The 72,089-nt window shown below is 33.2% G+C and overlaps 2 protein-coding genes across 2 annotated transcripts; both read right to left on the minus strand.

Moving 5' to 3' along the window:
- Positions 1 to 5,515: 5,515 nt before the first annotated feature.
- LOC123302894 (acidic leucine-rich nuclear phosphoprotein 32 family member A-like) lies at positions 5,516 to 5,830 on the minus strand. Its single transcript, XM_044885988.1, has one exon. The coding sequence runs from the start codon at positions 5,828 to 5,830 to the stop codon at positions 5,516 to 5,518; it is 315 nt and encodes a 104-aa protein (XP_044741923.1).
- Positions 5,831 to 34,881: 29,051 nt separating this feature from the next.
- Positions 34,882 to 51,782, minus strand: LOC123302896. The gene is made up of 4 exons (XM_044885989.1): positions 51,253 to 51,782; positions 47,131 to 51,027; positions 38,162 to 38,302; positions 34,882 to 34,935 (listed from the first exon to the last, which is right to left on the minus strand). The coding sequence occupies exons 2-4, from the start codon at positions 51,019 to 51,021 to the stop codon at positions 34,882 to 34,884; spliced, it is 4,086 nt and encodes a 1,361-aa protein (XP_044741924.1). The 5' UTR covers positions 51,022 to 51,027; positions 51,253 to 51,782.
- Between the last annotated feature and the right edge of the window lie 20,307 nt (positions 51,783 to 72,089).

Raw genomic sequence — 72,089 nt, forward strand, 5'->3', positions numbered from 1 at the left:
GACAAATGAATTACGTAACTATTGTAAATCAAAAGGTATTAAAACAGAATTTACTGTACCCAAAACACCACAACAAAATGGCGTAGCAGAACGGAAAAATAGAACACTAATAGAAATGACGCGTTGTATGCTAAATAGTTCAAATCTCCATAAACAATATTGGGGAGAGGCGGTGAATACAGCGAATCACATACTTAATCGTTTACCAAGCAAAAGTATAAAATCAACCCCATATCAACTCTGGTACAACAAAAAACCAAATTTAAATTATTTTCGAACTTTTGGTACACCAGCATACGTTCATATTCCAAAAGATGAACGTAAAAAGTTGGACAATACAGCAGAAAAATTATATTTCGTTGGATACGAATTTGGTACAAAAGGGTATCGTCTTCTAAACAGTTACACGAACAAAATTAAAATTAGTCGTGATGTAAAATTTATTGAAGCTGAAAAAGAAGAAATACAACATGAAATTCAAAATGAAATACATGAAGAACCAAATCATGAAGTCGAAATATTAAATTCTGATTCAGTAGATGAACCAGTTCAACACCAAACAGATTTAAATGAAGAAAATATAACAATTGGTAATGATCCAGAAGGGGAACACAATGAAAATCAAAATACAAGATCTTCTACAAGACGAAACAAAGGTGTACCACCAAACCGTTTGATTATGGAAATAAATAAAGTTACGAACCAAAAGATTCCAGATCCAATAACATATGAAGAAGCTATAAATGGACCAAATTCAGTAAATTGGTTAAAAGCTATGTCGGAAGAAATAAATTCACTTCACGATTATGGAACTTGGAAAATCACAGATTTGCCTCCGAATCAAAGTGCTATTGGATGCAAATGGGTTTATAAAACAAAAACAGATCAAGATGGTAATGTAGTAAAGTTTAAAGCACGTTTAGTAGCTCAAGGTTTTTCACAAAAATATGGTCGAGACTATGACGAAGTTTTTGCACCAGTGGCAAATCCGACAACACTAAAAATTTTACTTACTGTAGCTGGAATGAAAAACATGGTAGTTCGACATTTCGACATACAAACTGCATATTTAAATGGTGATTTATCTCATGAAGTTTACATGAAGCAACCTAAAGGATTTGTAGTAGGTAACACTAATCAGGTATGTAAACTAATAAAAAATTTATATGGTCTTAAACAAGGCGCAAATGAATGGAATAAGAAATTCGATTTAATTATGAAGAAAAATGGTTATGTACAAAGTAAAAACGATTTATGTTTGTATATAAAGAAAATCTACAAACAATTCATTTATATTTCAAACCATGTAGATGACATAGTGGTAGCATCAACGGATGTAAAACTTATTGATGATTTTGAAACATTGATGAATACTGAATTAATCATTAAAAATCTTGGAAATTTACAATATTATCTTGGAATACAATTCGAAAGGGATAAAGATAATATATTTTATATGAATCAAGAAAATTATATTTTAAACAAATTGTATGAATTTAATTTGGAGAATGCCAAGGATTCAACTACACCAATGAATATTGGTTATTTAACACAAAAAATTAATGAAGAACCATTCGCATCACAAGAAGTTTATCGAAGTGCAATTGGATCGTTGTTGTATTTATCAACAAATACAAGACCAGACTTCGCTATTGCAACATCAATATTAGCTAGGCGTGTAAGCGACCCAAAACAAAGCGACTGGAACGAAGTGAAAAGAGTTTTCAAATATTTGAAAGCTACAAAATCGTATAAATTAAAATTAGGTAATTATGATAATGATGAAAATTTTTTATTGTTATGTAGATGCCGATTGGGCTGGAGACCCGATAGATAGAAAATCAAATACCGGATATTGTTTTGTTTTCAATGGTGCACTAATAAATTGGACGAGCCGTAAACAAACATCAATATCATTATCTTCGACTGAAGCTGAATTTATTGCTTTTGCTGAAGCACTACGTGATCTTATCTGGATAGTTCGGATATTAAAGGATTTTGACCAGAAAATAAAAACTCCTATCAAAGTATTTGAAGATAACCAGGGGTGTATTAAATTGCTTAATGATCGTGTCTGTCATCAACGAGTGAAGCACATCGACATATAATACAAATTTGTACACCAACATATATCTCAAAAAGAAATTGTAGCAGTTTATTGTCCTACTGACAACATGGTTGCAGATATGTTAACCAAACCTTTAGATGGATCAAAACTTCAAAAGCATGCAAGAGCAATTGGCTTGTGTTAATTTAATTTCACTATATGTTGAGAAGGGGTGTTAGTTTTTATATTTAAGTTTCTTTTATTTACAACATCTAGTAAAATTAATTTATGTTTTGAATTTTGAATAATCAACCAATTGTTTGTTAAATAATTTTGTAATAGATGTCACTATAATCAGTTTAAGTAACAGATGTCACTCTTGTAAAAATAATTGTAATTTTCCGTAACCGTCTAGCAGTGAGTTGAATAAAAATTATCAAACGTCTAACATACATTTTGTTTTTCTAAAAAGATAGTAAGCCACGTTTTTATCCACAATACTCGTTACAACCTACATGATATACCTAGTATTGTCGCCAATTCTACGCCATTAACTCCCACTCCGGCCAATATTCAGGCTGGAGTTAGAAAAACTGACATTTGCCCATTAACCCGCAATCTATTCAATGACATTGATTTTCACTTTCTTACGTAACAGACCAGCCTAATCCAAATGACACAAATCTGATAAGCGATACTAACCATAACACTGCTGCTGTTCGAAATATCCTACGCCTGAAGACGACAACCTTACAACGGTAGTCAGTCCTATATTGCAAGGGAACTCCCGGCGGTTCTTCCATTAAATCCTACAATATGTGAAAATGCAGATATTGCAAATCATGAAACAATTTTGCCAAAATCATCGACAAGCGCTGAAATTTTTTCACCAGAATCAGTTAAATCTTATCCTTACGCACCATCTAGATTGACACAAAACAAAGGAAGACAAAAAAAAAAAAAAAGAAAATGTACTATATACACAGATACACCGAAAAAAAAAATCAATAAGAAGAGAAACTGAGGAAAAAGAATGATAAAAGAGAGCGTGGGAAAGAATGTAAAATTTTTTTAAAAGAATATTAATAATAATAATAATAATAATAAGATTTTCCGCGTAGCCGCGAATATCGGAATAAACAAACAAACAGTTCAGAAAAGGGTCAAATATTAATTAAGCGAAATAAAACATAATCAAATAGTCTACGTTAAACATTGCTTAATAGGCAGATGTCTGATAACAAGGACAATGAAATGGCAGCTTCTAAGCTTTTCGAGAAGATTAGCCAAGAAAACCAGTTTAAAAACCACATGGCTAACAAGAAGTCTATCATTAAAGAAAACATAGCGGAAGTAATAAACACTAAAACAAATGAAGACATCGTTGATTTTTTTAAATGTGCTCTTGAAACGCTGTAAATAGCTTAATAATATTTCAGCAGCAAAGGAGATTTTAAAAGACAGAAGCTCTGGCAGTACTCTTAAAATTTTTAAGAGCGATCACATGACATTAAGAAGTGATGCTAGCGAAAGCTAAGCTGCAAGGCTAATATTCATAATAATGATGGCAGCTGATTCTAGATGGGAGAAGTCAATATTGAGCATGATTGATTTGATAATGGAAAATCATGACGGTGCCAATAAGGGGGTTAAATTTGACAGTTTGAAAGAGAATGCTTTTGCCCTGAGTGTTAACGAGAAAGTAGAAAAAATCTTGAGATGTTTGAAAAAGCTGAAAAAACAACTAATTCTATTGTGTAAAAAAGCAATATAAACGTAAAAGCTAGCAGCAATGAGGTTGTAGATCTAAGTGAATTCCTAGGAACGAAAAGCGAACTGAATTTATATGCATAAGGAGTAAAATTGATAAATGATGGAAATGAAATAAGTAAGACAAAAGAACCAAAATCAATTGCTTCGCCAAGTGCAACAAAGGTGCAAAAGTGGGTCCCAATGAGCTGACTTTCTCAAAAGCTGTAACTTTACCTGCTTGATCTGCATTAAAAAAAATTGGGGAAACAGAATAATAACAGCATGTCAGTTCTTGCATTGAACATAGGGTGGCAAGGGATTTTAAAGAGTGAAAAATTCCCAACAATACAAAGATATTGTAGAGATCAATTTGATGAAATAATAGATTACACTTGTTTATACTTGTGCAGCACACCTAGGATAAGGCCTAACAAATTTTTTATATCTTAACAAGTCGGAGATGAATTTGATGTGACAAGTAATACAAAGTAAACCGTGTATATATTTATTGTAAGTACTAACTTTTTAATATAGACGGCAGGCTTGTGATTCAAAAAACACCGTTACTTTCTTATAAAAAATGGTCGTTTGCTTAAAACGATATTAATATGGATCACAAACAGTTTTTTTTTTGAGTAAAATGGGAAATGTTTTTATAGTCTAAGATCCCGCTGCAAAAATCTGCATGTATCTGTTTTTTTGATAAAACTTAATTTTTATGAATGTTAAGTAATAGCAGAACAGATTACGGCAGGGTTGCCTATCAAAATTTGGCCGCAAATATTTTTAATTAAATTTTTTAAAATTGATTTCTGTTGATAAATTGCATGTACATGTTTTTTACGTAAATCCAATGTTATTTAAAAGCAAATGATGGGAGAAATACAAATAAAAAGGGTTGCCAGCTCTCAGTCGGCCGCAACCTGTGGGTTGCCAGGTGTGAACAGGTATATTACTGTTGATTATTTGCACTTACGTGTTTTTCACTTCAATTATATATGAAATTAAAGTTTATTTATTTCTCTATACGATAACACATGGTTGCCTGAAAAATAATGGCCGCAAGTAGGGGTTGCCATCATTTGAATTTATGTCTCCTATTACTGTTGATTATTTGCACTTACGTGTTTTTCACTTCAATTATATATGAAATTAAAGTTTATTTATTTCTCTATACGATAACACATGGTTGCCTGAAAAATAATGGCCGCAAGTAGGGGTTGCCATCATTTGAATTTATGTCTCCTACGCTGGAGGACTGCAAACAAGAGAGGCGGAATGCGCGTGTTACTTTGGGTTGTGAAGAGAAATATGATGAATCAGAGTTAAAATTTATTTTTATTCGAGTTTTATATCTGTGAAATAATGATTTTTGAGGAAATGAAATCCATACAGAAAACTGTATTAAGATAAACCCATGTTTCATTTTAATAATTAATCACTTTATTCTCATAGACTTTAGTCTCTTAAACGAATGAGTCTTTACTAAATATTGTTTTAAATATCAATAAGCTTGTCTAAATTATTATTTTTAAAAGTACAGTATTATATAATTAAATACGAACTTATAACTATTGGTCAATGAAGGTATTATATTAAGGTTTTTCTAATAATCGAGTTTGATAAATATTGTAGAATGAGGTGCTTTTATTAAAAAAATATATAATATTACTTTTACAACACAAAAATTGTTATGAAAAATTATATATATATATATCAATTTTCTTGCTCTTCGTCCTCTTCTTCGTCTTCTTTTTCATTTTCTTCTTTTTCATCATTATTATTATCATAACCATCTTCTTCTTCGTCTTCTGAGATTGAATCTATTTTATCTAAAAGGAAGTTTTCGTCAGAAGAATTACTCTCGAAGTCTTCGAAGTTATGATTTGGTTCTGATAAAATATCTTCAACTGTCATTGGGGTGGGGTCACCAATGAACCATGTTGGTTGTAAAGTATTTTCAATTAACTTCCAGCCGCAGTCTTCAGGATTCAAGTTTACACAACATGGATCCGTTGCGTTCGTCCACATTGAGTTGACAAAAATAGTCCTCAACATTTTTTGTTTTAATGACCGCCAGCAAGGTGGAATCATTTTTGAGTCAAAGGTCGTGACATTTTTTAAAAATTTTTCAGTACTTTTCGTTGCCGAATATTTTGTTTGAAATAATTGATATCTAGCGTCATTTACACTCGAGCATTTCTTGACACCGTATATGAGGGAAGTAAATTCTTGCACGATACTAATTTTTTCTTCATCAAATACGTCGGTTTCATTGGTGAGTGCTTGAAAAATTGTTTGAAAATTTTTATTTTTTGCAAATAATTTAAATGGTCTGACTTTGCCTTTGTTATAAAACGCAGCTGTGAAATCACAACCAGTAAAAGCATGGAATGCTGGTAGAGCACGACATAATTCTGAACCCAGTTTCAATGCTAATTGTGTACAATTTATGCAACTCTGATTAGTTGCATTTTTTTTAGTTGTTCCAGCCATCCAAATTTCTATATCAGGTACTTTGTGAATATTCCCCAACAAAATGATGAGCACATCAGTATCGTTAGCTTTGACTAAAATTTTTGAGTTTGGAGGCACTTTACTTATGTGAAACATTATTCTCGTGTCAGCCTCTTCATGTTGACAATTAAAATCAATTTCTTCTGTTTTTATTACACAGTTTCCATCTGATTTATAAGAGAAACACTGTTCTTCAACGGTTATGAAGACTTTTTTATTGAGTAATGTCGTTGCATTACAATCATTTTCCCAGTAAGTAGCTAAAAAATTAATGAGTGCCTCTTTGAAATAACGGTTTTTGAGGCTTTCGAGAAAATTATTGGGTCGAGGTTGAAGAGGGCCGTTGATAGTGTATGGAATGTTGATCGCTGATCGATTTTCCCGTTCGCAATCTTTTATCGAAGGCACTATATATTTGTCAAAAATAATATGTACTTCATGAGCACTTGTTGAGCAAAGTTTTATTAAAATAGACTCAGCTAATTTTCCAAACATCTGAGGCAAGGAAAATCCAATGAGATGTAAAAAGTAAAAACCATCAATCACTTCTATATCAATTGGTGGAGGATTAGTTAGCTTTATTTGTGATTTCAAGTGATCAGCTAATTTAGACTTCGTCGTTTTGAACATTTCACCAGAACATTGAAAAAGAGCTGGAGGTGCAGGTGCAAGAGGAAAGGTTAAACAATATTCAAGATCAACTTTTTTTTTTAATCCTATTGCTAATAGCCGTCCAAACACATCTCGTTCCATTTTCAGAAGAATGCGTTTGCTTCCGTCTCTACTTTTTTGAGTTTTTTTAACGCAGTCAGATGCAAAATTTAAAATGTTATTTCTACGAATGGATTTCACGAATCTCCCAGGTTCTTCAACACATTCTGATATAAATTCCATTTTTTGTTTCTTGCCAATTGATATAATGTTAAGAAGAAAGTCAGCCACAGGTTGAGATGCTGCTTTGCCAGTCGAAATGTTGAACAGCGAATTTTCATCTATATTTTTATTAAAGGGATTTATTGAGTTATTAAATACTGATATTATTTGGTTTAAATCGAGTTTATCTTTTTTAATTTGATGTTGTTGTAAACATTGGGACGTATCATCTTCGTGCAATAATCCTGTTTCTTTTTTGACTGCTGTTAAAATCTTAGTCCTCATACTGTGACTAAGAGCCCATTTTTGTCTAGCACTTATGGAATTCGTAAAGTGAGTAATACCAGTCAATGTATTACCAGCGTCAGCGTTGATAGTCTGTTCTAATGACAAATCTACAGGTGATCTTGCAAACTTTGCGGTTGTACGTCTGATACCAAAAGCTCCACGTCGAAAGTCAGAAAGAAGAGGTGATTGCTCGATTTTCAATTTCATTAAATTGTTTAAATATAAAGTCGAATATCTTGCGTAATTTGGTTGATTTAATGCGAAAAACAAATCACACATGTCGAAAATAGAATCCAAATATAGTTCATAATCACTAGAGCGGATACTTCTCGAAAATCTCAAGAACAAGTTGACAAATTGTGTATATTGAAAAAAATATTGAGCTGTTTTCCCGTGACCACCTGATAAAGTTATTAAGCAAAATTGTTTATAGCCATTAACTATTTTTTGTAAGGAATTCGGTAAAATCATTGGTTCGTTGTCATCAGGTGAAATATGGTTAGACGAATTGTTTATAAACTCTAATAAATCATCATCAAATGTATTTGGATCAAATTCTATTGGTAATAAGTTTTCATCTAGCGCGTCAGGTTCACTTTCACTTTGTGATGAATTTCCACGAGACACTTCAGCACTACCTTCTAGTTGTAATAAATACTGTTTGAAATGCAGTATCTGCAAAGCGGCAGAAATCAACGGATGAAGTCGTCTGCAACGATTAAAGTGTTTGCTGTCAATAAAATTGTTTGTTGAACCTACGCCAAGTACTTCTGCTTTAATTAAGATGTCAACCAATCCGCTAGAATCGATGTATTTTCCCAGAGCTCTGAAGAATGCAATTTGTGTGTGGAATGCACCCATATTTACGAAAATATTATCAAATTTAGGTCTTAATTTTTCTTGAATTTGCCAAGCGATTTTAGCTATTGCTAAATCATACGTGACAATAATATTTTGTTGTTTACAGTTATTGGCAATCTCACTTGTTATCTCCAGAGTTTTCTGAACAACAGAGTCCGACGTTGGAGACGCATTAATTGGAGACAAATATTCAATAGTCTGAATTTTACTATTGTCTGAAGACAGGTTGCAATTATAAGTCAACCACATTGGAGTTGAATTGAAACGTGATAATGAAATAATCCACATTAAGTCTTTATCAATTGCAATGTTTGTAGCATATTTACATTCACTAATAAACTGTTCAATGGCACTGGCGGAAATCAAAGTCATACCTTGTGCAGGTTGTTTGTAATATGGTCGAATCTCATTGACAACTCCTTGAAATCTTCTTCTTTTACGAGGACGTGATGAAGATTCGCTGCTATTTTCATCAACAATTGACGTACTTGATCTGTCCAGATTTTCATCATTATCGTTTTCCGTATCCGCACAGTTTTCATTCTCATCATCTGCAGTAAATTGATAGATAATTCCTACTGTGTCATGCAGGGTATCTTTACCAGAACTTGTATCGACAAAACGATCAAAATTGTCGAATGCAACATGTGTACTGCGTTCTTCAACAATGTCTATTCCATTTGGTATAATTTTGTTGTTTTCATGTGCTGTGTATGTCATTTCAGTTTCAATTTCTTCTACTAAGTTGTAGCCTATGCTATGGCCATATCTATTTAGTATAGAAACAACTCTTCGAGAACTGGTTAATGACTTCATAGCAAGACCAAGTGTCAGGTTTTTGGATGGTTTAATTGTTCCTTTTGATGCAATATAAATTATGTCACTACATAACGATTTAATTTTGATATAATCGTCTTCACAACTTTTCCGCCTTATATCTGGCCCCTGAATAAGATTACACATAAAGTCAAAAAGTTTTTCAGGGATCTCACATTCTCCCTTTATCACGTCATCGGCTGTCAATTTTTCAGGAAGTTTATTCACTGTAATGCTCTTGATGCAATTACGTAATTCATAAGCGGCATGCTCTAGTTTATTGACTTCTCTATTTTGGAGATGTGCAGCTTTGGTAGCCAATTCTGAAATATTAATGTCACGCATGTAAACAATTTTTTTCTGTTGTGGCCCAGAAGAGGTTTCGATAGTGATGGAGTCGCTAAAAACATTCATAATTTTATGCTCTAAGGCTTCTATTCGATAGTTTTTTAACTCTTCAATGGACATATGAACAGGTTTATACTCCATTAAAAGTGCTTTGTATGTAAAAAAAAGGTCAGCAAGATACATGACCTTCCTTTTTTCCACTATTTCAGTAGTGATTAAAACCGAAAGTGATTGAAATGCTTTTTTATACAAATTCCTACTATCATGCCACACAGTAGGTTCAGGCTGTTCAATAATTTGTCTTATTCTTTTTACTTGAAATGAGGTTAAACAAATTCCATGGTATGCTACTTGTTCTTTATAATGTTCCAGTATATCTAAAATTCGTGTGTCATTATTTATCATTGCAATTTTTTTTATTTCATCTATTGTCTGTTGTGATTTTGGAAATGAAACATAAACACGTCGTCCGCCAACTTTTTTCTCCACTGTTTCACAAAACATACACAGCACTTTTTTAGTCGGCGTTAAATATTGAGAGCTTGCTAAAGTATTCGTTGACTCCATTGATTTCATCGAAGTGGAAGTTGAGGGCAACTCCTGAAATAAAATTGTTTATTATTTTAATTTAATATTTATACAATTATATTTATTGCTGGTAAAGTGTAAATTAGTTGATCAACTTATTTCATTTACTTCAACGTTAATAAAAATTAAATGGTTTTAATGATTTTTTTAAAGATTATCTAGCTCTATAGAGATGTTTCACTTTTTTGGCTAATTCTACTGAATTCTTTGATTACAATATTGTTTTGTGGGAAAGTTTCATCACCATAGTTACCTTGTCATATTTGACAGACTAATAAAATAGTTATTTTCAAATAGTGTCAATTATTATAAAATATTAATTATAAATATATAAAATTAAAAGATAGTTTTTGCATGTTGAGTGAAAGGTTGTGGAAAAATACAAAACGAGATTAGATTACCATACGATTCCTAAGGATTATGAGATTATGAGGTAAGTACAAAAATTATTAGCTTGAGAAGAAATCTTCTTGAAAGACTTAATTTTTCAGCGATTTAAGAAATGGACGATAGAGATTGGTTGAACGTACATTGAATATTTGAAACTATCGTGCCTGCGATTTACATTTCGCCGGAGAAATTAAATTCTAACCTTGTAGAGGAAAATTGCGAACTAATACAAAGGAAAATGCTTTTCCTAGCCTCCACTTAAGTAGTAAGTTAAAATCTTTATGTAATACATATATTTAATTTATTATTGTAAGTAGGTCTTATAGAGGATTCTCGAAAGCAATCACGATTTATAAAATTTTATGAAATATAAAATTTTATGCAAATGTAAAAAAGTTAAAGATTAGTTGTTTAATAAATTTATTTTATATTTTAAAAGCGTTTTTTTCTTTCAAATGTTTAATTATGTTTTGGTTTTACTGTTTTAAGCACATGATTTGGGAAAAACGCTAATTGATAGCATTTCAAATAAAAATGTGATACTCAAACATGTTCTAAAACAGTAAAACATAAAAAAGTAAAAATATCAATTGTGTTGAGAATTTGGCATTGAGTATTTTAAAAAAGGCGGTCAATTGATTGAAGCGCTGCCTCGTGAGTTGAGTGATAAATAATTATTATCTATGGTAGTACCTATGAATTGATGAATAGAAATGCAATGGGAAGCACAGCTGCTATCTGTACATATTTTTTGAATCAAAATTTTATGCGACATTTCAGGTTTAACTTAAAATATTGCAGCAATATTATAGAACTAAAAGAAATATTACCACTATCTGAAAAAGGAGCACCTAAATACCTATATCGTTTTATTGTAAATCATCACATACCTCCTTCAAAATTCCAGTCCTAAGATCATTGTATACCACCATTTCATCAACGTCCATTTGGATCAACATTTCATTTGGATTATTAACATTACTCGACTGCTCAGCAGCAAAAGTTGTGGCTGAATGTTCCTATAAATAATCCCATTGTAAATTACATGATATAAATGTAAATGAAAAAAAAGTATGATAAACATAAAGTTTTACTTACAGTTTGCGTTTGACAAAAATTAGAAAATTCTTCCTTATATTTTTGTTTTAAAACCGTAAACTTTTTATAACACTGTGAGTGATAACCATTTATTTTGTCTGTTTCACTTTTTAGGGTTAAATCACTGTATTTAAATTGTTTTTTTTGGCGGAATAATAGCATTAGTTTACACTTTTGTAATGAATCATCACTAAACTCAATGACATTGTCAGTACTGCCGCACAAAAAACACGTCTTCATTTTGAAAAACAATTATTAATTTGGCAAAAATATATCAACACAAAAATTGACAGAATAGAACTCTTCACTCGAAAAACGAAAGAAGTATATTAAAGAAAACGTCTACATAAATCCCATCTGCCATATGGCATCCTTGTTTACTACCCAAAGTGGCGCGCGCATTCTCTAGCTTGCAGTCCTCCAGCGTAGGAGACATAAATTCAAATGATGGCAACCCCTACTTGCGGCCATTATTTTTCAGGCAACCATGTGTTATCGTATAGAGAAATAAATAAACTTTAATTTCATATATAATTGAAGTGAAAAACACGTAAGTGCAAATAATCAACAGTAATAGGAGACATAAATTCAAATGATGGCAACCCCTACTTGCGGCCATTATTTTTCAGGCAACCATGTGTTATCGTATAGAGAAATAAATAAACTTTAATTTCATATATAATTGAAGTGAAAAACACGTAAGTGCAAATAATCAACAGTAATATACCTGTTCACACCTGGCAACCCACAGGTTGCGGCCGACTGAGAGCTGGCAACCCTTTTTATTTGTATTTCTCCCATCATTTGCTTTTAAATAACATTGGATTTACGTAAAAAACATGTACATGCAATTTATCAACAGAAATCAATTTTAAAAAATTTAATTAAAAATATTTGCGGCCAAATTTTGATAGGCAACCCTGCCGTAATCTGTTCTGCTATTACTTAACATTCATAAAAATTAAGTTTTATCAAAAAAACAGATACATGCAGATTTTTGCAGCGGGATCTTAGACTATTAAGATATTATGGAATTCATGACACATGCTGGAGGAACATAAACGTATCAATTATTAAAAAAAAGTGTTACGCATTTTTTTAATTTTATATTCAACATAACCAAGTTATTAATTTCGAATTTTAATATAATTTGTTGTAGGTTCGATATTTTCTAAAATCAATAATTAGTGTTAAATTATCACTGAAATTATCAATCGGCTTCTGACATAATATTGCGATTTTAAATAATAATTGTTATGTGGTTATACCACATGGTTTTAAAGTTTATTTAGTTTCTTAATTTAGTATCTGCTGAAAATTTATTCATGTATTTAGACAGCACCATCATTGTATACCATTGTCATTTATAAAGTATTTAATTTTATTATTATTAGGTAGGATAATTAGTTTTTTTATTATGTAAGATAATTTCATATTTCTGTAAATTCCTTTACCTTTAGGTCCTTTTTCTTCGTTCATTAAAATAATTCCAAATATTAAATATATGTATATACCAAACATTAGCTTCTTTGTTAATGTTAGATTTGTTTCAAATTCTTAATTATGTTAATATTATTAATATTATGTAGTTAAAATTATTATAATAATTACATTAATTAAAATTATTCATTTATGTATTACATATATTATCCTAACCACATTACATTAGCTCGGGATTCTTCTAATGGGAAGTGAAGTTCGCGGAAAAATTGGGTTGGATAATACTTTAGTTATCTCTACATTGGGTCCGTTTAACACCAGCACGCACGCTAAATTGGGTACTCCGCTAATTTACCCTTCAACTAATCCGGTATTAAATAATTACCGTCATTACCAAATTCACTTTAGTAGCACCAAGTTATTTTAACTTACTATTATTTTCTTTATATCTTTTATTTTTATTTCTACATGCGCATTTACGACTGAATTTTATACTACGCAAGCAATTTTATACTACGTACTAATTAAATGGCTTACATTTTGAGACTGGTTTCGATTGGTAAACCATAGAGTGCAATTAATAATATCAATTTGCCTTTTTAACGCATCAACCAGGTATTAGGGAGAAAAAAAAGGTCTGCAACTGAAGTGTAGCATATTGTGTATATTATATACTTTCCATTGGAGTTAATTTTATTTGATAGACACTCCGGTAAAATTAAGAATATCTATTTTTTTTAAATTTAATTAAAAATAAAAGTGACAATTTCCAAAAGGGTTGCCTAATCTAAACATATTTACAAACTTATCTTGTTCTCTAAAACATCATTTTTATCTGGTAAGCAGTTCGGTGAAGGATGATTTTAGTACGGATCTTAGACTATGCGTATAAGGTAAAATATTATGTGTGTGAGATGGGCGCAAGTTACATGTTTTCTCTTATTTATCTAAATTAAAGTTTCTAGCAATGATTTGGATGAAGTGCAACAAAGGATTGTGCAAATATAATTATGCTGGCGTATTAATCACTTTCAATTCACATAAAATAAGAAATAGGATGTTTAAAGCAAGAAGTAAATTAAAAGACACTGATTTATTTATCGAATATTACACAAAAGCAGTTTTGGATCTACATCTTCAATAATACAAATAATTACAGAAATCAAAATTATAAAAATTATGGGAATCGCAATTATTCGATAATAACTAGTATAATTACCAAAAATCGTACTAATCAAAATTATAGAATAAATTCCAAATAATAATAATAATAACAATCCTGATCAAAACATAAATGGAACTTCAAATAATCGCCATTTTAATTGAAACAATGATACTCTAAATCGATCGTCACGACCAAAGGATGAAAGGTGGCAAAATAAATCGAAAATACCTGTCATTATGAGTGTCAAAAGGCATTAGATGACATTAATTTAATAATAGTTTAACTTATTAACATTCGTTGTCTTTTTCTGGTAGAAATTCAAACTTTTTATGGTAACATTCAAATCATGATTGGACCGAACAAAATTTTATAAAAATTTCACAAATCTAATCTAACCAAATAAAAATTAAAAAAAAAATTGTAATCCAGCTAAACAAAATAAAAATATATGTTTCAAAAAGAAAATTCAAAAGTAAAATCGAATGACAAAATAATAAAATTCGATTATACTTTTTAACAAGCTCTCGCAAAAATAGAATATTCTCGGAAAAAAGAATCGCAAATAGAAGAAAATTATTAATTGTTGCTGGCCATATTTTTGATTGTAATGTACATTTGTTAATTGATTCTGGCTGGGAAATCAATGCTATTGATAAAATGTATACGAAAATTTTCGATATCAGGACCATTTTATAAGGGATGAAAAATTAGGTGCAGTGGGAACAGCAAATCCTTCGGGCTGAATGAAAAATGACTTTTTTTTGTTATTTTTTAAGACATTTTAAAAACACACCGACTTTTCTACTGTCCATAAAGTATTCATTGTGCTTCGTAATCATGCATTTCATATTCATATTGATGTTTTGGATTTCTGCAAAGAGAACGGAATCATATTACTGTATTTTCCATCGCACTGTTAGCATAGGTTACAACCCCTAGATCGATCAGTATATGGATCGTTCAAAAAAAGCTATAAATACCCAGCGTGACTTCTGGATGCGAAACCACACCGGTAAAACATTTTATGATATACCTAGTATTGTCGCCAATTCTACGCCATTAACTCCCACTCCGGCCAATATTCAGGCTGGAGTTAGAAAAACTGACATTTGCCCATTAACCCGCAATCTATTCAATGACATTGATTTTCACTTTCTTACGTAACAGACCAGCCTAATCCAAATGACACAAATCTGATAAGCGATACTAACCATAACACTGCTGCTGTTCGAAATATCCTACGCCTGAAGACGACAACCTTACAACGGTAGTCAGTCCTATATTGCAAGGGAACTCCCGGCGGTTCTTCCATTAAATCCTACAATATGTGAAAATGCAGATATTGCAAATCATGAAACAATTTTGCCAAAATCATCGACAAGCGCTGAAATTTTTTCACCAGAATCAGTTAAATCTTATCCTTACGCACCATCTAGATTGACACAAAACAAAGGAAGACAAAAAAAAAAAAAAGAAAATGTACTATATACACAGATACACCGAAAAAAAAAATCAATAAGAAGAGAAACTGAGGAAAAAGAATGATAAAAGAGAGCGTGGGAAAGAATGTAAAATTTTTTTAAAAGAATATTAATAATAATAATAATAATAATAAGATTTTCCGCGTAGCCGCGAATATCGGAATAAACAAACAAACAGTTCAGAAAAGGGTCAAATATTAATTAAGCGAAATAAAACATAATCAAATAGTCTACGTTAAACATTGCTTAATAGGCAGATGTCTGATAACAAGGACAATGAAATGGCAGCTTCTAAGCTTTTCGAGAAGATTAGCCAAGAAAACCAGTTTAAAAACCACATGGCTAACAAGAAGTCTATCATTAAAGAAAACATAGCGGAAGTAATAAACACTAAAACAAATGAAGACATCGTTGATTTTTTTAAATGTGCTCTTGAAACGCTGTAAATAGCTTAATAATATTTCAGCAGCAAAGGAGATTTTAAAAGACAGAAGCTCTGGCAGTACTCTTAAAATTTTTAAGAGCGATCACATGACATTAAGAAGTGATGCTAGCGAAAGCTAAGCTGCAAGGCTAATATTCATAATAATTGTGGTAAACTGCCCATCACATATAATCGTATAAACATGCCCATCTCTGTTTACCGTACATCTTACATTGACAACCTGCTAACTTCATATTGTAGCAAGCTGTCAAACTATTAAATACAAGTATATAGAAATTAATTATTAAATCAATTTATAATATTGTATTTACTTAGGTAAGAACTTTAATTAATTATATTCATATATTGTAGCAAGCTGTCAAACTATTAAATACAAGTATATAGAAATTAATTATTAAATCAATTTATAATATTGTATTTACTTAGCTCCTGCTAACCACGGATCCAAACTTCCGAACACGACACTTAGCTCACGCTAACCATCGGTCTAACTTCTGAAATACAACATTGGCGACGAGGATTATTTTTCGAAACCACGCATGGTATCACTTTCGTGAAATGGACGCACATCAGCTCGAACAACTTATGACCGCATTGCAACAGCAAACTCAGCTACAATTGCAAGCCATGCAAAACCAAATGCAGCAAATGCAAAACCAACACCAACAGGAAATGAAACTGGTGTTGCAGCAGGAACGAACAACTACACCTGACCATAAAGATTCAACTGCATTCACAGTCAAATGCCTGGCCGACTCAATGGCCCAATTTGAATACGATCCGGATAATAATCAAACATTCGACACGTATTTCAAGCGATATGAATCAATTTTTTCTACACAAGCTCAAGGCCTTGACGAATCGACAAAAATTCATATCCTTTTGCAAAAGTTTCACCAACCTCATTACCAACGCTACGCAGACTCAATATTACCCAAGAATCCACAAGACCGTACGCTGTCCGAAACAGTTGAAACACTGAAGCAACTTTTCGGCCAAAAAGAAACAAAATTTTCAATGCGACATAAATGTTTTAATCTCACAAAACAAGAAAACGAAAACTTCAGCGAATTTGCGGCCCGTATAAATAAACATGCCGAAAAATTTGAAATAGCAAAATGCACACCAGACGATTTTAAGGTACTATTATTTGTAAGCGGACTCAAAGCACAAGAAGACTCGATAATTTTGGAGAAACTTCTAACAAAGGTGGACAACCAACATATAGTGTTGGAGAGGGCGGTCGATGACGCAACACGAGAACAGATCCAAAAACTCAAATTACAAGATCTTGTCAACGAAGCTGAGCGTATAACCTGCCTGAAGATCGACAAAGGTATAATTGGCGAAGCATCGACATCCGTTCATGCTATACATAAACAGGAAGCGGCAGGTCAATCAAAATATCAGACTCAGTCTCGCATCCATCGGCAAGGAAATAGATTTCCGCCTGCGCCATGTCCTGCCTGTGGAGGAAATCACTGGAAGCGGGATTGTAGCTTCAGTGACAAAGATTGCGGTGAATGTCACAAAAAGGGTCACAAGACCGGATTCTGTGACATGATCAAGAACTTCAATCCTTACCGGAAAACGAGTAACCGTTTTAATTCCCAAGCCAACCAAGTCGTATCTCAAGTCAATGCCATTACTGATCGCAAATACATAAAACCGGTCGTTAACCAATCGGAGCTGCAGCTTCAATTTGACACTGCCGCGGATATGACTATAATCTCGGAATCAAATTGGAAAATTCTGGGTCAACCAAAGTTATCTAGTACTTCACGTACAAACGCAACGAGCGCCTCAGGCACTGCAATTCCGATCATGGGTGCATTTCATTGTTCCATTAAATTGAATGCTTGTGAAAAAAGAGGTGTCTGCTACGTCACCCCTCTTGATCTCAATCTTTTCGGTATCCCATGGATAAATCTGTTTAATTTGTGGCGGGTTCCCATTGATACAGTTTGTGCTCAGGTCAGTTGTACTGAAATACTCATAGAAGAAATCCAGGAAAAATTTCCGAAACTCTTTTCGGGTGGCCTTGGCTGTTTTAATAAAGGGAAAGTATCGCTGGAACTTAAGCCCGGCTCTAAACCAGTATTCCGGAATGCTCGCCCAGTTCCCCAAGCTGCACGCGCTTCGATTGCCATAGAACTCGAACGTCTGCAACATCTTGGCATAATAAGCCCTATCAAATACTCTGAGTGGGCAGCACCAATTGTAGCTGTAAAGAAAAAAAACGGTCGGCTTCGAATCTGCGCCGACTACTCAACCGGCCTGAACGACTCGCTTATGCCAAATACGTATCCGTTGCCGACGCCAGATCAAATATTCACAAAATTCGCGGGGAAGAAGATGTTCAGCACTATTGATTTGTCTGACGCATTCTTTCAAGTCGAGCTCGAAGACGAATCCAAGAAAATGATGGCTATCAACACCCACATCGGACTCTTTCAAGTAAACCGACTCCAGCAAGGAGTTAAAACCGCCCCTGGCGAGTTTCAAGCAATCGTCGATAGGATGCTAAGCGGAATCTCCACATTTGGCTTCATTGACGATATGGTTGTTAGTGGCGAGAATTTTGCTGATCACAAAACCCAATTGTTCAAGACATTAGATCAGATTGAAGCATTTGGATTTATACTCAATATGGAGAAGTGCGAATTTGGTAAAAGTTCTGTTAATTTTTGCGGCCACATAATTGATGACCAAGGAATTAGGCCACATCCCGATAAAATTTGGGAAGTTAATACAGCCCCTGCACCGTCGGACATTAGTCAACTGCGATCATTACTAGGCTCGATCAATTATTATGGAAAATTTGTAAAATCGATGAAAGAACTCCGAGGACCATTAGATGACCTTCTTAAGAATGGAGCAAGATACGAATGGCAGCACACGCATCAAGAGGCTTTCGACAAGCTGAAGAAAGTACTCTCATCCGAGCTCGTGCTAACGCACTTCGATCCCAAAAAGGACATCGTGTTAGCAACCGACGCTTCAAAAGATGGTATGGGCGCAGCGCTTATGCATCGATTTTCAGATGGATCACTGCACCCAATTATGCATTTCGCAGCTACGTTTAATGTGGCTGAGAAAAATTATTCCCAAATAGAAAAGGAAGCTCGCGCTTTTATCTTTGGTTTAAAAAGATCTCATTTCTACATTGCTGGCCGACGCATTACGGCTCAGGTAGATCATAAACCACTACTAGCTATTTTTGGATCAAAATCGGGAATCCCTATTTATACGGCCAACAGATTGCAGCGGTGGGCCCTCATTGTAATGGCATATGATATCAAATTCGAATTTATTGGTACGAATAGCTTTGGATATGCCGATATTGTTTCTCGATTGATGTCGAAACAAACCAAGCCTGATGAAGACCAGGTTATTGCACTAGTTCAATGGAATGAACCCGAAGAACAAGATGATCAGTTGCTCTGCTTTGCCATTCAATCGGCCAAGGAGCTTCCGGTAAGCTTCAAAGAAATTCAAGAAACCACAAACAGGTGCCCAGTGCTTCAAGAGGTGATTAAGCTAGTATCAATGGATCGATGGCCGAAAAACATGAAGCAAATAAGGAATTTGAACGTAGCAGCATACTTCCCTTACCGCAACGACCTTAAGATAGCACAAACTTGCCTATTTCGTGGCGAGCAACTCGTCATCCCAAGCAAACATCGGCAACGTATTCTGGACGAACTTCACGAAGGCCACCCTGGGATCTGCAGAATGAAGCTGCTAGCCGCCAACAAGGTTTTCTGGCCTAACATTACCAGAAACATCGAGAATGCTGTCAAGGCATGTGAAAATTGTGCAAAGGCAGGGAAGGCACCTACCAAATGCACCTTGCAACCCTGGCCAACGCCCTCCGCTCCATGGACCAGACTGCACATGGACTATGCTGGACCCATAAATGGATATTATTTTTTGTTAATCATTGATGCATATAGCAAATGGCCGGAGATAATAAAAACGACAACGACTACCGCAGCAAAAACCATTGAAATTTTCGCGGATGTGCTCGCACGCCATGGACTTTGTGAGCTTTGCGTCACAGATAATGGCCCCCAGTTCATATCTACAACATTTGAAGACTTCTGTAAGATACAAGGCATCAAACATTTAAGGACCGCATATTACAGCTCGCAGTCAAATGGTCAAGCAGAACGATTTGTGGATTTAATGAAGAACGGTCTTCATAAGGCAGAAGGTAACCTTGATCAGAAATTGCGTGAATTTCTCTTCTCATACAGGTACATGCCTTCATACAATCTGGGTCAGAAGTCGCCATTCGAATTAATGACAGGGCGACCAATGCGCACTAAGCTTGATCTACTCAAACTCCCAAGCCATTCATCAAATGTCCTCAGCGAAAATCGAAATATGGCAGAACAATATAATTCCCACCACGGTGCAAAGTGGAAGGAATTTCATACGGGGGACGAAGTATTTTACCAGCTGCATACAACTACAGATAACTGGAAATGGGCATCAGGTACAGTAATCTCGCGATTAGGCGCTGTAACCTACACGGTTGAGGTGCACACGCCGTCAGGCAAACGAATTGTAAAAGCACACTCAAATCAACTTAAACGACGTTACACGAAGAATGAATTGTTTGATTTATTTGACTTGCCCGACGACGAAATGCCAATAACACCCACAGGTACCGTTCAACCCATTATTGTGCCAGAACGAGGTGAAGTTAACCCCTCGGAGCATGAAGACAACGAAGTGGATGTTCCTACTGGAGCCCCAGATCCAGTTAACGAGCCCACCATTGCGACAGAACCACCGAATAACCCTGCTCAAGTGGAAATAATTCCAACCGAACAACGATATCCACTTCGTGATAATCGAGGAGTGACCTCAAAATTCAGTGACTACGTCACATTTTAAACGGGGAGGAGTGTGGTAAACTGCCCATCACATATAATCGTATAAACATGCCCATCTCTGTTTACCGTACATCTTACATTGACAACCTGCTAACTTCATATTGTAGCAAGCTGTCAAACTATTAAATACAAGTATATAGAAATTAATTATTAAATCAATTTATAATATTGTATTTACTTAGGTAAGAACTTTAATTAATTATATTCATATATTGTAGCAAGCTGTCAAACTATTAAATACAAGTATATAGAAATTAATTATTAAATCAATTTATAATATTGTATTTACTTAGCTCCTGCTAACCACGGATCCAAACTTCCGAACACGACACTTAGCTCACGCTAACCATCGGTCTAACTTCTGAAATACAACAATAATGATGGCAGCTGATTCTAGATGGGAGAAGTCAATATTGAGCATGATTGATTTTATAATGGAAAATCATGACGGTGCCAATAAGGGGGTTAAATTTGACAGTTTGAAAGAGAATGCTTTTGCCCTGAGTGTTAACGAGAAAGTAGAAAAAATCTTGAGATGTTTGAAAAAGCTGAAAAAATAACTAATTCTATTGTGTAAAAAAGCAATATAAACGTAAAAGCTAGCAGCAATGAGGTTGTAGATCTAAGTGAATTCCTAGGAACGAAAAGCGAACTGAATTTATATGCATAAGGAGTAAAATTGATAAATGATGGAAATGAAATAAGTAAGACAAAAGAACCAAAATCAATTGCTTCGCCAAGTGCAACAAAGGTGCAAAAGTGGGTCCCAATGAGCTGACTTTCTCAAAAGCTGTAACTTTACCTGCTTGATCTGCATTAAAAAAAATTGGGGAAACAGAATAATAACAGCATGTCAGTTCTTGCATTGAACATAGGGTGGCAAGGGATTTTAAAGAGTGAAAAATTCCCAACAATACAAAGATATTGTAGAGATCAATTTGATGAAATAATAGATTACACTTGTTTATACTTGTGCAGCACACCTAGGATAAGGCCTAACAAATTTTTTATATCTTAACAAGTCGGAGATGAATTTGATGTGACAAGTAATACAAAGTAAACCGTGTATATATTTATTGTAAGTACTAACTTTTTAATATAGACGGCAGGCTTGTGATTCAAAAAACACCGTTACTTTCTTATAAAAAATGGTCGTTTGCTTAAAACGATATTAATATGGATCACAAACAGTTTTTTTTTTGAGTAAAATGGGAAATGTTTTTAAGATATTATGGAATTCATGACACATGCTGGAGGAACATAAACGTATCAATTATTAAAAAAAAGTGTTACGCATTTTTTTAATTTTATATTCAACATAACCAAGTTATTAATTTCGAATTTTAATATAATTTGTTGTAGGTTCGATATTTTCTAAAATCAATAATTAGTGTTAAATTATCACTGAAATTATCAATCGGCTTCTGACATAATATTGCGATTTTAAATAATAATTGTTATGTGGTTATACCACATGGTTTTAAAGTTTATTTAGTTTCTTAATTTAGTATCTGCTGAAAATTTATTCATGTATTTAGACAGCACCATCATTGTATACCATTGTCATTTATAAAGTATTTAATTTTATTATTATTAGGTAGGATAATTAGTTTTTTTATTATGTAAGATAATTTCATATTTCTGTAAATTCCTTTACCTTTAGGTCCTTTTTCTTCGTTCATTAAAATAATTCCAAATATTAAATATATGTATATACCAAACATTAGCTTCTTTGTTAATGTTAGATTTGTTTCAAATTCTTAATTATGTTAATATTATTAATATTATGTAGTTAAAATTATTATAATAATTACATTAATTAAAATTATTAATTTATGTATTACATATATTATCCTAACCACATTACATTAGCTCGGGATTCTTCTAATGGGAAGTGAAGTTCGCGGAAAAATTGGGTTGGATAATACTTTAGTTATCTCTACATTGGGTCCGTTTAACACCAGCACGCACGCTAAATTGGGTACTCCGCTAATTTACCCTTCAACTAATCCGGTATTAAATAATTACCGTCATTACCAAATTCACTTTAGTAGCACCAAGTTATTTTAACTTACTATTATTTTCTTTATATCTTTTATTTTTATTTCTACATGCGCATTTACGACTGAATTTTATACTACGCAAGCAATTTTATACTACGTACTAATTAAATGGCTTACATTTTGAGACTGGTTTCGATTGGTAAACCATAGAGTGCAATTAATAATATCAATTTGCCTTTTTAACGCATCAACCAGGTATTAGGGAGAAAAAAAAGGTCTGCAACTGAAGTGTAGCATATTGTGTATATTATATACTTTCCATTGGAGTTAATTTTATTTGATAGACACTCCGGTAAAATTAAGAATATCTATTTTTTTTAAATTTAATTAAAAATAAAAGTGACAATTTCCAAAAGGGTTGCCTAATCTAAACATATTTACAAACTTATCTTGTTCTCTAAAACATCATTTTTATCTGGTAAGCAGTTCGGTGAAGGATGATTTTAGTACGGATCTTAGACTATGCGTATAAGGTAAAATATTATGTGTGTGAGATGGGCGCAAGTTACATGTTTTCTCTTATTTATCTAAATTAAAGTTTCTAGCAATGATTTGGATGAAGTGCAACAAAGGATTGTGCAAATATAATTATGCTGGCGTATTAATCACTTTCAATTCACATAAAATAAGAAATAGGATGTTTAAAGCAAGAAGTAAATTAAAAGACACTGATTTATTTATCGAATATTACACAAAAGCAGTTTTGGATGAAAGCAAACTTTTGATTACGGAGGAGAAACGCTTAGCAGAAAAATATATTTACACATCTCTAAAATTCGACAAATTAAACATTAAACGTAAACCCTATATTCAAAAGCTATATTGTCTTGAACAGATTGATTGGTATGAAGATGAAGTTATGATTCACAACCAGATGAAGAGCTTAATAAACAGGATATGAGAAACAATGCGTCCAAATCTTCAAAAAAAAAACATCAACATGACTTAATCATAAAAGTAATATTGAAAATATCGAAACTATACAAATTTGGTTTTGGAACTTAAACCAATTTAACGATATATATGATTTTGAAGACAAAACAAAAAATATAATTTCTAAACTAGGCATATTTGGGATATACGATATTTGCCTCCTAAATGACCTTCAGCCACTACCAATATTTCTCAGAAACTGCCATTGTGTGCAATCCAAAGCTACTCACTCCAGTAGTCGTGAAAGGGGAAGTAGAGATCTCAGAAAATATTTTTTTTTTTGGGCCATTAAGCAACAACAAAAACATTAATGGATTTATAAACTTATAAGAGAAGTGTGAGCTTAGATCATATATTTTAATAGATAAGCCCAACGTATACAAAGTATGTATATTTTGCCTTCACAGAGTAGATTAACAAAGACAAAAATACAATATTCAAACAGCTGCCAGAGAAACACAATACGAAAGCATGGTATTCATTGCGCATGATCGTATGACCGGAATCAGCTATAATTTTTCGCAATAAGTCGATTTTTTTAAAATAATTTGAGCATTTAACCTCTTCAAACCTAATTTATTTGATATTTGATATAGCAAGTATTTTCGCGTTATAATACAATGTTGAGATTACATTATGAAATTTTTGTGTAAAAACGGAAGGCAAGCAACGAAAAACATAATTTGTAGTTATCTTTTATATATTATTTCTGATTAATCACTTGAGCAGCAGTTGACGAATCTAAAACATAAAAGGCAAATTTTTTTTACCAAAATTGTGTGTATTTTTATATTCAATTTTGATTTAGTATTTTTAATACAAGGTTTTAAACGTTTGTAAACAAACACAAAGCTAATACAAAATTTATTTTAAAGCTTGGACAGAACATAGTAAAATTTTTGTAATTATTCACATAACACCAGGATGAAGACTTTAATTTTGATTAATAAAGATAAATTCGAAAATCGACTAATTAAAAAAAGGACGATAATCTCTATAGGCAAATCGGTTTTTAGAAAAATTAAATACAAAGGAAGATAACGTTTTCTTTTGCATATCATATCATTAAATCAATGCTATTTTCTGAATCTGGCCAAAAAATTGCAACAATGATTTACAACTGTCTTACATAATAAATAATGCCAATTTATAATTTTAAAAACTTAATAGAATCTGCACATACAAATATGGCCAATATTACAAACAAACAATACTGTTTTTTTTTTCAGGCTACGACACCGGGCATAGTGATTATTAAAAGAAATTTCATGCCAAGAGTCTCGAAAATTTCTCCGAAAATTTATTGCCACATGCAACAACTTTAAGCAAATGGTACCAGATAATTAATGGTGATACGGGATTCACCAAACAAGCTTTTCATGCCATTTCGCAAAAGGTGACCCAAGAGGAAGTTTTTGTCAACTTGACCATTCGAACAACGAGATGTCCCTTCGAAAAAATGTCCATTGGGATGGAAAGAAGTGGTTTGGGTATGTAGATTTGTGAAAAACATAAACAACCAAGACGATGGTATGCCAATGGCTAAAATTGCCCTGCTATTCATGGCTATTGGCATCAACAGTAATTGAAAGGTGTTTGTGGGGTATTTTCTAATAAAATGGACTGAACGTAAAGGAAAAGGCCAATTTATTGAATCAATGTTTGGTGATGTTGGATTAAAACGGCGCAATTTGTAGGTCCATATCATTTGATTCTGTTGCCGTGAACATAAGGATGTGTACTGAGTTAAAAGCCAATTTCCAATATGGTACAAAAAATTTATAGCAATGGTTAGCACACCCTGTGAGTAAAGAAAATATAATTACTGCAATAATAATTTTTTTCCCTAGTTGGCGGAATGTTCACTAATTTTTATATTTCCTTTATAGGTTTTCGTTTTTTAGGATGCCTAGCATATGTTAAAACTAATAAGAAATACATTTGAAACTAAACAAATTTTGTTAAATACAAGCTCAGAAAAAATCAAACGGTCCCATGTGGAAAGTTTAAACGTATTGCAGGAGCGAGAGGGCCTAAAATGCTGCAATAAGTTAAAAAAGAGGCATATTAGTGCCATAGTAAATGGGTGGTTTCGAACGAAGTTATAAACGACACCTTTGATATTCTAAACAGCATAACGATATTTTCCAAAAATCCGTTAGCCGCGATATTGGGCGAAGAAAACTTGGAATATATCACGGAACGTGTAAATTCTGGTATAAAATATATTTCTGGATTGAAATTAGAAAATGGGCACTCTGTGATTAATTCTGAAAGAAAAGTTTTTGGGATTTATCATCTGCTTGATTAATGCAATCGGATTATTTAAAGTTTTCAATTAAAAATAAATAATAAAAAAAAAAATTCGTTACATTTCAACATACAAACTTAGCCAAGATCATTTGGAAGTATTTCTTAGTGCGTTGTGCAGTAGGGTTGGGTTTAATAACAACCCTACTGCATATAAATTCAGAAACGCTTATAGAAGACTTATTGATCGACATGAAATTAATACGCGGAAATTGTATTCATTTTGAAGGGGTTGAAATTCTGCATGTGCTTATAGAAGACTTATTGGTTGACATCAAATCGAAGATTCACTACGCGGAAATTGTATTCATTTTGAAGGGGTGGAAAAAAGTATGTGCCCAACTCTCTTTTATGCGCAGAAGGTGTTTTCTGAGGTAAAAGCAAAAATATTTGTATTTGTGATTATTTTTCATGGAAATTATACTCTTTTCGTGCTGTTGTCTTGTTTCTTATTTTATTTACGTTTAAATTGGTGCCAATATTTATGCCATTGCCTGTTTGGCGAAAATGCTTGGTGGCAGTATTTATGCCTTTGTCTGTTTGATTTTCAGACAAATCTGAACGATGGGGAAATCGAGGCCGAATTGAAAAGACGAGTACAAGGGTGAGGAAAGCGAGGAAAGCAACGCTAATTTACAATCTTTGTTGGAGGACATCGATCAAGTCTGTCCTACGCCTGGTCCGTCAATTCGAAATTGTGATGTCGAACAAAATCATGAGTCAAGTCCAACGCCGGGTCCGTCTAGTCGAAGTCCGCTACTAAAGGAAGAAGAAATTAGCATTAGCTGAAACTCAAAATGACTGCGATCTATCAGAGGAATTTCCTTCGGGGGCGGAAGACGAAAACGGCTGGTCAAAACATATGTGGTCACAAAGACCAAGACTAGATACGTATGATAAATAACCCCTAAAACCCAGTGGTTTTTATCCAAGCAAGACTTCACCACTCACATATTTTTCTAGGTACTTTACCAATGATGTTATGAAACATATCATTGAAGAAACAAATTTGTATGCCGATCAAAAAAAGACACCTAATTGGGAACCTGTAAAAAGATCAGATATGAATGCATTTTTAGAAATTATCTTACTAATAGGCATGCGCGTTCTATCTAGTATAGACCTATATTGGTCTAATGACCCATTTTTTATAGTTGACGAAATCGCCCATGTAATGACCTGTAAGAGATTCAAAAAAATCTTGCATTTACACCGAAATGGAAAAACAAATTCCCCCCCAAAAACAAGACCAAATTATGGCAAGTTATAAAAAGTCAGGCCTATTTTAGATACGCTAAACAATGCTTGTAAAAATGAAGCCAAACTATCTTCTTCACAAAGTATAGATGAAGCTATGATACGCTTTAAAGTAATTTCGGCTTTGAACCAATATATGCCTGCATAACCTATAAAAAGTTGGTTCAAAGTGTGGGTTTGATCTGATAGTAAGTACTACAGGCTACGTTTTTGAGTACAAAATTTACACCGGAGAAAAACGATAACAACACACCGGAATTGGGCTTGGGGGCAAATGTTGTCAAAAATTTATATCAAGGCCTTATTGATGACAAAGTTCTAGCTCATTAAACTTTTGATAATTTTTTTGCATCATTTCCCTTGATGCAATATCTTTATGAAAATAGCATACATTTATTTGCCACAGTTAATATAAACAGAGCAGACTGGTCGAAATTTGTAAAAGAACAGAATCAGAAGGGGAAGAAATTGAAACTTGATAGAGTAGAATACAAATGGAGAGTAAAGGCAGATGTTGGATTTGTTTTTTGGAAGGATACTAAAAATGTACGGTGATGAGTACAGTTGTCCATCAAAAAATAAAAAATTTGTGTCAACGGACAATGAAAGATGGGAAAATAAAGAAGATTCCCTGTCCCTTAGCTATAACAGAGTGTTACGTTTTTCAATAGTGATTCATAAAACTGCGGCTTTATATTTAGTAGAATGTATAAAGTGCATCCTATGCACTAAGCTATGTATACTGATTTCTATGGGTATAGCTCTGTTTAATGTAGATGGCAGGATAGTCACTCAAAACTTGGTCAGGCGGTTACTTAAAATTAAAGGTATGCTCTCTTAAGTTTCGGATATCAAGGAGAGAACACTTATTTACAACAAATATGATCGATAAAAAAGGTTCCACAGAGAGATAACATTTAATATGGTTTTGTTTTAAATATAAAAGAAAGGCTGATATATGGTGAAGAAAAGAAACGAAATAATCATCGAAACAGTAAAATTTTAATATTCTACCCTGATCAGTAAAAATATGATGTACGTTGTTATATTTTTTTAAATTATTATTTGTGTAAAATTTATTCAATAAGTTGCCAAGATGCCAACGTCGTTTAATATTTTGCGTCTTTATAAATGATTAATTTTCCATTAAACATGTAGGTTAAGCCACATGGCCATCTTTAATTATTAGCCATTTATAAAATGCTAGTTGACAGTTTTGAAACATTTTAATATTTTACTCTGATCAGTGAAAACATTTGTACAGGGTATTATTTTTAATTATTTTGTGTCAAGTTTATTGAATAATATTGGCAAACGCGTGCAAGTTTGTGTAATATTTGTTACATTGTAAATTAATTCATTTTTGCTTTAAACATAGAGGTTATACCACAAGTAAATATTTAAACTCATTTTTACACATAAAAAATTGTAGATTAGGTTTATTTAAGATTTGTTGGGGAAATTTAATAATAGCCACAATAGTTTTTTTAATTAATTATTTGTTGCGTTATTATGTCACATTTACATTTTTTCGTAACCCTGTATAATTTAGTACTAGTTTAGTTTATTGCAATAATAATCTTAGTATATAATTAGGTTTAAGTAATATTTTTAATTGACACTTTAAAATTGAAATTTTTAATTAATTACATAAAAGGTAATTTTTTTTTCAATACCTTCACCGATCGAATAACCAACAAATATTTAGCGAATTTATTGTTAATAAAGTAATTTTTTTATTTTTAAAACATTTCATTCATTCAATACACACCACAACGCTACATTAATTGGTGACCCCGACACCGAATATTGTTAACGACGTTCAACAATGTCAAACGGAGACAGCAGCCAAGTCCCAACCACGCCAACGATTCCAGCCGCTAATTCGACAGGCAGCGACATTGCACGCGTCGCTATGCGCGTTCCACCGGTCTGGCGACAAACGATACCACCAGCTGGAGTGCCAATTCGAAAACGCAGGCATCGCTACGGATCAAATCAAATACAACTACGTTGTTGGCGCGCTCGAAGGAGATATTCTCGAGCGAATTGCCGATTTCTTCACAAATGTGCTTACCGAGAATCGTTACGAGATACTGAAGCAACGTATCATTAACGAATTTACCGACTCAGAAACAAAGCGAACGAAGAAACTGCTCACGGAACTGGACCTTGGAGATCAGCGACCGTCAACACTTCTGCTCCAAATGCGAACGCTTGGACACGGCAAAGTGACAGACGACTTCCTCAAGCAAATGTTTTTGGATCGACTTCCAAATTTCGCACGACAAATTCTATCAGTCAGTGACGGAACTCTGGACAAAATTGCAGAAATGGCAGATCGTATCATGGAGAATGCACACACATGGCATCGATCGCGACAGACACGCTGCGGACAAACTTCAGCAAATGGAGCTCAAATTGGAGCAGATCAGCGAGACACCACGGCGATCACAGTTCAGATCCAGCAACCGACAACGATTTCGCTCACGCTCACGATCCAAGAACAAATTTTCAACTTGCTGGTATCATTACAAATTTAAGGAGCAGGCGCGAAAGTGCATTGAACCATGCGATTTCACAGAGAAGTCGGGAAACGAGCGGGTGCGTCGTTAATGGCGGCGACCGACGCCCACCGATTACAGCGCCGCTTATTCATTTCCGACCCAATCACGGGATACAGGTTCCTAATCGATACTGGAGCAGATTGCAGCGTCATTCCACCAGTTCATCGACGACGAGTAGAACCTAACGACCTCACATTATTCGCGGCAAACGGAAGCAAAATCAAAACTTATGGAGAGCAAACGCTCACTCTTTCATTGAGACTACGAAAGCAGTTTAAATTTACCTTCATCGTAGTAGACGTCGACACTCCAATAATAGGCGCAGACTTTCTCGCATTTCATGGCCTAATCGTGGACATTCGAAACAAACGATTAATAGACGAGCAAACACGACTCCATGCAAGCATGATCACGAAGTCAGTAAAAAATTCAACATACAGCGGCCTTTTTTACAATCGATCGCAACAACGAAATCGCGCAGCTTTTGCACAAATACGTCGACATTACGAAACCACGTAGTTTTAATCAAGCAAAGGCTAATCATAACGTTTTTCACTATATCGAGACAAAAGGAAGACCAATCCAAGCTAAACCTCGACGACTCAATCCCGAGAAACTTAAAATCGCTCGAAAAGAATTCGAAATGATGCTTCAGCTAGGAATTTGCCGCCCTTCCAAAAGCACCTGGGCTAGCCCACTACATATGGTGCCGAAAAAGGACGGATCATGGCGAACAACAGGAGATTACCGCGCGTTAAACGCACAAACAATCGCGGACAAGTATCCTATTCCTCACATACACGACTTCACCATCTTCTTGAGCGGAAAATCAATATTTTCAAAGATCGATTTAGTAAGAGCCTATCACAACATTCCGGTACATCCTAACGACGTTGAAAAGGATTGTACGAATTTCCATTTATGCCATTCGGTCTACGTAACGCAGCACAGACGTTCCAAAGATTTATACACGATGTGCTTCGCGAATTAGACTTCATCTTCGTTTACTTGGACGATATCCTCATTGCAAGCGAAAACAAAGCGCAACATTTGCAACATATCCAACAAGTGCTCCAACGATTACAGTCAAACGCAATCACTATCAACATGGCTAAATGTCAATTCTGTCAGCCAGAAATAACATTCCTCGGATTTTACGTAACTCCACAAGGCATTAAACCAATTCCGGAACGAACTCAAGCTATCGCCGAGTTTCCATTACCAAGAACCATCGCCGATTTACGACGATTTTTGGGCATGGTTAACTTCTATCGACGAATGATTCCAATGGCAGCAGAGGTACAAGCACCTCTTAATGAATTCACAACGGGAGCTACGAAACGCGACAAACGTGTTATTAACTGGACGCCTAGCACCATCGACGTCTTCAATAAAACCAAGCAAGCTTTACAAGATTGCACACTCATTGCACATCCAGATCCATCGTCTCCAATAGCACTATTCGTGGATTGCTCAGACACGTGCATGGGAGCAGCTCTTCAACAAAAACGGGGAAACGATTATCAACCATTAGCCTTTTTCTCCAGAAAACTCACCCCAACACAGAGAAAATACAGTGCATATGATCGGGAGTTGCTGGCAATCTATAAAGCAATCAAGCATTTTCGTCATATGGTCGAAGGAACAGATTGTGTAATCTTCACAGATCATAAGCTAATTACATACGCGTTCACGAGAAATCCTAACAAAGAATCGACTCCGAGGCAAACTCTACATTTAGAATTTATTGCGCAATTTACAACCAACATTCAACACATTAAAGGCATGGACAACGTAGTCGCAGATACACTTTCTCGAGTATACGAAATATCATTACCAAGCACTATTTCATACTCAAGAATGGCAGAGATGCAAGAGATGGACCCCGAACTTCGTCATTTGTTAACATCAGCGCGATCATTCTTATGTTTACAACACGTCAAAACACCACAATCAGACAAGACGATAGTTTGCGATGTTTCCACGGGCAAAACGCGACCATTCGTGCCACAAACAATGAGAAAAGAAGTTTTCGACGCACTTCATAACCTGGCACATCCAGGAATAGCAGCAAGCACGAGATTGGTGCAAGATCGATTTGTTTGGCCCAACCTTAAGAAAGACTGTAAAGCATGGGCAAAAACTTGTATTAACTGTCAAAAAGTTAAAGTACAACGACACACACGCAGCGTTAAAAGAATTTGAGATACCTAACGAACGATTTTCACATATAAATATCGACATAATCGGTCCATTACCTACGAACAAAGGACATCGTTACTGTGTAACAATGATTGATCAAACAACGAGATGGCCAGAGGCTATTCCAGTACCGGACATTAGCGCAGAAACAGTAGCGGAAGCTATATATTCTGGATGGATCTGTCGTTTTGGCGCACCAGCAACAATCACGACCGACCAAGGAAGACAATTTGAGTGCACACTATTTAGAGAATTAACCAAATTACTCGGCATTTCTTTTCGGCCCACGACGGCGTATCACCCTGCTTCCAATGGAAAGATAGAACGCTGGAATAAAACAGTAAAAACCGCTATCAAGTGCCATTTAAAAGAAAACTGGGTTGATATCCTTCCATCAGTGCTACTAGGAATAAGAGCCGCAGTAATAAAGGACTTAGACGTTCCAACAGCCCACTTGACATATGGAACAACACTACGACTCCCTGGTCAATTTATCGAAGACAAGTCACGCGAAGAAACATCAATTAGCGAGTTTGTCAACAAATTACAAGAACAAATGCGCCAAATTCGAGTCAGTTCAAGGCTTCATTCGAATAACACGCCGGTATTCATTCCCAAAGAACTTAAGTCAAGTTCACACGTTTTTCTACGAACAGACGCAACTAGGAAACCTCTACAACCACAATACACCGGACCTCACGAGGTTATTCAACGATTCGACAAATTCTTCACCATCAAAATCAATGGGCAAAACAAAAACGTAAACATTGATCGACTCAAACCCGCACACGTTATCAGCGACAACAACCTGGCACTAACAACGGTAGTCAAGCAGCAAAAAGCGACCAACCGAGCACATTGAACAATGCAACACAAGAACGAATAGTTACTGAAAATGAGACTCACGCTACTCGACCGGGTCGAAAAGTACGCTTCCCGCAGCACCTAAAAGAATATATTCACTACATCTAGTAACCCCATTTTTCGCTATGCTAGGAGGGGGGTATATGTAGTGATGAATTTTATATGTACACAATTTACACATAATCCTTCGATATAATTATTAAATTTAAACCGACAAACAACACACACACACACGCGCGGCACAATATACATTTTCTAGTAAATGCTAGAACAATATGCATCTCACTCTAGCGTACACATACTTATTATCCGACACCGTATCGTTATGCTTCATACAAGTTCCATCATATTCTTCATGTTCTAAACGTACATGCTTGAAGGTTCTAGACATCCTTGCGATGTGTATATAAAGCGTGAGAGTCGGCGATACAACAACAGAATTCATTAGGAAGTCTTCAAGTGACAACAAAAAGTGTAATACAAATAGTGAACCATAGTATACATTAAAGTTATAAAAATAGTGTAGCGAATTTATTGTTAATAAAGTAATTTTTTTATTTTTAAAACATTTCATTCATTCAATACACACCACAACGCTACAACTGTAGAGATATCAACAATTTTGAATCACTTTAACTAAAGGTAGACATGGTGTATATTATTGGGGTGTATATGATGTCAATCATTGGGTTTATTGTTTCAGACTGATAATTATGCCAGCAATAAAAGGCCAGATGTTCTGTTACTCCGAAGCTGACATGGAAGCCGCTATTTAAGAATGTAGACGAAGTCTTCCGTCTGCAACTGCGGCCAAAAAATTTGGTGTACCTGACGTAATTCTGTTGAATAAAGTTAAAGGGAAGACGCCAATGAAACGAAAAATGGGACGGACATGCTACATCTCAGAAGATACTGAAGCTATGATTATAAAGTGGGTTAAAGCAGTGGTGAAAAGAGAATTTCTAATAAGCAAGGAAAATTTACAAGATAGTGTGAAAAAAATTGTTGATGATTTGAACATAGAAACACCTTTCAAAGATGGACGACCTGGTAAAAGATCGTACAGCAGTTTTTTGAAACGTCACCCTGATCTAAAATTAAGACATTAAAAAAAACAAAAAACGAAATTTAACATAATCCAGAGCTTTAGTCACAACATGTCAGTTAAAGAATTGGTTTGAAGAAATCAGCACCAACCTCGATGAACACAATAGCAAAGATATTTTAAATGAACCCCGCTAAAGGAGAAAAATCGGTGTACCAGCAAATTCACTCAGGCGAAAAATAATGCTTTACTGTTCTTTAAGGTGGTAATACTGCTGGCCAAGTTCTACCGCCGATGGTTATTTTCATATATTCGAGAGTACACAGAGAATTAAGCTTGTCGGTTCCTGCTACTTGGGGTATTGGACGATCTGATATTGGTTGGATGACAATGGAAACTTTTTAATTACAAAAAATGACTAAAATTAAATACAAAATGCGCATAAGAAAATAGATCCATTATTTTATGTAATATGTTGTGTTCGTAATTTATGTACTCTAACCGACATAAATTACGGAACATTCCCCAAGAGTCAGGAAAAAAAAAATTTTTTTTTTTTTGAAAAAAAAAAAAAATTTTTTTAAGCAACCACCGTAAGTTCAAAGAAAGCAAGAAATTCGCCCCAAATTAATCATTCAAACGATATGCATCCATTTTCACATTTGTATAACTAAGTATAAACTATAAATTTAAGAAAAAAAGAAAAATTATATTAATGATTAATAGAATTTTAGACAACCTTAATTAGAATCTATAATACAATTTAAATAACAAATTTAAGAAAAACTTCCAACAATCATAAAGAATTTTTTAAGCTTTAACAAAACATTATTAACTTATCAAAATTTTTAATAAAATATTTCAACCTAACTATCTCTTAATAAATAATTTTCACATTAATTATAAACCATAAATTTAAGAAAGAAAGGTACAAATATATTAACGATTAACCAAATCATAGACAAACTTAATCAGAATCTATAACACAACTTAAATAACAAATTTAAGAAAAAATTTCCAACATTCATAAAGAATATTAAGCTTTAACAAAGACATTACTAACTTTACTTATACTAATAAATAATTTTCACATTAACTACATATGTAAAAATTTTCTAAATAAACTATTTTAATTTATAAAAAATCTTGTTAATAAATTACTCTTTCCTTTTCGTAAGTTAAACTTTAACCACATATGTAGAAATTTTCTTAATAAATTACTTTAACTACATATGTAAAAAAAAAATTTTCTTAATAAATAATTTTAATTTATTGACTATACGTGCAAAGAAATAGTACAACATGAAAAAACGATATCATTAACATTTATAAAGACAAAGAAAAAGAAAACAAATTACACCTCTGACACTTTTTAGAGGGTCAAAACGAAAATACAATGTCAACTGACGAAAAGAATTACTTTGAAAAAAGAAGAAAATTGTTTTTTTAAACAGGTATGTCTTCATCATGACCTGATTTACAATTTTAATTATAAAATTCAAAACAAAAATATTATTTAAAATTATCGAATGTGTTGAATTCCTACTTTTACATATACAAATTTACTTAACAAAGAAAACTTAAACTATTGCACTCGCTAGGTGATTTTAATCGTTATGTTTAAAATTTAGATTAGGAGTTAATTCGCACCACTACAATAAACCATCTTCATGCCACTTTGCTCTTCATATATATTGCTGATACAAATAAAATTCCAGAGTACACCTGTTAATAGCACTTAGAAAATCATACACTAGGCAAATTACACATTAATACGTCCATCAGCATACGATATCCAGTTTAAATATACGTAATTAAACATTCAAAATGTTTTTTCAATGGTCAGGCAAACAGTTATCAGCAAAGTTATATCTATTGCATAAAAATTAACGCCAACATCCAATTATGAATTCATTTACATCGTCATAAGTTGTTTATTGTGAAAGGAAATATACAACATCTTCCATCGAATTTGGTGCTTCCAAATACAACTATGCACTATCCATTTTGTAAAACGCAATAGTTCATCTCCAAAAATAAACATAATTTGTGCCATAAGTGTATGAAATTTCAAATCGTTATCTATAGCGGTGTACTTTCAGATTCGTGTATTCTTGACAAGCATATTTGTGTCAAGAAAAATGAGGTTATGTTACACACAACACAGTTTTTTGAAAAAATTAGATGGTTAATTTATTTGTTATTAAAGTATAATTATTTGAGTGCGAAAATTTAAAAGAAAATAAATTCGGTCAAGTCTTTTCACTTCTTTGGATGAAAATCATTTTATTCATTTGAGTACTACTAAAATGTTTTAAAATTATAACATTGTATCGTTCAAATACACCAAAGTATACAAAAAATATTTTTTTTTTTTTTTTAAGAAACGGTAAGTTTTAAGAAAAGGAAAAAAGACTTGATTTTTACAATAAGTTTTTACATTATGCAATAGAACATTTAATTTGTAGGAATTCAAAACAAAAAGAAAAATCAAAATTAAAAGAAAAATATACTAGATGTTATGTGAATTTTCCGCTCTTCTACTAGGAACATGAACAATTTATCTAAAGAAACTTTTACTCCAACAAACAGAAGTTTTTTTTTTATTTTTTTAAAGAAAATACATCCGCGGTATAGGCAAAATTCCTTCAGACAACGTTTAACCAAAAAGATAATATTACGGATCTCTATGGAAAATTCTAGTATAATATATTACAAGTGAACAATTATTAGAAAATATAACAATAATCATCAAATAAATTATAATTGCTGATAGGTAATGATTTAAACAATTTAATATTTATTGCACGTAATATACGTTTTATAAGTTGTTAAATAATTATCTTTATTTCAGTTTTAGGTTATGTTTATGACAATTTACTTTATATAAACAATTGGTGATGAAACATGGTATAAATTTTACGGAAAAATTAAAGTTTGAGAAAAGAAAAAAAAAATTTAATATTAAATAATAAAATAAAGACAAGATATAGAACTTCACCCAACCAGACGACTAAGTTGTCATTAAGAATAAAGTAATTTATAAATAGCTCAATAAGTTTTCATTAATTTACAATCTTGATGTACCAGTTTCTTTTTTAGATATATCTCTGTACAGTTTCGTAATACCGGAATGAGATAGATTATGAAAATATTGAAGTGTATAATTTAAAAATTTTCGGAAAGAACTATTCTTTTCACACGATTTTTACCCACAAATTTACACAAAAGACCATCCCGAATAAAGAAATCTATGACATTTAAACCCGACTGGACGTCACGGTAAATGAATTTGCAATATTCCGAACTTTTTCTGTGATTCTCGTAGACATAAATAGCGTTGAGATAAATAGCCCTAGATAATAACACTTTAGACTCCGAAATATGAACCTTTTTTTTTTTTAAATTATCAAGTATAGTATCTTTCTCGTTTTGTTCGAACATACGCGAAAAATTAAATTAAGATAAACCAAAGGCAAAGGTATAGAAAGATTGGGGAAATTATTCATATCATAACGATTTGTAGATGATCGAAAACTAGTACTTGACAAAACAGTCAAAGAGGAAGCAACACGGTTTTGTATTTGTTCGATTTTCAAAGCAAAAGAATCTAAATTTTCGAAATTACGTGGCATATCCATAGTTTTAACTAAATCATATGTCCGCGAGTTTAAATGAGAAAATATAATGGTAATTATTTCTTCTTGCGGAAATACGGACAAATTACTCTAGCATATTTACGGATAGAAGGACAAAAATTGTAAAATTTTTGTTAAACCTCTGTGTTCGTCGCACAAATCGGTCTACTAAAATTTCATCAACTTCTAATACAATAATTCTATAAATTCCGTAACAAGTTGTGGTTTCTTTCAAAAAACAAAGAAGTTTGTCTTAAAGGAGGACTCACCAAATCATCAATTCGCCTTCTCGCTCTTCTAAAGGTAGATAATGGCGTACGTTGCCGTCTACGTGGACTAGTGCCTGGGACAGGTACTGCTGGTCCATCCGTTTGTACTTCCGTAATTAACGAGTCCATATTGTTACTAAACTACCAGATTAATGAATTTTACAGATACAATCAATATCCAACCTATAAGAAAAAACTGTACATAAAATGTTCAACAAAAAACTTAAAGAGAGAAAGAAAATACACCAGGTATTTATAAAAAAAAAATTATAATAGTATAACTTCACGTTATCTATTAGAATATTAACGCACAAAAGGTGCTTTAAATGAGTAAAATCTCAATTTTAAAGTAAGAAAGGGGAAACAAAAATTAAAGATCATAAGTAATGGCAGTAACACATATTTATATTAAGGGTTTGAGATAGAATTGAAAGATAAAATGTAGTGTAGATCAAAAAAAAAAAAAATAAATTATCTAGTTTGATAACCGACGAAATTGGTATATCCATCAGTTTACGGTAAATTTCGGTTATAAAACACCAAACATCCATCCATTTGGCTCGCTGCCAAATGAAGCAAAATAAATAAAAATAAAGAATGCTGGGGTTTCATTAAAGAGAATATAATTATTAGTTAAGATTAACGGAGTTACGAGTTGAAAAGTGTGCTAGAGGGCCCAACCCATGCAGTTTTCCGGGATAATTGTACTTTTTAGAGCCACCCTGATATTCAAACTGACAGGTCCAGAGGTTAAGATCAGAACTGAAAGGTATGTTTAGTGTTCAAAGTAAATTCTTCATTTCTTTACTTTCCAAAGGTTACCGTATGGATTTGAATTTCACATCTACAAAACAAAATGTCCAAAAGGAAAGAGTTAAATACAATATCAAAGGTAATTTTAAACTTGAAAGATACTTTATATAAACAAAATCAAATACAAATTTAACGCGTTAAGCGTCATTATGAAAATTTACAAAGTATAGAAATTTAACACATTAAGTGTTTACTGAATAACATAAATCAAGTATTTAATAAATACACATATTCTAAAGTGTTTTCTGAATAACGATTAATAAATTCTAAGTCATATTAAACCTAGAAACCTTAAACAAACTTATATCAAAGGTTTAAACGGATGCATAATATATTGAAATTAAAACATTCCAAACTATCTCCAAAAACCCAATAATTATAATAAATCGAAACATACTAGATAATTTAATAAAAATATCACTGCTTGCTCACATATTGTTTAAGTGTGCCACGTGCAAATAATTTAAAATTGTATATTGAATGTAGGATCCATTACTGTTTTACATTGCGATCCTTGCTGTCCGAGAGCCCAAATCGAAGAGAACTCATAATCAATACTCAAACAAGTAGGTTAGTAAATTCCTCCGCGTAGCGATCACTGCGCATAAGAAAATAGATCCATTATTTTATGTAATATATTGTGTTCGTAATTTATGTACTCTAACCGACATAAATTACGGAACAGGAAATGGGAAAGACATTTTGAAGAGGTAGCAACAAAAGCCAATCGTGGAGCAAGTTTAATAAAGAAGTATATGTATTGCAACCCATGGATACCAGCGAATGTACTAATTAGAATGTTCCAAGTCTTGATTGAACCTATTCTTTTGTGTGGTAGTCAGGTATGGGGAACGAACAGAAATTTTGAAAAACTTGAGAGGGTGAGAACATTATTTTTTAAACAAGTATTAGGTGTAAGTAAATCCACAGCGAGCAGTGGTACACTTTTGGAAGTAGGTCAACCACCAATAGATGTACTTGTTACAAAAAATTTAGTAAATCACTATTTTAGGCTAATAGGTAATGAATGCAAACCGCTTCAATATCAGTGTGTTATAAAAAAAGAAGTTGGTAAATTCAAGAGTTGGGGTACGAAAGTGCGCATGTTGGGTAACGAGTTGGGCATATTTCAGGAACATTTCAATAAAAGATCAAATATTGGGGAAATTTTATTAGAATGGGGATTCATGAAATTATTTAAAGAAGCTGAGGGAAAGCAGAACCTGAAGTATTTTAATCAGCTGGCTCATTATGAGCATGGAGCAAAATACTTGTCCCAGATGGAGCTGGAATGGAGACGAGAATTGGCTGGGTTCCGATTAGGAAGTTGGAAGTACAAACATAGGCTGGATAAAGGCGGGAACAGAATTTGTGTTATATGTGAGGTCTGTGTGGAGAATGAAGAGCATTTATTGTATGAGTGTATGGGACTAAATGAAATAAGGGCGAAATTATGTGTATGTGAATGTGAAAGTGATATGCCGAATGACAAGAACAGTCAAATCAAATTAGCTAAATATCTAGCAAAAATTAGACTATTGTGGAATGAAAGGGTGTAAAATGCAAGTGTTATGTTTTATTTTATTATAATCTGTTCGTTTCGCACAATTAAATAATTTTTATTTTTGGTTAGCTTTTTTTTTATTGTAAGAATTATTGATTTATTTTGTGTTTGACATGTTACATACTAATACGTAATTGTAAAATTTATTGTGAACATGTAAAGATTGAATAGCCCGAAGGGTACATCAATTAATAAATAAATAATAATAATAATAATAATAGTATTGAAAATTATGAAAATAATGTAATGAAAAAAATTACACAATAAAATTAACAATAAAAAGTGTTTATTTGTATTATCATTGATTAGGTACAATTATTTGAATATTTTACTTGTTTGATGACAAAGTAAGCAGGCATCTGACAATTGTTTAGTTACTGAAGAAACATCTTTTGAAATATTGCATTAATAGTATCAATAAATGGCCATTTTAGAAATTTTCTATATACTATCAAGGAAACAATTTATTTGTTTTAAAAATTTTCAGACGTCTGTTGAATTTATTATAATTTTTTTCTTATCGATTTCCACAGATTATAATTATTATTTTATTATCGGTTTTCCAATGTTTATCAAGCAGCATACCACAAATACGATTTCATCAATGTGGGGAAGTAAAAATACTGGAATTTTTGAAAAAATTTTAAAATCTTTGATTCTTTGATTCACTCTTTCAGTTTGAATTCTCACCGAAGCAATGCTATATGTTTCTTCTATCTCCTCTGGTGTAAATTGTGTGTCATGGCTAAATGGAGGCATAATAAAAACTGCATTTTTTTTCCATTGCCGTTTTTATCTGGGGGAAAACTTTGTCTGCTAGGACAACATCACCAGGTTCTATTAAATCGACTTTACCACAATCGTTCGTAATGAAACTGTCACTAGAGCGACCACCATAGCATTTAGATAAAAACTTATAAATCCATTTGGAGAACACCCAACCAAAAATTTAACTGTTTGATGATGTTTATATGCAGAATACATTAAAACTCTTTGTTTCACTTCTGGTGGCAATTCTGTGTTCACTTCAGTGCAGTCGATTATTATTCGTGTTTCAGGATAATTTACTTTAAAAGCTTCCGGTAAAGTTGACTGTACAGTAGCTTTCGAAGGCCAAAATATAAATTTTTTCAATAAAATATTGAGTTGCTGTAAGTTACTTACAAATATTTTTTGCGCTGAAGTTCGATGGATATTAAATAGTACTCCAAGTGTCCTGAATGAAAGGCCTGTTTTTAAGGCCTGTCTGGAAGAATGTTTCAAAGGAATGAAAAAATCGAAAAACTGACGCCGGCTAAACTTCTTAAAGATTGATCATTTTGAATTGACGTAATACCATGAAAACCTTGACAGTTGAGATTTTTGGAATCTTGACTGATCGGATCACATCCCATATCTTTGACAGACTTTCGTAAAGGCACAACCGTAATACAAGTCGTGGTGTGTTGACGTGATTTAGAAGAGCTTTTAAAAATTGTTAAAAAATTGAAGTAAAAAGTGGAATTGTGCAAAACAAATATAATTACAAGTGTTCTTAGAAGTAATCTCTAGTGTTATTGACGGTGTAGTTAAATTTTAAGCTGGAAAATCTATAAAAAAAATTAACTTCAAAATATTTGAAAATTAAATAAGGTTATTTCATCACAATTTAATATTATTCACATTAATAGAATATTAAATACAAAAAAGACTATACTACAGAAGAAATAAAGACAAGGAGATAAATGAATATGGGAAAAAAATTATCCAAGTGTGTAAAGATTTGGATATGGTTATTTTGAACGGTTGGTGCAAGGGAAATAAAGAAGGAGAGTACACATTTGTTTCTGAAAATGAGAAGAGTGCAATTGGATCTAGTGGTGATCAAAACTAATTTACACGAGCAGTATATATTAGATATGGCAGTTATAGAATGTGTGGAAAATACTAAACACTTTCAAATTGAAATTTCAATGAATATATAAGGTAAATTGAAATCAATAAGGTAAAAGAAATCCCAAAAAGAAAAATTCCAAACTTTTGAAGTATATAAATGGAATAACCAAAAATGCGATGAATTCAAAAGCAATATGGTGGGATTTTTACTTGGTTCCCAATCCTTCTGATGTTTTCTGAAATGTAATTACAAAAAATTGAAAATTCGTTTTGTACTAACGTTAACTTTTTTTTCTCTTCATAATATTACATTATTTAAACTTATTATGTAATCTGAAGTTAGCAAGCACTTAAAATTTTTTTAATTTTATTTAAGAAATGAAACTTTATAGAAAAAAATATTATAATTTAAATTTTCTCGATAATAATTTATTTTTTGGGGAAAAAAATTTTTAAAACTTGTCTGACATTTTCCAACTTCATTATTACATTGATTATATAAAAAATAATGATTAATAACATTTTTTAATTTAAGCAATTTACTTACACGTAGTTTTTTACTGCGTTTATCCATTTTTGACGTTTAAAGGTTATCCACGCGGTGTTCAGTGAACTTTCGGGGAAACGATAAAATTTCACCTGTGTATTATTTTATACCGAATATTTTATACGGAACAGCCGCGAATACCACACGATACTCTTGATGAAGATATCTCGAAAATTAATTTAATTTAAAAAAAAAAAATTAAAAATTAAAAACACTGATAATGGTAAACTAATACTGTTTTTCATCACTTCGCTTGGAATTTTTCTCGGCAGATGGCATAAAGGTCAACTTTCTCAGTCCCTATATACAATAACCCTAAGAATTTAAGTGCAGAAGTAAGACAAAGAATAATTTTTTTGCATGACGAAGCACCTGCTCATTTTACAGGAATTTTCAAAGATCACCATACAAATGCAGTGTCTCGAGATGATTGAATTGGAAGAGGTGGGTTCATTACATGGCCACCGAGATCCCCAGACTTCAATCCCTGCGACTTCTTTTTGTGGGGATATATCAAAAACTTAGTGTACCACAGAGGAGATAACCATAATGAACGCGAAGTAGAAGCTCAAATTCGTGCAGCTTTTATAACAATTACTCTGGAAATGATAAGCAGAACGACCAGAAACATCTTAAGAAGGGCTCAAGCATATGTAAATGTAAATAGGCTACATTTCTATTCCTTTTCCCTGTCCTTCTCCTGATAGAAGATGCCTACCACTTTCCCGTGGTTTCCATCGAGTAATATAATATTCATTATATTGGCAGAGAGTAGGCAAAGCTATCCCTAAATGTATTGAACAAATTATATTCATCATATATTACATTATTAAATTTTTTCCAGATAAATGTTTTAATAAAAAATAATAATTGGTAGAGTACACCCTGTATTTATTTATTTATTTATTTATTGCCAGGATAATATACATACATATATACATATAATACTCAAATACGCATATATAGCATGCACCCATAGAGATGAAAATTAATCATCTGTGCATAGGCCTGGTTTAGTTTTAACTTAGGTATATTACATTTACATTTATAATTATGTCCTGTCTCCCTAAAATAGATAGGGAAAAAGTATATTTAAAGATACCAATTGCTGGAGAAAAAGAAGAGATTATAGGATTTGGTAATTGTAACTTCTTATATAAAAGATATAAATAACAGATATCATATCAATGTACATTTTATAGCAAAAAGAATTACTACATTCTATATTGCACTTATGCAATACTAACATAGTTCATTATATTTACCCATCTTCCAATTCATTATTTTTTTTCTTATTAATTTTTTATTAAGGTGTAAAGATTTAAATATGTTTGGTAATAAATTATAATTTTTTACCGCTACCACATATGAGTTTTTAGAGGCTATGCTTTTGTTAAATATATATTTATAGTTTTGCCTTGATAGTTTATATAAAAGTCTCTGCATGTATTATAATGGTAACAGATAGACTCGATGATAAAAGTATCTTTAACTGTTGGTATGGGATTCTCGTAATTTCTGTCTTTAATTATTTCAATTAGTTTATTTTGTATACTAGCTAATTTAGTTAATACATTTTTATAACATCCTCCCCACGCAATTATACCATAGTTTATTATACTTTCAAACAGAGTGTGGTATATTATTTTTAGTGTTTTTTTTATCAAGGGTCCATTTTAATTTGTGAAATAAAAAGAAGAAAAATTTAGTTTTTTTAATGAGGTCTGTGATGTGACTATTCCATCTTGCATGACAGTCAAAGATTACCCCTAGGTATTTACAACTGTTAACTCTTTTTATTTTTTTATTATAAATTGATAACTCAAAAACAGCAGGAATGCTATTACTATTGCAACCAAATGTTATGTATGTTGTTTTGTCAACGTTTAGAGACAAGTAATTGTCTCGTACCCATTTTCCAATATTGTCTAGATATCTATTTAAATTACAACTTCAGCCCAGGATTTTCCCGCACATTTGATAACAGTATCATCAGCATATGCCGCTATTGTTTTTGATGGAAAAATGTTAAAATGTTTATCATTAATATAAAGGACAAAAAGCAAAGGTCCTAATATCGTCCCTTGAGGGACTCCTATTTTTACTATTCTCTTTTCACTTCTGATTATGTTCATTTTAACATCCTGATATCTATTTGTTAAGAAATCTTTAATTAAATTATTCGCTACTCCTCTGATACCGTAATTCTGTAGTTTATCCAGTAATATTTTATGGTAAACAGTATCGAAAGCCTTTGCCAAATCCAAGAAAACTATAACGGTTGGATTATTTTTATTCAGATTCGAATATATAAAATCCGTTATTGATGCGAGTGCATCTTTAGTAGATTTGTTTTTAATAAAGCCGAATTGTTCTTCCGCTAGAATTTTACATTCTGAAATAAAATTATACATTCGTTTATGTATGAGTTTCTCTAGTATTTTTGCAATATTGGAAATAAGTGAAATCGGACGATAGTTCGTCGTGAGATGTCTATCCCCGGATTTGTAAATTGGAATAATTTCAGCACATTTTAAAGCATTAGGCCAAATGCCTTCTCGCATACATACATTAAAAATATATTCTAGTGCTTTGCTAATATTATGACTAATTGCTTTTAAAACTTTGGAATTTCTGCCATCTGTGCCTCCAGTTTTATTTTTTAGGTTATTTATTATCTCCTCTATTTCATTGGTGTCAGTCGGATTGAGAAAAATAGATTTTGTATTCTGGTTAATTTTATTGTCTATACCTACTTTACTACTATCAATTTTAGAAGCTAAGTTAGTTCCAATATTGGTAAAATACTCGACAAACTCATTAGTAATTTCCCGAGGATCAGATATCTTTCTGTCCTCTGTAGTTAAATATTCAATATTATTATCTATATTTATACGCTTTCCTATTTGTTGATTAATGTATTGCCACATTTTTTTACTATCACTACATCTATTTTTAACCTCTGTTCTTTCAAAACTATATTTAGCAATTTTTATCAGTTTATCTAAAGCCTTACGATTGTTATTATACTTAATTTTTAGTTCTAAATTATTTATATTTTTTCCCAGTTGTTATAAAGTTTTCCTTTGGTACCGCATGACTTGATAATACCAGCTGTAATCCAGCTTTTACGCGGGCTAGTTTTTTTATGATTTTTTTTATTTACATTTGACTTTTCTATTTACCCCTGTATTTTACTAACTAAAAGATCAGTAGCTTTATTTGGATCATGCTCAGACAGTAGTTCTGGTGTCCAGTCAATTTTATTTGAAATTTTTATAAGTTTATTATAATTAATAGTTGTATTATTTTCATTAGATTTGTGTTGTATTTGTGTGTTTATTGCTAGAAAAATTGGATAGTGATCAGTAAGGACTTGGTTATATGTTAGAGACTTTAAGTTGTTTGATTTCGACTTGACAAAAATATTGTCTTAACATGATCCAGTATTTACATTTGGCTTTGTTATACCATTAAAATATGGTATGTAATTCTTTTCTAAAAAAAGTAGCTATAAATAACTCAGTTATATTATCACAGTCATTTATGTTGATACTAGCTTAAAAACCCGGCTTCGCCCGGGAGTTGATATGAGATGACGTGGTAGAGTCGAAATAAAAAAATAAACTATGACGTAAAAAGTAAAAAAAAAGTTTATTGAAAACGTTTTCTCATTATTTACAATACTTGTTTATAAACAACATTTTTCATTTTATTGTCCGGAGTATATATACATAAATTTTTTGGATTTCCTACTGTTGAGCAAGCTACATATAGCTGACCGTGAGAGAAGCAGGATTCTTTGAGGTTAATGCCACAATATTTTAAAGTTTGTCCTTGCGCTTTGTTAATTGTAAAACTAAAGGCTAATTTTATTGGAAACTGCAGTCTTTTAAATTGAAATGGCAATTCCGAAGAGATCAGAGGTATTCTAGGTATAAATACTGTCTGTCCTTTGGTCTTTCCAGAAATAAGTTCAGCTTCAATGATATTATTCGATAGCTGTTTTACGATCATTCTAGTTCCATTACATAATTTTGGGGAGTTGAGATTTCTGAGTAGTATGATTGGAGTTCCAATTTTCAGACGAAGGCAGTGTAATGGCATTCCTGGTACTTGTAAAGAGTTTAGAAATTCAGTGGGGAAGTTGACACTTTCTTCAATGGATACCATCGTGTCGATCGATTTATATATTTTCTCTTCACCAGGTATTTTCTTTAGAATATTAAAATTGATATCGTCAACAATATTATTTTTAGTGGCCAAAATTGCTCTTTGAAATAACCACTCTGCATTAGTATAATTCTGAATAATATTTGGATAAATTTTGTCGATTAGTTCGTCTTCAGTAGTGGCTATATTACAGAAATCACTATTAAGTTCAATGAGGCCGGTCGTTTGGTCAGTAGGATATGTACCTTCGCCGATTTGTAAAAGTATTTTAGCAAATTGTGCTGTTGTTTCATCTCTTGATAATTCAACTCTCATGTTTTTTGTTAATTGCAGTATTTGTACTTGTGGCCAGAGATGTGATTTTTTCAAGCATGCATTGATCTCGTCTGCTGATGTTGACTTGGGAATAGCTGGAAGTGTTTGTCGAAAATCTCCTGAGAGTATGAGTAGAGCTCCTCCCATTATTTCAGAGTTTTTTCGCAATTCTTGTAATGTTCTGTCCATGGCTTCTATAAATTTTTTATGGGCCATGGTGCATTCATCCCAGATGATAATTTTAGCTTGTTTTAAAATTTGACCACGTCCAGATTTTCCTGAAATTTTACATACCGGGAATTGTTGTTCGGCTATATTCAATGGTAGTTGTAAGGCAGAATGGGCAGTTCGTCCTCCTTCCATAAGTGTGGCTGCAATGCCAGATGATGCTAGTGCCAGTGCGATGAGTTTTTTAGCACGTATTTCCGCCAGTATTAGATTTATGAGAAACGTTTTACCAGTGCCTCCTGGTGCGTCCAAGTAAATAATTCCACCAATATTGTTATTTATCCGGCTCATTATAACGTCGTAAACTTTTTTTTGATTGTCATTGAGAAGTGGTTTGTTGTGAGCAATGTATTCAAGTAGTTCATTGATGTTGTAACTTTTTTCCTTCATAATTTCGTAGTTTAGCACACTAAAAGCATTTCTTTGTGGTGCTGGCATTCCAAGTTCTACTAAGGCCTGATTATTTATTGCTAAACATTTATCTTCTAAGCGAATGAGTGTTTCATTGAAGATCTCGTCATTGAATTCTATAGTCAGTTCAGGATTAGCTTGTTGGACTTGGTACAATATATCATCACTCATACTCCTTTTGAAAGAGTCCCATAGCTGTTTTGGGTTTGATGGGTTACATGTTGTTAATATTATAGCGAATAACTCTCGAATTTGTTCAGCTGAAGCTGTGAGTGTGGCTTCTTGTAGTGTTAATTCCCAGTGGTTGTCGTTTTCCAATAATCCTAAGCGTTGACATGCTTCTCTGTAAGTCTGGCATAGGTAGCCATTAACGGTCCTGAGATCTGTAAAACTTGTTGGTCCCCGTATTTCGTGTAACAACATCCGGAGATAAAAACATTCGGCATTGTTTGGATGTACAGTGAATACTCGACCTATTGCGTTAGTTTTTATGATTTCTGGATGACCCTCCTCTGGCATTCCTTGTTTCCGACGTTGAAAAATTTTCCTTGTTTTGTCCCACGTATAATAAATAGGGACGTCGACATACAATAACTTTCTGGCGAATGGATCTGTTTGACACAGTTGGAAGAAAGCTGTTAATGTTGTGTTCTGAGGTGGTTCGCTTGCAATTTTTCTAGCCGAGTCTTTTGTGAAGTAAACTCTCTGTCCATTCTCCAAATGTACTGCTAGATGTTGCACAGCTGGTTCGCGTTCATGTATGGGAAAACTAAAAATCCTCCACGCTGCTTCGTTACTGTTGATGTATCTTCCCATTTGGTACATGAGGATCTCATCATTTCTGTTATTTTGTTCGCTATTTTGGACTATTTGAAATACTGCCATATCACTACCTTTGTTTACGTACTTACATATATATTTAATAGATTTTACTGAATTGCAGTATTCAACGTTTATATGTGCTTGGAACATTTTGGAAAGTAGTGGATTATACGGTACTACCCATTGATTATCTATTTCCAGTTCGTCTCTGCCTTGTATTCGTATTTTTGCTGTGAAGCCACCGTTTTTCGGTGATCGTCTTCTATATTTGGGATAGCCGTCATCTTCAGTTTTGGTATCGTCCAAGTACGGTTTTGGATATTTTTTCGTACATTTTCCATCACTCATGCATGGCGCATTGAAATTTAATGATCCACATGGTCCGTGAATCATGTTTTTCACTACTATGTTGTAAAGCTCCGGATCTTTTTGTGGATCAGGAAATTCAGCTCGGATGATTTTGTCGATATCCGTGGGATAAATTTTATCGTGTAGCCATATGAGATTGTGTGAGTGAGGTAATCCTCGTTTTTGCCACTCAATTGTATACATCCATGAAATAACAGTTCCAAAGATGTGATATTTTGTGATGACTTCAATAAATCGTATTTGTTTTTGTCGAAAAACTCGGGCTATTATATCGTGTCGATCTATGGAGGTTTGTCCGTATTTTAGTTGTTCTTTGATCTCTGGCCATGATGAATTGCATGTAAATGTTATAAAGAGATCAGGTCGTCCATATTTTCTTACGTAGGTCATGGCATCTTGTGTATATTCGTGCATATGTCTTGGACTTCCTATGTATGATGAGGGTAAGATTACCATTGTTCCAATATCGTCAATATTGCCGTCATTCATGATCGCGTCTCGAAGGTGGATGTATTCTTCTGTGCGTAGTTTTTTCTGATTCAATCTTATGTAAAGCATCCGTTCTGCTTCTATTTTTGCGTACATATCTACCAGAAATTGTTGGAATAAACGGCGAGTGTTGAGTATGTGATTATATGTTTCATTGTCTCTGATCATTAAGCGGTAAGCATAGAACTCCTTAGAAGTGACTTTTTTGTTTGTTTCTATGCCTGTTTCAGGATGAATTTGTTTTATATTGAAATGGTATCCGTCCTCTCCGTGCAGAAATATTAACGGATATTGAAGAGCATCATATGAACGGTGTGTCTCTGCAATGCGTTGTAGTCCTTTTCTTCTTCGATGTACAATTATGTCACGGCTTGTATTTTCATTATCCACAACTACAATGGCGACTTCATCTACCTGAGGTGCATTAAATCTGCGTTCGTGTTCTCCACGTGGTCTTTTATCGGCTCGAATTACAATTTTATAGTCATCAGAAATCATGCGGTCTAATGTTGTTTTGAATATATAAATCAGTTGATTATACTTGTGTAAGATCCTCTGTACATCTTGGATTATTTCGCGTCTCAGTCCATTAAAATTTGTGCATCGTTGATCAATTTCTTGTTCTTCATTTCCGATGAAATATACTTGTAGAAATTTATGGTCTTCGTTAGACATTGGCAGTAACGATCCTATTTTGTGATAAATTTGCCCTTGAATTGAAAATACATATTCAAATTCATTTCTATTAGTGTTAGTCGAAGTAGCACCGAAAGAAGTCATTTGAAAGCAGGAGTTATATGATCTTATATTTTGGAGAAAGTGTTTTGATTCTAGTGTTTCCCCGAGCATGTAATGCAGAAATTCCTGCGGAGGTGCTTCAATTGGTGGTAATCGAATTTTTCCATTCATGCAACAGAGACCTGGTGTTTCTTTACTGAATTTTTTTGCATGGCAAAACTGGCAAACGTTATTCATTTTTCCAATAACAACGTATTTATGATTGTAATATTTTTTCGTCGGTTCGTAGTGGAATGCTTCCTTTGTTAGATTATCTTTTAAAATTCTCGACTCTTCAGTACTTTTATTTGCTGTTCTTTCTTCGCTTCTTGTGCTTCTCAGGTTACTCATTCTGGTCCGTTGATTCTGTAAACGTGCTTCGTGCTCTTCTTCCGTTTCATTTCTTCGAGATTCTTTTTTTTTTCGCCGTTTCGCTGCAGAACTGGCCAAATCTCCTCCTCTCTTACGTCTGGGCATTGTATTCTATAAAATATAAATTAAATAAACATTTTGTAACGGAAACGTGGGGTACGTTGAGACAAAAAAAAATATATTTAACCTTCAAGCGGTCGAGCGATATTTTGTTTACGGCCAAAAGTATATAGAAGGCATCAATTCGACGCCGCGCGACTTTTTGAAGGTTAAGAAAATTACAATTTAAAGAAAAAAAACCATTAGAATTAATTAAACACTATTAAAAATACTCACATTTGAAATTTCACGATAAAAACCCACAAATAACTTTTTTCTATTTCGTTTCAAAATCGAGAGTTAATTAAACACACTATTAAAAATACTCACACGTGATACTTCTAAATAAAGGCTCACAGATAACTTCTCTTCTTTTCGTTTTGAAATCGCTCGTTTCGCTGTTCAAATTAAACTAACTCTGGTGAGCGACACCGGGCTCTTATATATTCAGAGAGCTAGGCTCTAGAATATTCGAGAAATTTCTCTCTCACACCTTCTAGAGTATTCTAATGAAGTTCAAATATTCGATAACAGATGGCGCCACTATGGAGACTATACACTATGACTATTGGATGTCTTGAACGAAGTTCAAATATTCGATAACAGATGGCGCCAATGCACTTAATTTCCAAGTTGAAGGGTCGGAAAGTCCCTTATATCTTTAAAAACATGCCCTTTAGATTAAAACGGGAACTTTCTTGTTCGAGGAGGGATAAAGGGCTATCACACCACATAAGTCCCTTTATCGTGTCGGGACTCCTTTTTAAGTTTTATCGGCCCGCACATTTTATCGACTTAGTTTTATTATATATATAGATTAAAATCACCTACTACAATATGATTTTTAATTTTAGAGTTATTTTCTAGATAGGAGCTTAAATTTGCCACAAATTCCTCTTTCGCCAAATCATGACTTCTGTATAGACCACTAATTATAATATGATCTACACTACTAATCTTCAAAGTTGTTGAGAGAAAAACAGATCTTCCCACATTTTCTATATTTGTAGATTGATTCATATAGTCTGCTATATACATAGCAACACCATCCGCTTTCTTGTTGAAACTTTTATTGTAGTGTAAATTATAATTTATAAAAATTTGGTGTATTTAATGTCCACGTTTCTATGCACACAATAACTTGAGGTTTTGTTTGTAGTCCATCAACAAACAATTCAAGGTTCTCAAAATTTGTGTTAAGACTTCTTATATTTCTGTGAAGTATAAATAAATTATAATTTTGTAGCACAAGGTTTAAATATTCAAAGTTGTCAGTTGATTCTTCAATATAAACATTGTTATTGTTTTGATTGAGATCATCTGTCATAATCAATCTTCAGTCGGTATTTGTTAGTTACTATCCCTTGTGCTATAAATGTCAGGTAATGCAATTCTAATATCATGTTTTGACTGTAGTTTTCTTTGGTTCGAGAATTCTTCCTAGGTAGTCTGGTATACTTGGTTGTGTTGGGTATTCGATGGCCCTCAACCATTTGTTTAGTTTGTATCTGATATACTCACAAGCTTTTGTATCAGAAGCGACGTGGTTTGTACACTTGTTTTTATTGAACTGTTTATTATGATGAAGACACTTAACACAACTCTTGTTTTCACTTGTGCAGTCCTTAGTGTGATGATCGCCTGCACATTTAAGACACTTTGTAGCATTATTACACTTTCGTTCACTGTGATTCATTCTTCCACAATTAAAACATATACTGAGGTCAATGACATCGTATACACGGCAACACTTATGGCCTACAAACATAACTCTCGAGTTCATAATACTATAATACATACTTGGCGCTAGCTCAAGTATTATGGTTCTTGTGTCCTTTTTATTCTTAAAGTCAGCAATAATACCAATATCACCACCAATTAAAGAACTGTTTCTATTAATAATATCTTCCAAAAGGTCCTCTTTGCACATATCACTCTACATGTCCACAACTTTTATTTTCGGTTTCTTTTTCTTTTCTTGTTCTATTTGATAATTAGATCCTAATTTTTTACTCAGTAAAGTTACAGTCCTGTCAACATCTTCATGATTCCTGCACTTAATTATGACCACCAGATTTCGTGGTCATAACTGTATTTATCTGGGCACTTGTGTTCATTGTAAGGTTTTCTTTAACGAGTTCACATGTTTTGCCAGTATTTTTATCATTCCCTGTGACAACTATATTTGGCACTACTTCCGTTTTGTATTTTTTATTATTAGATTTCACTGTATCAGCATATGATTTCTGGCTTAAATCAACTTTATTTTTTTCAAGTAAATCATTGAGTAACTTGTTTTTTTCTTTCAATTCTTGGTTCAGCTCTCTGAGCAATTCACATTCAACTTTAACTTGTACCAATTTGTCCTCTTCATTGCGATCCAATGTTTCATTTAGGTCTTTATTTCCAGTGATATTTAGAGGGACGTTATGTGATAGATTAAGCTGTAGTTCCTCCTTCTCATGTTGCTTAATTTGCAATATAATTTTCCTTGCATTTTCATCTAAGTTGGTGTAGTTTTTCGAGGTTATGTCTTGATTGTGATGATCCGGACATACCACTAAATATTTACCCACATAGAAACCATTTTTATATTTGTCTCCCTCGTAATATACATTTCCACAGATGACACAAATTACAATTTTAGGAACCGTCAAATTAGGGTGACACTTAAAAACTTTATCTGGCTTATCAGGAGGCACCGGATTCGTCGCCATTTATATTGATTTACTTGGTCTGCAGCGCACTTTCTACTCAGTGTTCACCAGCCATTTGTTGATAAATAGTTCACGCAAGCTTGGCTTACTTGAGCTGAAGCACAGTCTTGACTTATTGTTTATGACACTATTATTTTACATGAACTGGAGCGCACCATATTTTTTAATTATCACAAAAATTACGTTTTAAAGATTGTCCGAAAAACATAATATGATTTAAATATGTATTTAATATTTACAAATAGTAAATAATAAACTCTACAAATATTCTTAAAACCTCACTTTGATTTATAAATGATAAACATTAGACGAACACTTAAAAGTAGTCTATACAAATGCTTATCGCATTATTTGGAAGAATTAGCACAAGATGATTATAATAAAGTTAATTCTAATGAAATTGCTTTAATGAATCGAATCAGAGAATTAGAGCAACGTAAAATTAGTGAAAATAAAATAAACTTAAGTGAAATAGAATATAAATTTTTAATAAGAAAATTTGATGGAAAACAAAATGCAATCACATAGATGGATCAATTTGAAATAGAGTGTAAAGGTATAACATTAATGAAGCAACATTGAAAGTGTAAGTTTTAAAATTATTTTTAGATAGAAAGGTTAAGGAATGGTACGATGCTAATATCATAAAATTATTTTGTTCGGATTGGGAAGTTTGGAAACAGTCATTTATTTTATTTTATGGAAAAAAAGGATGGTCCCCTTTCCTGAAAGTTTTAAAAGTAACGAAAATTGTTTGAAAATGGTTAATATGGTTGAATTAAATGAAATTATAAATGACCAACAAGCTATTAAAAAGAAAATGGAAAAAGAAAAACATATTTCAACAGAGGGAGGCATAAGTTATAAATTTGTACGTAACAGGAAGAGAATATATGTATCCGCGGAATTTGGTTTGAAATTAATTCTTAAAGTTCATCAATATTATGGTCATATTGGTGAAATAAAGTAGCAGAAAAATTAAGACCGTTGTACTATTTCAAGGATATGGACAAGGCGATTCAAAAATTTTGTAGAGAATGTGAACTTTGTGTGAAAAATAAAACAAGGTCTTCAACAATACGCAACATACACATACGAAATAATGTCTATCGACACTACTGGTGGTTTTGGTGGTAACCGATCAACCAAGAAATATATGCATTTGCTCGTCGACCATTTCACACGCTTTGCATGGATTTTTACATCAAGTACACAAATGATTTCATAAAGCTAATAAATCCAATACTTAAAAATAATAATATAAAAATGTTAATGGTTGATCAATTTAGCGGATTGAATTCTTCAAAATTTAAAGAATATTTAAGACACCAAAATGTTCAAATAATTTTTACGGCAGTCGATAATCCACAGTCAAACGGCTTAAACGAGGGCCTAAACCAAACGCTAGTAAACAGAATTCGCTGTAAAATTAACGAAAATATAAATCGGAAAAGACCACAGTTAAAGAATATAATAACACTATTCACTCATCAACAAAATTTTCACCTGCATTTCTGCTTTTGGGAGAAACATCTGAAATTGTTCCTGAGTCATTAAAGTCAACAAACTATGATATACAAAAGGCAAGAAAGGAATCATTAATAAATACGAAGAAAAACTTTCATTATAATAAAAGAAGAATAGATCGTAACAGAAAAAACCATGAGTTTACAGAAGGAGATTTAGTATATGTTTCTAATGGAAATAAATTAAACCGAAACAAATTGGATGTAGTCCGTAAAGGTCCTTTCATAATTACGAAAAGAATATCGAGATGTATTTACGAAGTAGGCTGCAGAAAAAAACGCAAAAAAGCATATTTGTTTCACGCAAGCAAGTTAGTGCCTCACTCTTTTTCTGAAGAAAAAGAGTCATCGGGGGAGGAAGATGTAAATCTGAATCTTTGCGCGTAATATCTAGTAGTGTTAGTTAACCTACTAGACACTAGAGTTCGTAGTTCGCACTTGAAATAATAGAGCAGATCATCCGATACATGTTTATTCTTTGAACAGATGATAATGGACACGTGAGTGAAAGTGTTAGTCGGAGAGCCGGCTGTATAAAATCATTACATGGACCAGATACATGAATCATTTTTGGGGTATGAACAATAAATTCATAGGTCTAGAGGTCGACACCCCTAAAGTTGCTTGATTTTGCCCGCATGCAAAATTATGACGTCACTTCCGGTTTTTATTTTAGGTGTGATTTTAATTTATGAAATACATGAAAAAAATTTATGTCAAACGAAAGTTTTTGATGAGTAGAATAGAAATGTTAAGGGTCGACAAGCTCTATTTATTCGCTATCCTGAGTCGACCACCATTGAAAATAATTTTTTTTCAATTTATCTAAAGTCATCGAATACATGGATTGGTTATCGATTTTCTGGAATCAGAACCTCTCAAATGACTAAAAAAAATTGGTCGACACCTTTTATTTGTCCGGATCTGACTGTCGACTTAGTTTAAAGAATTAAAGAGCCTATGCTTATACGCGTATATAAAAGTAATATAAGTATGAATAGGCTTATTACTGAATTTGTCGAGAACGAAGATAACAAACTTCAAAACGCAGCATATTTACGAAGAAAATCTATTAATTCGATAAAACCTCAAAAACTTCTCGAAAATTTATCAGTAGACGATATCAACAAGGGCGAATGTCAAGTACCAGATGAACTTTTGAATTTCATGTACGACTTGATACAAGGTCCTGATTATCGTCGAAAAAATAATATTGATGATTTGATCAGAGTAAAATCTATTTGCCAAGATATTATTTTCTGTGCAACGAAGGGAAGAGTTAAGCCAGCGAAACAATTAATGTTAGGTTTAGCAGTAAAATTTATGACTAATAGTCGTACGTTAGTAACAATACTTAATAATTATGGTAGTTCCATTAGTTATAATGTTGCTGAAGAATTAGAGACAGAGATGACTCTAACGGCTTGTGAAGATCAAAAGTATATTCCATCCGGTATTAAAGACAGTAATAATTTATTACGATAGGTTTGTAGATACTATCGATAGTAAAGATACATTACATGATACAGTCGGTATCGATTATCAATTTTTCCCAACTGATAATAACAATGAAATTGATGAGATGAGCACATCTGATGCCCACATCGAAACTGTAGGTGATGATAATGTAAATAATTCTGACGCACAAGTACAATCAGAAAGCAATGATAGGTCGAGAACACCTCAAACAAGTACAGATATATGTGTACAACATCGCAGGAGACGCAGATTTGATTTTTTCGGTCGCGATATTCCACCATATCCCAAAAAGCCTAAAGTTAAAACAACGCTCTTGCCACTTGAAGAAATTGTTTCGGTAATAAATCAGTGTAAAAAATCGAGAGATGACGCAATTGTAAAAGATATTATATGGAGTTTTTCTTACTCCCATTTACAATCAACACCAATGTGGTTAGGCTTCCATAGTAAATTTTTTATAGACAATAGTCCTAGACAAACAGTTGATTATTTACCTCCATTGAATCATTCACCAACTTCATATACTGTGGTACATGAGACTATGAATATCTCACAAAAAATTGCAAGTCAATGTAATCAAGAGCAGATTATTGTTAGTTATGATCTTGCAATTGCTACAATGGCAATGCAAATACAAAATTCCGAAAGTCCAAAATTCGATAATTTATTTATTAATTTAGGAGGCTTTCATATACAAATGGCATTCTTTAAAGCTATTGGAACTTTTATTGAATCTAGTGGTATTACTGATATTTTAGTTGATGCACAAGTTTTGGCAGCCGGTTCCGTTAATGGTTATCTATCTAGTAAACATTTCAACAGGTGCAAACGTATTCATCCACTGTTAAACATTGCGTTGCAAAGCTTATTAATTGAACCCTTTATTTCTGTACATGATATGGACTCTTCCTTGTTAATTGATAATTTAAACTTTGTTTTACAAACTCCAGTCTAGTGCACGCAACCTATTCCAATTTCCTCACCATTAGGAGAAACAATTAATAAGTATAAATTATATATAGAAGAAATATGTACCGGCAAGCACGGCAAGACAGCTCAATTTTATTGGCAATATATTGAAATGGTTAATCTGTATTTTAGATTTTCTAGAAGCATCCGAAGTAGTGATTTTGACTTATATATTGATTCGTTATATAGTATGGCTGACTGGTTTTTCGTATTTAATCAGCAAAATTATTGTCGATGGATTATTTTATACTGTTGTAATCTTATTCAATTAAAGAAAACAAATTCTCAATTATTCTATGATTTCTTGAAAGGAGCGTTCGGTGTGAAAAGAACTAACACCAATCTTTCTAGATCGCCTGTTGATTTGACATTAGAGCAAACGATTAACGCGGATGCTGCAAGTTCATTAACCGGTATCACACACTTCAGCACTTCAATAGCAGTCAGACAGCTTTGGGCATTAAGCCACAGCATGCGTACGAAAATAATATCGAAAATAAAAGATGAAATTTATGTTTCTCAAAATGATGATACCCATCGTGAATTAGAGTATAGTAGATTAAAAAAAGATAGAGAAGCCGTTGATAATATCATAACAAAAATTAAAGAATATATTAATCCGTTAGGTTCAAATTTTGATCACGATAATTTGTTTAATATTGTTACCGGTCGCGCTGTATCAGATAACGTTGATAATTATTTGTTACAAGCTCACAAAATTGGTGAAGACAAAAAAATTCAATTCATCAACGAATGTAACACTAATTCTAATCGATTTAAATCTAGAATTGTTAGGTTAAAGATTGAAAATTTTGCTTCTGAATGTTTGAAAAAAATAATAAAAAGCGCAAACGGCGGTAAACAAACCGTTCTTAAAATGGAACGAGATATATTCGGTAGATTACTAGCACTTGCTTTAAGTCACAAAATTGATCTTGAGTGTTGTCTGTCTTATCCATTAGCACCAGCACCACCGGCATTGTTTCAGTGCACAAGTGAAATGAATAAAACAGACAAATCAGTTCTCGCAAAAAAAAAAATTAAGAAGATGATAGCACCAGAATATCCATTATGTGTAGATATAGAAATAATTAATGGATTCTATATGTTACATAAACTAGGGCCAGCGATGCCTCAAACATTCGGAAGAATGGCTGAATTTATATTTAAAAACATTTGTAACAGTACAGTTGCTGAAATTCATCTCATTTTTGGCCGGTATGTCATTCCTTCAATCAAAGGCATCGAAAGAATGAACAGAAATGAAACAGATATCTACTATATAAAAATAAGTCGGGTTTTCCTTCCTGACGCTATAACTCCAGAACGCACGAACCGATTTCCACGGTTTTACATTCGTTGGAAAGGTCGCGGGCTCCGTGAGGTATATAGCATCTCTGATACATAGCATTTACTACAAACCAATATTTTAAGTAGATGGCGCCGGTGCGTGATACATTGTTTGACAGCTACTCATTGTTCTCTGCTCAGTTAATTTCATGTGACAAACCGGTATTGTGTTCACTGTGAAATTGTGAAAAAAAAGTAAAAAAAATTAGTTATTCGTTTCCTAACATTTCAATTGGAAACCATCAAATCAATCACGTGTATTATGCAAATTTTTATTCAATTTCAACAGCATGCATGTGTCTTTAAGGTGGTAAGTTGAACTGTGTAAATTATGTGGATCATGCATTTGAGGTTAAATTCACCACTCTGTCCATAGTCCAAAATGCCTAGAGGACGACGTGCGAACATCGGCCACCGCACAAGACATGCAAGCCAGCAACAAGTCTATTCACAGAACTAAAGCGAAGAAAGGCAAAATATAATAAGAGAAAATGCCCGATTGATACAACGCGTGAACACACGAAGATCATTGGCATCATACAATCGATTGGCATTCCAATATGATCCCACTGCGAACTACAGTGATGATGAAAATTTAGATATTGGACCAATGACGACTATATGACGATATTGCAATGCGTTAAAGTTCAAAAGAGAAACGGCTGGATTGTGCTGCACAAGTGGAAAAGTCAAACTTCATCCATTACTTACACCACCACAGCCACAGAAACCATTGTTCGATGGAAGTGGTCCCGATTCCAGCCATTTTCTTCAACACATTATTGAATAAAATAACTGCTTTCGCATGACTTCCCTTGGAGCTAATATCATTCGAGGAGGCGGCTGCATGCCGACTTGCAAGGTAAAAGATACAACACACATAACCAATCACTCACACCAACTACATCATCACACGATCAGAAGTTACACCGTATTCTTCAACAAATGATTGTTTGCAATTACAGATACAAGGACAAATATATCATTTGCATGGTTCAATGGTGCCAACACCAGATGAACCGCATCAATTTCTGCAAATATATTTCATTTCGTCGATGGTGAATCAGCTGAATGTGCGGTGCAATATACAGGGAACACAACAGTTAAAGAGACGAATTATTGAACAGTTGCAAGCCTTTTTTCACGCTAATAATGCTGTGGTTAATATGTTCAAAACAGCATTGGAACGAATGCTATCGAATACGCACAAATTTGTCATAAGAGCTGATTGTACCCCAACAGGTGAACATTTGCGAGGATTCAATGCAATCCAACTAAATCGCGAGACATAATCGATCAGCGAAGAAGCAATATCATGCATCGTGTAAACGAGACACATCGTTTGTACGATGCGTTATAATATCCAATCATTTATTGGCAAGGGCAAGACGGATACGACATCACGTTGAAGATGGTCGATCCAATTACAGGTACAATATTCACACACTAATTATTGCTATTATTGCTATTATTGGTTTCCATTAACAATTCATTAAATTTTGCATTTTCAGGCGTATCAACGAATAATAATCTAAGCGCAATGAATTACTATGCGTATCGTATGATGATTCGTACACATGAGAATGTCATTCTGAAGTGCCGTCGGCTATTCCAGCAATTCGCTGTCGACATGTATGTCAACAGTTTAGCGTTCATCCGATTCAATCAGACAAAGCTACGATCTGACGACTATATACACTTGCGTGATGCTATTCATTCAGATGGTGATGTTCAGAATATTGGACGTCTGACGATTCTCCCATCATCTTATATGGGAAGCCCACGCCATATGCACGAATACGCTCAAGACGCTATGACGTTCGTTCGAAATTATGGAACTCTGGATTTATTTATTACGTTTACATGCAACCCGAAGTAGACGGAAATTGAACGTGAGTTGGAACCGGGCAAAAATCGCAAGATCGCCATGACATAATCGCCAGAGTATTTCAGCAAAAACTCAAGGTTATGATGGATGTGCTTACTAAGTATCGAGTTTTTGGTGACACACGTTGTTCTATGTACTCGATGGAATGGCAGAAGCGTGGACTACCGCATGCTCATATCCTAATTTGGTTGCTGAACAAATTACATTCAAATGAAGTGGATGACATCATATCAGCTGAACTTCCTGATCCAGTCACTGATCCCCATCTACACGACATTGTGACGACATAGATGGTGCATGGACCGTGCGGTAAAACGATATCCGCCACCGTTAGTTGCTGAAACAGTCACAGGAACGATGGATAACCAGTTTATCGTCGGCGTTCAAAAGAAGATAATGGTCGAACTATCAAAGTTAAAGTCAAAATCAAGAAATTGAGATCGTAAATGAATTCATTGTACCATATTGCCCGCTGCTATCACGAATTTTCGAAACACATGCAAACGTTGAGAGTTGTCATTCGGCCAAATCAATCAAATATTTGTGCAAGTACGTCACAAAAGGCAGCGGCATGGCTGTGTTTGGTATTGCGTCGGAAAATGCGAATGACGAAATCAGCAACTTCCAAATGGGCAGATACGTCAGTAATAATGAAGCACTGTGGCGATTATTGTCATTTCAAATTCATGAAAGATATCCCACAGTTGTGCATTTAGCAGTGCATTTGGAAAATGTCCAAAGAGTTTACCTCACTGAGGCTAATGCGGCACAACGAGCCGAGAGACCACCATCGACAACATTGACTAGCTTCTTTGCAATGTGTGAAGCAGATCCATTCGCAGCGACGCTGATGTACGTTGAAATGCCCAAGTATTACACTTGGAATCAATCAACAAAGAAATTCCAACGTCGCAAACAAGGAACACCAGTTCCAGATTGGCCACAGGTGTTTTCCACAAATGCACTAGGTCGCATGTATACTGTTCATCCTAGAAATGATGAATGTTTTTATTTGCGACTGCTGTTGGTAAATGTACGTGGACCAAAATCATTTGCGCATTTGAAAACTGTGAATGGCCACCAATGCCAAACATATCGAGTAGCATGTCAACTATTGGGTTTACTGGATAACGATTCTCATTGGGATTTAACACTTGCGGATTCAGTTGTTTCATCAAATGCGTACCAAATACGAACGCTGTTCGCAATTATCATCACCACATGTTTTCCTTCACAACCAATTAAGTTATGGAACAAATACAAAGACGACATATGTGAAGATATCTTGCATCGCTTGCGCATTCAAACGAATAATCCTGGCATCCAAATAACCGATGAAATCTACAATGAAGGATTGATTCTGATTGAGGATCAATGCTTGACTATTGCAAACAAGCTACTGATAGAAGTAGGAATGATTGCGCCAAATCGATCGATGCACGATGCATTCACCCAAGAATTAAATCGAGAGCTGCAATACAATGTTAATACATTGCAGGAATTCGTTCGAAATAATGTGCCGTTGCTGAATGAACAGCAAAAAAAAAGGATACAAAACATTAGGCTCAAAATCATTAAGGTGCAGAATTGGCTTTGGTAGCAAATTAAAGTCTCGAATTATGAGTTTATTGAAAAAATAAAATTAATAAAATACTACAACTAACTTGTTTTGAGTGTACATTAACAAAACGATTGATCAATTAAGTAAATTTAAAATTATATGCATATTCATGCATAAAAAATCATTTCGTGAACGCGTCCCAATATACGATGTTCAACAAAAAGTCCAATTTACTAATGATAAATTCAAACTATTTAATACATGCCATGACTTAATGTACCGCATGTTTTATGCAAAATCTAGGTTTAGTGAGAGATACTAGAAGGATATTTATTTTTAATTATAAAAAAGCAAAAGAAGTTTGTCCGATACAGCACACATCATTTCAGTGAACGCATCTATAATCGAACGAAACTATTTTGTGTGAACGCAGCCGTAACGTGTCAAACATCAGTAGAGGAAGCAAACAATAACAAAGCCGGATGTCAGTGTATTTATCGTGAAATAAATTATATTTAAGTGGTAAGTACCTTACAGTTCATTATTACTAGGGCGTACATTAAAAGTCCGTCAATTTGGGAACATGTTTATTACTTTTAATTATTGATACAATTTCTTTTTACGACACGAAATAAAAATAGCGTTTGATTCTGTTGATAGACAGATATTATGGAAGAAGCTAGAACAGTTGAGGATATCTAAAAATATGTTGGATCTTGGTAAATCGATATAATCAGAATATAATTTCTAGATAAAAGTTGATGCTAATGAAATAACAAAGAAATGTAGTACTGAGCGAGGCCTGAAACAAGGATGTCAGATGTCAGCCATTTTATTTCTGCTTTATATTAACGACATTCCAGAACACCTAAACAGAGTTGAGACACACGCGCCATTAATAAAAAACACAGAATGTAAGGTATTACTCTACGCCGATGATATTGTAATAATGTCACAAACGCCAATAGGGCTGCAAAGAGGTTTAAATGCTATTGATGAATACTGCGATGAGGTTAAATTGCGAGTTAACCAGAAGAAAAGTAAAATTATCGTGTTTAGGATAGGATATAAGTTGAAGAAGTCAGAAAAATGGAAATATAAGGGAAAGGAAATAGAAATAGTTAATAACTTCAATTATTTAGGATTAACCTTCAATTGGGATGGGAAATGGAAGAGCATATTAATAGAACAATAATTAAAGTAGAAAGAGGAATTCATTTTATCAGAATATTTATGTACTGTAATGATTGGATACCAGCAGTTATAATTAAGAGATTGTTTGAAGTTCTATTAAAGCCGATTATGCTTTATGCGAGTCAGATATGGGGTGTGGATCAAAACGTACAGAAAATGGAGGTTGTTCGAAACATATTTTTTAAAGAGATTCTAGGAGTTCAAAAGTCTATACCTAAATGTGCGGTTCTGATAGAATTTGGAGCGCTTCCTCTAAAGCAAGATATAATAAAGAATAGCATTAAATATTTTCTTAAAATAAAAGAAAATGATATTAAGATTATTCAACATGAATGCATTATACATAATACAAATGGTAACTGGAGATGCAAAATGGATGCTGAAATAGACAAATTGGGAATGAGAGAAGTTTTGATAGATGAAACGAAATCAATAGAGAGAAAAATGAAAAAAGTAAAAAATAAATTAGAGGGAATCAAGCAATTATTACAAGATGCAAAGGAGAAAGAAACGCTCGGGTTATTCTGTAGATTGGCACATTATGAAAAAGGAGCTACTTACATTAGATACTGCGATAGACAAGCATGAAGAGAAATTGCAAGTTTTAGATTTGGATCCTGGGCTTGGAATAGTAGCAAGGATCAACATGGAAGTAAAGTATGCTCTATATGCAGGGGTGGTGAAAGCGCTGAACATGTAATAAATGACTGCCAAGGATTAGAGGAAGAAAGGGATAGGTTGTATGAGAGGACTAGCTTTAAGAACAAAAACATAATTGAAATAATGAATGAAACTAATAGCGATCAAGTGAAAAGTTTATCGATTTATTAAAAAAATTTCAGGAAAAAAGAAACAGATATCTTTGAATACTAATTACCATTTTTTTGTGAAGTGAAATAATATACTTTTGTACCAACCAACTTAACTGTATACGTATTATAAATGTGTTAACTGTTTAATTTAACTGTACATGTATTATAATTGAAAAGTTCGAAAGAACATATCAAATAAAGATTTTTAATTAATTATAAACACAATTTGTGACATTGGTAGAATGTCACAAATATCACGAGAATTTCCATATCACGAGAAATAAAAAAATAAAAAAAAAAGTCTCCAAATTTTTTTTGACGACACGAAATAACGAAGTAACCTCAAATAATCCAAGCGCACGCATATTTGAAATCGTCATTCCGTGAACGGCCATTTCGGTAACGTTCCCGGACATGATGGCACGTTCCCGAAATGACTGTTACTTTCTCGGAATGATTATTATTGTTTCCAAAGGCTATTTACTTACCATTGCTTATTAATTTATTTTACAATTTTGTTCTTTTTTATTAACAGCAATATGGAGACTCCTGGTACAGAAAAAAATAAAAAGAAAACACAAAAAAAGCTAAAAAAGGATAGTGCAGCTTATTTGCGCCAAAGAGAAAAGGCAAATGCTAGTAAAAGAAAGTTTTTGGATAAGATGACTGAAGAACAGAAAGAAATTAAAAGGGCTAAAGACAGGGAATATTATAAAAGGAAAAAAAGAGAAAATAAAGTGAAGAAAATTGCTGATATGACCGAACGAGAGAAGCGAAAGCAGAGAAAGGATTGGAAAAATGCATCAAAAAAATACAGAGATAAGAAAAAATGTTTGGAAAACATAATAAGTAATACAGCACCACAATCAGATGACGACTGCGCCGCAGTACCTTCAGTGAGAAGACAAGCAGGTAGAAAAACCGTTCGAAAAGATAGGGCAAAAGCATACCGAAAAAAAGCAGGAAAAGACTATAACAGAAATGAAGCGGAAAATTGCATCTTTAAAAAAAAAAACTACCAAGATCGGATGCAAAAATGAAAATTGTACCAAGTCCCATTAGAAAAGTTAATGCTTTAATCAAAGACATTCACGTACCTCCTGAAGTACGCAAACGACTTTTATATAGAGAAGTATTGACTACTCAATTGCAAGAAAAGGCTCAGACTTTTCCAAAAACCTCTAAAGAGAGAGAAGTTTTTCATAAATGTATCAGTGGAAATACTTTGCGGAAATACAAAATGCTTCATATGGCCAAGAAGTTTCTACCAGCTAGATCAAAGGGAAGACACTATAAATCCATTTTGAAAGTCTGATGTCAAAACTCGTCAAATTGTTTTGAAGCCAAAGGTTCGCCAAAAGGTTACTGATTTCTTCGAACGAGATGATGTAAATCGAATGTGTCCATCTAAGAGAGACATAATGGTATTAAAAAATAGAGGCATGTGCTCATGTACACAATTAAAGACCTGGTGTCAAAATTTGTAAAGGAAACTGGAATTGTTCTATCATACGCGACGCTATTAAGAGCTAAACCATTTTGGATCGTAGCTCCAAAATCAAGGGATAGAGAAACATGCTTGTGTGTCAAGCATGCAAATTTTGAACAAAAGTTCAATAAATTGAAATATGAAAAAGAGCTTAAACACGCGTCTATAGAAAAGTTTATTGAACAATACGCTTGTGATGTTAAGTCTCATGACTGCATGAATAGTTTGTGTGAAAAATGCAAAATTCCGGATTTTGAAGTAGGAGATAATAGAGATTCTTTGACATATTTTATATGGAAGTACGTTCAAGAAGATAAAATTGTAAGAGGTGAGGAAAAGACCTTTAAGATAACAAAAAAAAGTTCCTATATCGAGTTCAGTGAAAGAATTGAAAATGGCTTTATTTGAAGATATTCCGTCTATGAAAAAACACTTATACGGCATTTATAGTTACAACAAGTGGAAAAAAGAGCTGAACGATAATTTACGAGAAAATGAAGTTATGATACAGATAGACTTTTCAGAGAACTATACTATGAAGTACGCAAATGAAAAACAGTCAACACATTTTGCTAAGAAACAATTATCTATTTATACAGGAGTATATTATTACCGAAACGGTGATTTAAAATCAAAATCTTTTGCTACTGTAAGTGAAAATTTAGATCACCAAGCACATGCCATATGGGCTCATATGAAACCAATATTAACAACAATTTTAGAAAACAAACATATTGACACACATCATATTTACTCTGATGGTCCAACATCACCGGAACCGTACAAATGTAACTCTTTGGATAAAAACACTGATTAATGATTTTACACAAGTCACCAAATCTAGTTGGACTTTTAGCGAGCCTGGGCATGGTAAGGGACCTATGGATGGCGTTGGAAGATACCTTAAAAGAACAGCTGACCGTCACGTCTTGTTGGGTAATGATATCAGAACTGCACCAGAATTCGCTTATTTGTTCAAAAAACGTGATTGAAGAAAAAAACAGCGTTCCAAATCCTCTGGATGCCATTCTAGGCATAATGGACATCACTAAACTATATTGGCAAGAAGGGTTAGACGTTTCAATACAATTATATCGATATGAACATTTTCACAAAGAGCTAAAACTATCGAAGCTTTCTAGCCTTAGTTGTGTAACTTAAGTTGAACCTATGGATGCTTCTATCCCTGCCATTGAATCTCCATTAGACGAAGAGCCCTTGATGTTAGACAACTATTTGAAGTTTAAAAAAAGAGTAAGCATTTATAAATCTGTATATTACTCATCATCCTCAAATGATGAAGATTTAATGGCAGTATCTCTCCGTCAGCAAATTAAAGGAAAAAATGGTGATGTTGAAGCAAGTACATCTTATGGGAAAGAAAATATACATCCAAATCTCATATCTCCTGGTACATTCATGCTTGTAAAAGTTCCTACTAAAAAGTCAAATATTTGCTTTAGATATGTTGCTACCTGCCAGACATGTGTTGATGACGACGATGGGGAAATATTGGTTACCTTTTAAAGATCTGTGCGTAGTACCAGAAAATTTAAACTAGAACCTAAAGATGTTTCCTATATTAAGTTTGAAGAAATAATCAAAATTATCCCGACACCACTGATAAAAAAAGAAGAAAATCGGGAATATTATTATTTTGATTACGATATTGATGTTTTCGAAAAATATTAAGTTTATTTCAAATAATTTTGGTAGTTAAGGTAGTACCTCCACGAAAGTGATATTCCAAGAATTTCTCAAAACTCAGAATATAAAATATTTAATTCATAATACACATGCTGTTAAAATTAGAAGATGATTTACCATGTCCTACATGAGATATTAGCAATTAAAAGTGACGCAATTTGTACGTGTACGTGCCCGTAGCATGGGAGAAGTGTGGGAAAATGACAAATTTATATTTATTTATCAATGAATGACGTTCACCATCTCTATGAAAATCTAATATAATGTAGAATACTATATTTAGAAAATATAAAAAAAAATAAAAATTATGTACCATATATTTTCGATAAAAAACTTAAATAAATTACTCGTTTTAGCGATAATTTTTTGTGGAGGGGATATAAAGACTAGTGGTATGGAAACGATGTGGCAACGTATACTGTATAGTTTGTAAGTTGGGTAGTAATATGTACATGTATAGGTATAGGATATATAATAATAAGTATAATGCGACGTTGCCACACTTCCATACAGAGATATATTTCACAGTGTGTGTGTATACGTATAGGGGATATAGTAGTGGAGGAAGTACAGTCTTGTGAAAAAAATATATGGTACAGTCATAGCACAGTTAATGCGCTGAATGATAGTATTAGTCCAAAACTTTTTGACTGGACTGTCGCGGAGGAACTACCTTAACTTGTCTTTTGTAACGAATTTATTTTTGAATATCTTCCGTTACTTATATATTTTTACTTATTTGTTAGAAGTTTAGAGAAGTAAACTTTGAGGTCAAAAGACTCAAATTGTAAGAACTGATTAAAACTTTAAGAATATTTAACTATTATTATAGAGATTGCTCAAGACTGATTGTGAACAAGTCAAAAAATTTAATTATAAGACTTTATTAACAGTAAGAGTATTTTTTCTTAATTACAAACAAAATGCCAATATAAATAAATAACTTTGTTATTAAAACCTTTGTTTATAATTTGCATATTTCCTTTCCATACCTTATGACATTAAGATGATCATTCCGTGAACATTATTGTCATTCCGGGAACGGTTCATCATTTCCGGGAACATTACACATTTCAATAAAATAAGCATAACTAAAGCTTTTTTTAGAAAAAAGATAATTTATTGCATTAATTAACTTTCGTTCCATTCATGTAATGTTAATTCGATCGTAAGAGATTTGGATATCTCGAAATTTCTTAAATTTTATGCGCGATACTTGCAACTTATTTTATTTTTTGACAAATTTTCCTTGTAGAAAAATTCATATTAACGACATTCCAGAACACCTAAACAGAGTTGAGACACACGCGCCATTAATAAAAAACACAGAATGTAAGGTATTACTCTACGCCGATGATATTGTAATAATGTCACAAACGCCAATAGGGCTGCAAAGAGGTTTAAATGCTATTGATGAATACTGCGATGAGGTTAAATTGCGAGTTAACCAGAAGAAAAGTAAAATTATCGTGTTTAGGATAGGATATAAGTTGAAGCAGTCAGAAAAATGGAAATATAAGGGAAAGGAAATAGACATAATTGATTGTTGAGAGCTTCAATTTGTGGAAGTCCATGATAATCGTTATTTTGTTTAAAGGTAAAATAAATTAATTTTACAACTTTTGTTTTAAGTTTGCAATTCCACTTTTTATTTAAAATTATTTAAATTTAGTTGACATGTTTCGGGTTTTATCCCATTGTCGAAACTGTGAAGACATCGTTACAGGTGGCTCTTATTTATACAAAAATTTTTTTAACAATTTTTTGAAAAACAAAATACGTCATATTATATTAAAAACAAATTACGTAACAAATAGCTAGTAAAATATAATATTCAATAAAGTGTATTAGAATATACCTTCATTGAATAAGGCAAAAAATAAAAATAAAAAACAATGAATTTTGATAAAAAATTCTTGGAATTATCTACAAATAAATAAATAAGTATAAATAAATATTTAGAATATTTCTTCTGTGTCTGAAAATATAAAATTTAGATTAGTGAAAATAACTTTGATGGGAAACATTCGATTTGTTCATTCAATAGAGTGTTGGGTCTTTTTTTATGTTTATGGATTTCCAAACCTTCCAACACATCCAGTCTTTGACCTTTTTTTGCTATGTGCAGTATTTCTAGCTTACTGTTTGGGAATGTGATCATTTTCTATCAGGTGGTTGGCAAAAGCCGAATCTGTTCTTTTTAACCTGAAAGAGCGTAGGTGTTCTGCTTTTCTAATTTCAAACGATCGACCTGATTGTCCAACGTAGCTAGCATCACATTGGGCACAAGAAAGTTTGTACACACCTGATCTGTGTTTTTTATCAATTTTGTCTTTATTATTGATAATCAGGTTGCCCAATTTTAGTGGTGGTTTGAAAGCTGTGTTAATGTCTTGATTTTTTAGAATATTGGAGACCCTCTCGGATGACTCACCAAAATAGGTAATGACTTTGAAATTTTCTTTGGTTAAAAGTTTTTGATGTGGAAATACCGTGTTTAAAGTTATTTTTCGCCTTCTTTTACGTAACAAGTAATCCACCATGTTCGGATCATAACCATTATTAATAGCAATGGTTTTAATTGTGCTAATTTCTTCCATAAAATTGGATTTTGATAATGGTATTTGTAACGCTCTGTTTACCATTGATTGGTAAGCAGCCAATTTATGGTTAATGGGATGAACCGAGTCTGAGTGGATCGTTGTGTCCGTAAAAGTAGGCTTACGGTAGATGTTGAAATCCAATTTGTTCTTTGTTTTTTTGATGTTCAAATCCAGAAAATTTAATTCTCCTCACATTCAATTTCTAAGGTGAATTGAATTTTCTTACTGAAAGAGTTAGCCATGTCCAAGAAAGTCTCCAATTGTCTTTGTGTACCATCAAAGCATATGATGATGTCATCCACATAGCGATACCAAAACTTGATGTGCTGGGTGGCTTTGTGAGCAGTTAACATTTTCGTTTCGAAAGCGTCCATAAACAACTCAGTAAGAAATGGACTGAGTGGGGAACCCATAGCGAGGCCAGATGTTTGTTTGTACACTTTTTTGTTGAAAGAGAAGTAATTTTGTCCCAAAATAATTCTTAGCATGTTTGCTAGTTCAGAAATTATTAAGGGATTGACATTTTTTTGTTCCAATCTCTCTTCAACAATTGTTATACATTCACTAGTTGGTATGTTTCCATACATGTTCGTTATGTCTAGTGACGCCAATTTGTATGTATTATTGAATTTGAATTTATCTAGTCTCCCAATTAAGTCTAAGGAGTCCTTTATGATATGGTCATTTGATAGATTTATTTTGTTTCTCAAAAACACGTTTAAAAACTTTGATAACTTGTAATTTGGACAGTCAATATATGAAACCACAGGTCTTATTGGTAAGTCATATTTGTGTATTTTTATGAGCCCATAAAGTACAGGTGATCTTGGATTCATTTCTGCCATGTTCAGTTTCTCCAAGTTACTCAAAACAGCGGTCGAATTTTTAATGCAATTTTTAATTTCTTTTTGGAATTTGTTTGTGGGGTCCTTAGATACTCTTTGAATTTTTTCTTTATGAAAAAAGTCTCCAACTTTATTGATGTAATCTTGTTTTTTCATTATTACTATCGAATTGCCTTTATCCGCTTTTGTGACAGTTAATTTGTGTTCATCAATTTTTTTGTTGATTTCTTTAATTGTATTGGAATTGGAATTGTATTCAAATTTTTGTGGAAGAAACTAATCGGGCAGCTGTAGGTGAACGGTTTCTGTAAATGCCAATGATATCCTTCAATACTTGGACATTCTTTTGTATATGTCGGTATACAAATACCCCAATCTAATCCAATGAATCATATTGGGGTAAAAATGCATTCGTTCTCATACAAAGAACAATGCCGTGGAAACGATTCTATGCCATTAAAAGGTATTTGTGCTTTCAAAATGAATCGAAACGCCGTCGTAAGGGTGAACCAGGCTACGACCCCCTTTTTCGTATTCGCAATTTAGCTAATGAGCTGTGCTAGACATTTGACTCGATTCCTAAAACCGCTCGCTTATGTGTGGATGAACAGATGTGCAGCACCCAGGCCAAGCATCATCTGCGCCAGTATATGCCTGCCAAACCCCATAAGTGGGGAGTTAAATTGTTCGTTCTGTGTTTTCGAATGGTTTTGCTTACAAATTTGAAATTTATAATGGAGCTGGCGACAATGTTCTATTGCCAAACACACCCGACTTCGGTGCAACAGCCAATGTTGTTGTGCGTCTGTCTCAGAGTGTGCCGGACTTCAAGAATCATATAATATACTTTGATAATTTTTATACGTCCATCCCATTGCTGGTATAACTACGCCTGAGAGGCATATATTCTTTGGGCACTGTTCGCTCCAACAGA

The sequence above is a fragment of the Chrysoperla carnea genome, chromosome X (genome assembly GCF_905475395.1).
Source record: "Chrysoperla carnea chromosome X, inChrCarn1.1, whole genome shotgun sequence".
NCBI classification, from domain to species: domain Eukaryota; kingdom Metazoa; phylum Arthropoda; class Insecta; order Neuroptera; family Chrysopidae; genus Chrysoperla; species Chrysoperla carnea.

Excerpts from the sequence above, each read along its gene's own strand:
- LOC123302894 (XM_044885988.1), bottom strand. The coding sequence starts at position 5,830 with ATGTGGACGAACGCAACGGATCCATGTTGTGTAAACTTGAATCCTGAA.
- LOC123302896 (XM_044885989.1), bottom strand. The coding sequence starts at position 51,021 with ATGCCCAGACGTAAGAGAGGAGGAGATTTGGCCAGTTCTGCAGCGAAA. Across the intron at positions 38,303-47,130 it reads ATAAATCGATCGACACGATG|TTTAGTAACAATATGGACTC; the intron begins GTATCCATTGAA and ends TTAATCTGGTAG. Across the intron at positions 34,936-38,161 it reads GAAGGCGAATTGATGATTTG|TTTATACTTAGTTATACAAA; the intron begins GTGAGTCCTCCT and ends TTAAATTTATAG.